Genomic DNA, 72,089 nt, shown 5'->3' on the forward strand with positions numbered 1-72,089 from the left:
TACCGCTGAGCGGCACTATTTTTGGGCTTGGGCCTAATTTTCTGTAATTTTAGAATAGTATATAAGCTTTAGGACTTCCTAGGGTTTGTATCTTTGGCAGAGACGAAGCAAGCACTCTCTTTTCCACCCCTTTGAAGGAGGATTTTGGATGCTCAGGCTACCTCTTCACCTTTCTAGGGTTTTATCTTTCATTCTTTCATTATTATTCATCTAGTTTCACCATGAATATGGTGAACTAAACCTTGTATTGTTGTTGGGGAATGAATGTAATCTTGTGAAACTCTCATATATGGAATTTGATTTAATGTCTTATATTAAGATATATGCTTTCTTTCATCTTTAGCTAGGGTTTTTCCTCTTTGCTTATTGCTTGCTTTGTTTAACTCATTCATTGCCATGATTATTGATTTTGTCGATACGGGAACGTACGGGGAAGTCTAGATCCGGGGAATTTCTCCCAATAGCATATTGGTTGCCTTTAAGCTCCTGCACTTTAAGAACTAATTATTAGGAATGCTAGGAATTGTATGAACTCGTAATTGTATGAACTCGTAATTAGGGATAGGCCTTCTTGCAAGGTAATTTAGAGAGTGGCATTAGCATTGATGATAAGAATGATGAATTCCTGAAAATATATGAGAGTGGATAAGATGAAATTGATAACCCCAACAACATACTCATCCATATAATTCATTGAAGTGTTTGTTTTGTTCTTTTCCATTGATCAACCTCATGCATACATGTTTAGTTATTGTCTTTTGCATTAAAACCTATAATCAATTTGTTCTTAAGTCCTAAATAATCAACAAATCACATAGCTAAACTAGGCCGTGAGTCCTTTGGGAAAACGATACTTGGTCTTATCTAGTTTTATTACCTGATACGATTCGGTCACACTTGCCGATTGTTAAACAAGTTTGTGGTGCCGTTTTTCGGTGTTCATAAATTTGTCATCAGTACTCAGTTTGAAACTTTATCTGATGTGATGGTTTGATATTGACTTATGCATGATGAGTATTGCTTGATGATGCTTGGATATTGATTGATGTTTAGATTGTACACCATATGCTGATATACAGGTTGTTGTTCACAAGTTATGTGAATAGATGCATGATGTTGTGATTGTGATTATGATGTTAAGCAGGATGTGTATCTGGAATATATGGAATCTTGAATGAGCCTATATGTGAGGTTTTGAACTCCAAAGTTTTTGAACTCCAGGATGTTTATATACACATATGTGATTGAGTGAAACACTTTGTCTGGTGAGGAATGATTCCATGAGCACATTATTACATCTATGCTTAGTTAATTGATCATTCATGAGAATAACATCTGTTGGATATTATGTGATTATGTGAACACCATGATGAGTTATTTTGAATCAAGGCATGTGTGCATCTTGACTGAATTTTGTTTGATGAGCTGATTTGAGTAATTACTTGTCCTAAAAGAAAGAGTTTTAGAATATATTGAACCATTGAATTGATTGGTGGAAGACTGAGTTACAACTTGTTTGTTTGAGGACAAGCAAAGTTGTAAGTTTAGGGTTGTGATAATGGTTGGAAAACCGTTATTTTTATACTTAATTTTGACATTAAAAACACCCTTTATAACTTAGAAACTAGCTTGAAATCATGTTTTTGCTTAAGTTGTGGAAATAAGAGAGTTGGATGGGTTTTATGCTTGTTTTTCCTTGTTTTGACATGAATTAAGATGAATTGGATGAAGAAGTTAAAGTAGCAAGGAGTTGGACTCAGCAAAGGAAGGAAAATTGCACAAAAGAAGAATCGCAGCTGATAATAGTTGAAAAACTGTTATTTTCATGCTTGAAATTGATACTAAAAGCAACCTTTAACACTTAGAAACTAGCTTGAAATCATGCTTTTATTCATATTTTCAGAAATAAGAGAGCTGGACAGGTTTATGCTTGATTTCAGTGTTTTTGTGCAGGTTTTAAGGTGAATTTGGTGAAAGAAGTGAAGAAGGAGAGAGATGAAATCAGAAAAGACATCAAAAAAGTGCAAAAGGAGAAGCCGCAACTGCCGCTCAGCGGCAGTTTACCGCTGAGCAGCACTCAGAAGCTCACGGGGGATCCGCTGAGGGGCAAAATGGCCGCTGAGGGGAAGAAACCAACTCACGCACTTACCGCTGAGCGGTACTTTACCGCTGAGCGGCACACTTATGGGCTTGGGCCTAAATTTTCTGTAATTTTAGAATAGTATATAAGCTTTAGGACGTCCTAGGGTTTGTATCTTTGGCATAAACGAAGCAAACACTCTCTCTTCCACCCCTTTGAAGGAGGATCTTGGATGCTCAGGCTACCTCTTCACCTTTCTAGGGTTTTATCTTTCATTCTTTCATTATTATTCATCTAGTTTCACCATGAATATGGTGAACTAAACCTTGTATTGTTGTTGGGGAATCAATGTAGTCTTGTGAAACTCTCATATATGGAATTAGTGTTTAAACATCTTATTTGAGATACATGCTTTCTTTCATCATTAGTTAGGGTTTTTCCTCTTTGCTCAATGCTTGCTTTGTTTAACTCATTCAATGCATGATTATTGATTTTGTCGATACGGGAACGTACGGGGAAGTCTAGATCTGGGGAATTTCTCCCAATAGTATATTGGTTTCCGTTAAGCTCCTGCACTAAAAGAACTAATTATTAGGAATGCTAGGAATCGTATGAACTCGTAATTAGGGATCGGCCTTCTTGCAAGGTAATTTAGAGAGTGGCATTAACAGTGATGAAAAGAATGATGAATTCCTAAAGTATATGAGAGTGGACAAGATGAAATTGATAACCCCAACAACATACTCATCCATATATTCCGTTGAAGTGTTTGTATTTTGTTTTAGCCATTGATCAAATTCATGCATACATGTTTATTTTCTGTTTTGCATATTAAACTCCACTTATTTCGTTCTTAAGTCTTAAATAATCAACGAATCACATAACTAAACTAGGCCGTGATTCCTTTGGGAGAACGATACTTGGTCTTACCCAGTTTATTACTTGAAACGATTCGGTCACACTTGCCGATTGTTCAACAAGTTTGTGGCGCCGTTTTTTGGTGTTCATAAATTTGTCATCAAGTTTTTGGCGCCGTTGCCGGGGACTCGTGGTTTAACTGGTTAATTTGTGTGATTATTGATTATCTATGACTTTAATTTTGAATTTCTGTTTTTATTTTTCTGTTTTTATTTTTTTCTGTTTTTATTTTATTTTATTTTATTTTATTTTTTTTTATTTTATTCTCTGAATCTTATATCTTCTCCTATATCTTTTTGTGCTAACCAAATATTCTAGGGTTTTGTGTTCTTGTGTATGCAGGAGACAATTCGAACTAGGAGCAAGATAACTGCAGAACCTCTTCTTGAAGGTTTAGACGAGAGTAGACGGAGGAGAAGAATCCGAACATCTAGAGAACTTTTCCCTCCTCCGGAAACTCTGTTGCAACCATCACCATAAGGTTCTGACCATAGCACATAAAATATGGAGAACAATAATATCAGAAGAACTCTTGCTGATTACACCAATACAGCTGGACCTCAGCACTTTAACAGTATAGCTAGACCTAGCGTCAATGCAGCTAACATGGAGGTCAAACCAGCATTGATCCAACTGGTGAAGAGCAATCAATTCAATGGGTTATCTCATGAAAGCCCATATGAGCACCTCACTACATTTAATGAGATCTGAAACACAGTGAAAATCAATGGGGTGCCAGATGGAGCGATCAAACTTAGCTTGTTTCCTTTCTCATTAGGAGGCAATGCTAAGCTTTGGTTAAATTCTTTTCCAGAGGGAAGTTTCACAAAGTGGGAAGCAGTGGTAACCAAGTTTCTAAATAAATACTTCCCACAATCAAAGGTGAACAAAGGCAAGAAAGAGATTTGTCTTGGTGGTGGCATGTCTATATATATAGGACTAAAAGTCCCTCCTATCTAGCACATACCTAACACCTTTTACACATGTTTTTAATAAAAGTAAAAGAAATACTATACTAAACTAATTAGCCTTGGTCCCCGCGTATCATCCCCTCCCCCTTGGAAAGGATTTGTCCTCAAATCTGATGGTGCTTTTGAAGACTTATTTTTGTTAGCGTCATAAGGGTTCCTCCTGGGTCAAATATCCATCTGCAATAAGCATCAAACATATCTCTAATTAGTTTTCTTTGACCCAATAAGATATATAAAAGAATATGTGTAGAAGAAGGTTTCCAAATTTTGAAATTTTTAATTTTAATATAACAAAGAAACCTTTCTTCATTTGAAATTTTATTTGTATCTTGAGCTGGTAACCATAAAGATAACCATAACCCAAGTTGGAAATTTGCATGTGTTGAAAGTGATAACATTTTTAAAGATGGAGTGGCCAATTCTTTGAAAGAAAAGTGAACTTTGGAAAATTCAAATATAAATGGAGAAAAGTGAGAGAATAGAAAACCTCCCCTTAAGAGTTTAACTTCTAATGTAGGAGGAGATGTTGCCCTTAGTTGCTTTGGTTTCTTTTCTTCCATTTCTATCCTTTCAACTTCTTCCTTTTTTTCTCTAAGTGTTTCTTTTCTCTCTTTCTCTCTTCTTTTCTCTTCTTCCCTTTCTTCCTCATCTCTTTTCTCTCTTTCTTCCTCTTTTCTTCTCTCGTTTTCTTCCTCTTCTCTTCTCTCTTGCTCTCTTCTTTTCTCTTCTTCTCTTCTCTTTCTCTCTTTTTCTCTTTTCTCTATTTCTCTTTTCTCTATCTCTCTTTTTTCCCTTACTTCTTGCTTTTGTTTTTCTCTTTTTAATCTCTCAATTCTATGTTTGCTTGTCTCTTCCCATAGCCTCCTAAGTTTTTCTAGAAACTCACTTTCCCTACGGGAGAACCCACTTAAATTTTGAATGAATGACTCACCTTTTCTAATAAGCTCTCTCATAAGTTCTAAGTTCCTTTCAATTTCTCGAGGCACAAATTTTCTTCTCATACAAGCTTTCAATTCATTCCAATCATGAATGGGATATTGTCTACCTATCTCAACATGATATTGCCTATCATCCCACCACTCTCTTGCATGCTTTTTAAAACTAGAAGTGTAAAGACTAAGAATATAAGATTCATTCTCTCTAGAATAGAAGGATTCATATTTACTTTTTCTCACCATGAATGAATGCATGTCATTAATTTCCTTTTCCCAAGCTAGGTATGTTAATGCACCAATATCATCACCAAAGAATGGAATGTTTTCACTAGCTTGTTTATATAAATCATCTTCAATCCTATCAAATTCATAAGATGAACAAGACTTCCTTCTAGCTTTATCATGTTCTCTTTTGATGTCTTTGTAACTAAGTTGCTTATCAAAATTAAAATTCCTAGAAGACCTATATGAATAACCAGACATCTTTGTTTCTAAAAGTTTTTCTAGTGTAAAAGATATACAAGATTCACACTTTAGACAAGTCCCAGGTAAGAGAGGTGAGTCATGAAGACTGCTTAAGTACCAAGTCTTGCCTTGCCAGAAATGTCTTAGGTTACTACTAGTTACCCTTTAAACTAAAATCACTTTTAAAATCAAAGGACACAACTCACAACAATCACAACAATTAAACACTAAAAGACGACTCTTCGGACTCTAATGTGACAAGGCTTAGAGTTTAATCCCTTTTAACCTAAATCACTCCTAAACGTAAGACACAAAAATTTAAACACAAACAATAAAAGTTTTGCCAATAGTTGAAAGAGCACCAAGGACTCTTCCAAGACACTTGGACTTTGAATGGCCTTTTACAATGAAATTAAGAAAACTAACAATATAGCCTATTACAACACCAGATGAAGAAACAATTAAAAAAAATAACAGCTATGCTTCAATCCTGGTCCTGATTCAAATCCGCATGAAGAAGCTAGTGTTCCACTTTTTGGTTGCTTCTGGACAACGTTGGAGTCTCCTAGCTCTTGGGTTCAACTCTACAATCACAAATGTACAAAGCTGGATCAGAGACAGTTAACGAACATATTGGAAGAGGGGAGTTACACTTAAATGAGCCTTCCCTTTCTTGGGTTTGTACACTTGATGCAGAGAAAGGTTCCTATTGCCACTTCTTCATCTTGCACGAAATCTTCCAGAGGCCAAATATTCCTTTCAATTCTCGGCCTAAATCAAGAAACTAGCTTGTCCACTCCTTTTCTCTTGGCTGCACAAGCTTCCCAAGCTTTCCACTCAGAATTATACTCCTGCACAAACTGAATTCCAACCAATCAACAATTAAACAATTTTAATCCTAACAATTGCAGGCCATACTACACAATTTAAGCATATCAAAAACAGTTTGAGATAAAAGAAACTCCCTTTAGTTCAGATGGTTGCTACTGGCTTTACTGAAATAGCTCACAATGTACAATATGCTACAGTACCATCAATATTGCTTTTCCCAAACTACACAGAAAATTCACACTAAATCAGCAGTTCATGCAGTCCATAATGAACAATTTTAAACCAAAGCAATGTAAACAATCAGAAGCAATTAAAGTAAATAACTCCCTTCAGTTCAACACTCCCACAAGAAGTGTTTCTGCCTCTGGTTTCTTCAGTAATATTCTGCTCACGTAAGGTTTCATTCACATCAGCTCTGCACACATAAATCCAACAAAATCCAGCAACAGAATCCAATGGACAGTGAACTATATTCAGACTGGAGGTAATTCAATGCAGAAACTAACCACCTAATTATTCATCAAACAGTTTATGAACGAAATTGATTTCAATAACTTCTTAAACAGTCACAACTCTCCACTCTGATCATCTCATTTTCGTTTCCTGCACAATGAACAATCAACAAATGGTTAGTTGAAACTGAACTCTTGTAAATGCCAATAGCCACTAATCTCACAGCACCCAAATTTCTCTTTAAAACATTTTAAGGCACTCAAATGAAATTTTCAGTCTAAGCCAGAGAATCCTGTGGATCACCACCACCTAGAATGCTACCATTCACACTTACCTTCTTTCAAATCCACAAACCAGATTGGAATCAGATTTCTCAATTCAGGAAAATGGTTAGCTAAGGTAAAGTGATGGACAAACAGGACAACCACTCAAACAGCAGAACATACTCTAACTAAGGAAACTCTAGACCAGATGAAATAAGCAATTAAAAGCTTCAATTAAAGATTGGCAGAATAGATTTCACATGCATTGCAGACAAAACTAGATAACCAACAAAGACAAACAAGAAGCAAAGCTATCAAGAAGGGAAGTACTCAAAAATGAACCTAAGAATTGCTCTAGAAGGGATTAAGAAAGCAAGAAAAACACAAGCAAGTTAGAGCAGAAACAATTAAGTGACTCCAGTACTGAATTTTACAAATACGTTTGATACAATGCCCCAACAAATTTAGTTCATAATTGATAATGTTTTCAGTTTCTGATTTTGGAGCTTCACTTATTTGGATTGTACAAGGTCTGAATGCTTTTTAAACTTGTATAGATATTCTTTTTTTCACCTGTTTTGATTTCATTCAACAGACCCTAGCTCTTACTACAATCCAACTGAATCATAAACACACAAATCAAAATTTCAGTACTGCACTATACTTGCTTCATAAAAAAAAATTGACTTAAAATGGTGGTTTCAAAGGTGAAAAACGCACAAAGGCTGATATAACTCGAATTAACTATCTCAACATGTTTAAAACTTCAAAACAAACTTGTTTTGCATTAAAATTGGATGCAGAACATAGTAATTCGAAAATTGAACTTGCAATAGCCAATTATGCAATCAAACAGGTCAACCACACCACCAGTTTTAAGTTTCATTGAGTCAAAGGACAAATTATTGATGAAAATGACTTTAAAACAGCAATTGGAAACTTGAACACGACACGAGGAAGTTAATGTAAGATTTCCAGCAAGATCTATATGCCAGAACAGATTTTAAAACAAAATTTAGACTCAAACAAGACAATGCAGATCGGCCAACTGCAATTTGATACTGCTGGAGTTTTCACAAGGTGCCATCAAGCTATTTGCTTCAGCAATTCATGGCTTAAGTGATGTGCACCTGATACGAACTCATTCAAGCATTTTATCACCAAAATAATATGTATTGACCATGACAATAAACGCAAATCAAAATACACCTCAACAGTACGTTAAATCTGAGATTACGGTCACTTTTGCATGCACCCGAGCTCACAATGAAGGTATCATAGCTCATATGGTGTATAGCCACTGATCATATATTCCAGAATCTCAGAAAAAACTCAACACAGCTTTGAACACAAAATTTATGACATTTTAAGCAATTAAACATGACTGTAAACATGACAGAATATGATTCATCAATGAAAATGACTCAACAAAAATTTGGACCGATTAAGATGATGAAAGACACAACCAAAACAAGGTTAGCATACAAGAAATGACTCAAGCAGAAACCTAATGAACAGATCAAGACCAAAAACACATGAATCAACACAAGACAGAGAAGGAATCATAATGAACAACACGAATAATTTGAAAAAAACCAAACGCACAGATTGAATCTCAAGAACAGAGAACAGATCGAGACAGAAAAAATTTGAGAATCGACGAAGAGTAACTCAGATCAGAGAGAAACGAGATACTTAGCTCAAGCGGACGCGCCTAACCTAGGCTCTGAATACCACATGATAGCTGACGGCTTGAGCTGAATCCGGAGACGTCGTGAAATCTGGACTTGATCGAGCTGAAGAACCGGAAAACAACGGAAGAAGCAGATTTGACCGGGAATCCTCAGATTCTGCCAAGGAGAAACAGATGAGGCAGCGGAAGAACTAGGATTGGAGGTTTGTTCGGTGGAAAACCTAGGGTTTGGTGCGGAAGCGGATTTGGAACGGTGGAGAAGTGATTTTAGTCGGCGAGAAGGTAACTAATCGGTGGAAAATGATTTACGTGAGAGGTGTGATGGTAGATTGTGAGGAAAATGGTTGAGGATGCGCGCTGGAAGCAAAACGAACGCGAGAGTGACAGTTTGCTCTCTCGAATGGTTGAGAGAGAACAAAATGAGGAGTTAGCGTAGGGGCCTTCCAGGGACAGGCTCGCGTATCAGCGATGGGATGACACAAGCCACGCGGAAGTAAATGATTGGAGGAGCGTGATGTAGGGTGGCTGAAAGAAAAATCTGATTTGGAAAATGAGAGAATGGATGGTGTGAAGGGAAGGTGGCTAGAGGAGATCCTTTGGGATTCTCTAGCTTTGACTTTCAAGGTAGAATTGATCTGGAGTGTTCTCAACAGAATAACAATTCATTATGCTCAAAAGTACCTTACAATAGGTGGTGGCATGTCTATATATATAGGACTAAAAGTCCCTCCTATCTAGCACATACCTAACACCTTTTACACATGTTTTTAATAAAAGTAAAAGAAATACTATACTAAACTAATTAGCCTTGGTCCCCGCGTATCATGATGTGAGGTGTACTAACCTCGTGGAGGGTGTACAAACCCTATGGATGAATGATGTGAGGTGTACCAACCTCGTGGAGGGTGTACAAACCCTATGGATGAATGATGTGAGGTGTACTAACCTCGTGGAGGGTGTACAAACCCTATGGATGAATGAAATGAGGATCAATAGGCTCGACGAGGGCCTTGAGGTGTGCTATCGTAGGAGAAACTCTTGGATTCAGATCTTTTTTGAAGAAACATTGGTAAATACTGAGCAAAACATTAGAGAGATTTAGATATAAAGGTCTGCTAACCTTTTTCACCACTTCATTTTCCCCTTACGGATTTTTGAACAGTTTTCTTTGCTTTCTATGAAATGATGTTATGTTATGATGATGCATGAATGCATATGAGCCATTGGTTTCGTTCCCTTCTTTTGCTCTCGCTTTCTCTTTCTTACACCTTTTTTTTCTTTTTTTGAAAATTCTATGCTTGGAATCCGTTGTCAATGTTGACGTCAAACGCGATGTACGTTCGAAATGCATTCAATCAAAATAATGTCAAGAAGCAGTGGGTTCTTTGATGAAAGGAAGAGAACGTAACTAGGGGTTCAAATTCCCTCTAGCACTAGCTTGAACCTGAAAAGGTGCGGGAGATGAGTATGAAAGGTAGATGGTTGAATGATTACCTGTGGGTAACGTTAGCATTTGAATTTTTCTTACTTTGGGAGGTGTTGTTAGTATCTACACATGCATGGCCCGCAAGGGCTGCCCCAACTTTGTTGCGTATAGTAAACTTGATTGGGAGAGGTGGAAAGGTTCGGGTAGGAAGGATTGCCCCAATTTGGCGATTCTTGATTGACGGGGAGACTTCACATTTTTTGTCTTTTCTCTCTTTTCTTTTTCGATGTTTTTATTTTCTTTCCTTCTTTTTTCTTTTCTTTTGAGTGATTGTGTCATTCACCACATCATTTCGTTTCAAGGTTAAATTCGTGAGAAAGATTAGGACAAACAGTCTTCAGTCAGCGTGGACTTTTATTGGCTTGTACCGTGGCCAAAGGTCAAAGGGTTTTGAAAGAAATGGATAATGAAGGCTCAAATAAGTGTTTGGCGGTTAAATTGTTTCAACAAGAATCATTTGCAAGGTGTCGAGTCAACTATCCCTAAAGATTTGAAACTTCGGGCATCCTTTTATTTTCATTGTTGTTTTTTCTTTCTTTTCTTCCCCTTTTGGGTCGCTTGCTTCGTTGTCTCTGTTGTGTACTTCTTTGAGACTTTATATATTTTTTTATTTCTTTTTCCTTCTTCTTTTTTTTTTTCAGAAATCCCCTCCTTGATTTCAGATGCCCTTGATGTACCCTTTAGGTTGACATCGATGTGCTAATGATTCTTGTCGAGGGTGATGAAAACAATTATAATTTATGGCTCAAAAGGGGTGCAAATGGATAAACTTCTTTTAACGTTTGGATAAAGAAATATAATGGCCACACGTCACTCTGAATCTTTGCTTACCTTACTTTCTCGCGACTTTAGCCCTAGAATAAAACTCGGTAGTGATTGACACATCGACTTCATTGTTTTTTTTTTCTTCTTTCTTTCTTTTTTATTTATTTATTTTTTTTATCTCCCAATCAACAGATCGTTGGGGATGTGTACCATGATGAACACTGCCCCGGTATTGTATTCATGACAATCCTTTGTTTTAATGGGAAACGAAAAGGTTGAGGGTTCAAGTAGTATGAATGCAAATGCTCTAGCCGGAAAAGAACGATGGTTACCCCCGAAACCTTGCATCAGGAGAAGACCCAACTTTGGTATTTTCAAAATTTATTTTGCTTTTGCTTTTCGAAAACACTACGCCCTTGACAACCTCATTGACAACGAATTCAACATGTGTTTTTTCTTTTGCTTTTTTTTTTATTTTTATTTTTATTTATTTATTTATTTTATTTTTTTTTACGACACCCACCAGGACCGAGCTAAGCCGACTGAATACCCGTGATGCTTTTATTGACATTCGTTCAATTATTTTCGTTTTCATTCCTCTTTATTTACCCAAATAGCTCAGCGCGACATGCAATAATTTCAGAAAGTATGAACAAAAATTTAATATGCGGTATTTATTGAATGAAATAACACAGATTACAACAATTTAAAAGGCAATGTTAATATTCGCTAACGGCAACCCCTATCACGGAATCATCATACATAGAACTTTTTGACCGCATCAGAATTAACCGGTAACGGTAATTCCTCCCCATCCATCCTTGTGAGAATTAGTGCCCCACCAGAGAATGCTTTCTTCACCACAAACGACCCTTCATAGTTTGGGGTCCACTTGCCTCGATGATCTTTTTGGATGGGCAAAATCCTCTTCAACACCAGTTCGCATTCATGAAACTCTCTTGGGTGCACCCTTTTGTCAAACGCCTTTTTCATTCTCCTTGGATACAGTTGTCCATGACACACTGCTGTTAACCTTTTCTCTTCGATAAGGTTGAGTTGGTCGAATCGGGTTTGAACCCACTCAGCTTCCTCTAACTTAGTTTCCATTAACACGCGTAAGGAGGGAATTTCGACCTCAAATGGAAGTACCTCTTCCATCCCATACACTAGCGAGAACGGCGTGGCCCCAGTTGATGTTCGTACTGATGTGCGGTATCCGTGCAAAGCGAAAGGAAGCATTTCGTGCCAGTCCTTGTAAGTGACCACCATCTTCTGCACAATCTTCTTGATGTTCTTGTTAGCAGCCTCTACTGCCCCATTCATCTTTGGACGATAAGGAGAGGGATTATGGTGGTGAATTTTGAATTCCTCACATAACTCCGCCATCATCTGATTGTTCAGGTTGGTAGCGTTATCAGTGATGATCTTGTTAGGTAGCCCATACCTACAGATCAACTCCTTCCTTATGAATCTAACCACAACCTTTCTAGTCACGTTGGCATACGACGCAGCCTCAACCCACTTGGTGAAATAGTCGATTGCGACTAGTATGAAGCGATGTCCATTTGACACTTTTGGTTCTATAGCTCCGATGACATCTATTCCCCACATCGAAAATGGCCATGGTGCAAACAACACGTTCAGAGCAGTGGGTGGCACATTGATATTATCTGCATATATCTGACATTTCTCACACTTTCTCACGTGTATGCAACAATCATTTTCCATGGTTAACCAGAAGTAACCAGCTCTTAAGATCTTCCTAGCCATCGAATGTCCATTCATGTGTGTACCAAATGTACCTTTGTGCACTTCTTTCAATATCAACTCGGCTTCCTTTGCATCCACACATCTGAGGAGGACCATGTCATGGTTTCTCTTGTATAAAACATCCCCACTTAAGATGAAACTGCCGGCCAACCTTCTTAGTGCTCTTTTATCGTTTTCAGACGCATCCTCAGGGTATTCTCGGGTTTTAAGATAACGCTTGATATCAAAGTACCAAGGTTTACCGTCTAACTCCTCCTCGATGAAGTGGCAATATACTGGCTCTGCATGGCTTTTCATTTTGATTCTTGGTAATTCTGCATCTTGATCAACCTCAAACATTGACGACAAGGTGGCCAGTGAGTCTGCTAATTGATTATCTTCTCGAGGTATATGGTTAAATGTGATGGAATCGAAATACTCCATTAATCCCCTGATGTAAGCTTGGTAGGGAATTAATTTTGTATCCCTAGTTTCCCATTCTCCTTTCAGTTGATGGATGACCAAAGCCGAATCTCCATACACATCCAGAATTTTTGCCTTAGACTCAATTGCTGCTCGAATACCCATGGCACAGGCTTCATATTCAGCGATGTTATTTGTGCAGCTAAAACACAACCTTGTCGTCATTGGTATATACTGACGCTCTGGGGAGATAAGCACTGTCCCTATTCCATGTCCCATCACATTCGAGGCTCCGTCGAATAACACCGTCCATGCTTTTTCGTTTCGGTCTTCTTTGTTCTCTTCGAATGAAGCCATGATATCCTCATCGGGAAATTCAGGTTGCATTGGTTGATAATCACAAAGGGGTTGATGAGCCAGGTATTTTGCTAGTGCGCTACCCTTGACAGATTTTTGAGTGACATATACGATGTCGTACTCTGACAATAGCATCTGCCATCGAGCTATCCTTCCAGTAAGAGCAGGCTTTTCAAAAATATACTTGATAGGATCCATCTTGGATATCAACCATGTGGAATGACTCAACATGTATTGCCTTAAACGATGAGCGGCCCATGCCAATGCGCAGCAAGTCCGCTCTAACGATGAATATCGTTGTTCGCAGTCTGTGAACTTCTTGCTCAAGTAATATATAGCGTGCTCTCTTTTGCCATCCTCATCATGCTGACCCAATACACAACCCATTGACTTGTCCAATACAGTCAAATACAAAATGAGTGGCCTTCCTGGTTCTGGTGGACGTAATACAGGAGGGTCTTGTAAGTATTGTTTGACTCTCTCAAAAGCGGCCTGACAATCCTCATTCCACACCACAGCCTGATTCTTTCGTAACAACTTGAACAGTGGTTCACAAGTAGCAATTAAGTGGGAGATGAATCTAGCAATGTAATTCAATCTTCCCAAAAACCCTCGAACTTCTTTTTCCGTTTTAGGCGCAGGCATTTCCATTATCGCTCGCACTTTGTCTGGATCCACCTCTATCCCCCTCTGGCTGACAATAAAGCCCAACAATTTCCCGGATTTCACTCCAAATGTACATTTGGCGGGATTCAGCCTAAGCTTATACTTCCTCAATCTCTCGAATAACTTTCTCAAGTTGAGGACGTGTTCTTCTTCTGATTCGGACTTCGCGATCATGTCATCCACATAAACTTCAATCTCCTTGTGCATCATATCATGGAAAAGTGCCACCATCGCCCTTTGATATGTTGCCCTAGCATTCTTGAGTCCAAAAGACATCACTTTATAACAAAATGTGCCCCACAATGTAATAAAAGTCGTCTTTTCCATATCTTCTGGCGCCATCTTGACCTGGTTATACCCCGAAAAACCATCCATGAACGAAAACAGTGAATACTTGGCTGTATTATCAACCAGGGTGTCGATGTGTGGTAATGGGAAATTATCCTTTGGGCTTGCGCGATTCAAAACTCGATAATCGACACACATCCGAACTTTACCATCCTTCTTAGGCACCGGTACAATGTTTGCTACCCATTCTGGGTATCTCGCCACAGCTAGAAACCCTGCATCGAATTGCTTCTGTACCTCCTCCTTGATCTTCAAGGACATTTCCGGTTTCATTCTTCTTAGCTTTTGCTTTACCGGTGGGCATTCCGGCTTGAGTGGGAGCTTGTGTTGTACAATATCTGTATCGAGGCCTGGCATGTCATTGTAAGACCAAGCAAACACATCCCTGAACTCCCTCAATAAGACACGCAATTTTTCTTTCACTTCTGCTTTCATGGCTGTACCGATGTTCACCTCCTTTACCTCATCCCCATTCCCTAAATTGAGTACTTCAACATCTTCCTGGTGAGGTTTCATCTCCTTACACTCTTGTTCCACTAGTCTTAACAGTTCAGGAGGGGGGTCCGAGTCATCATCACAATCATCTTCCGTATTATTGACAGGGCGCCCAAAATCACGAATATCAACATAATTACTTTCAAAACATTCATTGTCATATCTGCATTATTTGAGTTTATGAAAAGGACATAAATAAACGAAAAACGACGAGGAATGCAAAATGATGATAAAACACAAACAAACACACTTTGATTATCGCGCTGAGCATAACAAACTAAAAGCGTCAACCCGTAAGTCATGAATCCTAAAGCCCCGGGTGAAGCTATAGGATTAATTAAAGTTATTACATCTTATTCAAATTAAGCATCACGGGCAAATCCAGCATCTCCCAGTTGTCGAGTCGTGCATCCGGGGAGCAGGCCCACACGAAACTGGAGCCTTCCGATCCATCTTCATCTCCCACAGTTGCTATGTGGCCGACGTTAACCCAACCAGCGCTGCCAAAGCTCTCCTTGAGGTCACAGATACGAATTCTTCCCACTTTGGGCTCCCATCTTTCCATCCTAGCCAGACTGTGCTCTCTTCTTTCTTCTATCAGCCTTCTCCTATCCTCCTTGGTGGGCTTGTATCCCAGGCCATACCTATTCTTGTTCTCGACGACCTCCAGAGGGAATGCTCGCCCCTGTCCATACCTACCCAAACCTTTCCCATGCATATAACCTTCTTTTAACATGACTTTGGCCATCATTATAGAAGCACGCGACAGATGTGGGATGACCGCGAATGGCTCCACATAGGTGTTTCCCACGATCTCCAGAGATTGGAAAGTTGCCTCGAGAGCTTCCTCAGCTACTTCAATATAACGGGAGGATGATGGTCCGCTCACCAGGAAATCCTCCTCTCCTGCCACTATCACCAGCTTGTCTCCCATAACATACTTCAACCTTTGGTGTAGTGTAGAAGGCACAACCCCTGCAGAATGGATCCATGGGCGACCCAACAGACAACTATAGGCCGGGAGGATGTCCATGACTTGGAATGTCACTTGAAAGACACACGGACCGACTTGGACTGGTAGTTCTACCTCTCCCATCACTTCCCTCTTACTGCCATCAAAGGCACTCACAATCATAGAACTTGGGTTCATATGCGTTCCGTCACTGGGTAGCTTCTCCAAGGTTGCTTTTGGCATGACGTTCAGGGAGGATCCATTATCCACTAAGACACGTGCTATCACATGATCCAGGCATTTCATAGAGACATGAAGGGCTTTGTTATGACCTCTCCCCTCAACAGGTATCTCTTCATGAGTGAAGGTGAGGTAATTATTAGCAACGATGTTGCCAACAATGCCCTCGAACTTGTTCAGAGAAATACCTTGTTCCACATGAGCCTCATTGAGTATCTTCATCAACAACTTTCGGTGGGAGGCAGAGTGCATGAGTAATTCTAGTAAGGAGATCCGGGCAGGCATGCGGTTCAACTGTTCCACCACTTTGTACTCACTCTGTTGTATGAACTTTAGGAATTCACCAACTTCTTCTTCAGATATTTCCCTCTTCTCCTCTTTGTCGGGGGTCTCCTCGGCCTCCACGTTCTTCCCCCTCAAGAACTCCTTTGCTTTTGCAGCCATTGTTGCTTCCCTATCATTGGTTCTTTCTCTCGCCAATTCTGGTGGTGTAAAGATTCGACCACTTCTGGTCATTCCACCAATGCCTGATATGTTTTCCACAGTCGGATTTGCATATTCTCCCTCATCTAATGCAGTTGCCCCATATCTCCATGGGACGGCTTTCTCGTTCTTATAAGGGAAAGGAGTTGGCACTCGGATTACCACAGACGGATTTCCTTCAGTTACCAGTGCAGGGGTGGTCCTAGTAAAATGGATCACCAAAGGTTCGGGTAGAGTCACATCAGATTCTCCACCAATTTGTGCAAATACTTCTTCCTCTCTGACCTTGCGGCACACTTGCATCAGATTTCTATCAAGTAAGTCTTGTAGAAAAATCTCGAATTCCATACATTCCTCAATAGAGTACCCGGCCTCCGGATGGAGTGCGCACGCTATACCCAGATCATAATCGCCCTTCACTAGGCCCTTCTTCAACAAAGCTTCAAAGATAAACCTCCTAGAACTTCGGATTTCGCCGACATCTCTTATCAGATCATGGTTTCCATCCTCGACGGCGTTCGTCGAGGAACTCCCGTGCCCGGACAATGGATTAGTATCGACGCTGGGCTGGTCCTCTTGAAACTTTAACCAACCCGAATCTATCAGAGCTTGAACTTTGTATTTGAGAGCCATACATCCTTCGGTCGAGTGGCCAACGCCTCCTGCATGATAACTACACCTGGCATTTGCGTCATAACCCCTAGGGTACGGCGGCTGTACAGGCTTCATCGGACAAATGGCGACCAGACCCTTTTTGACTAGGTTAGGTAACAATTCAGTGTAGGTCATAGGGATTGGGGTGAACCTAACAAATTGATTTCCCCTTGGTTTGTTGTTGTGACCCACATTCAGATTTGGGCCCATGTTTGCGGCCGGTCTTGAAGCTTCGGTTGGGATACGCTGCGGTGGATAATACGCTTGTTGTTGTTGAGGCCTAGCTTGGTGAGCAAACATGGTGTTAGCGGCATAAGGAGGTGGGTTTAAGTATGGTCGATAATTAGGATCGGGAGCTCGTCCTCTCCACACAGGCATTACCGACGCAGCATGTACCTCCCCCTCTTTTTTCTTCCCCTGATTGAAGCTGGGCTTTTTGTAGTTTGTAGCTACAGGTGGGCCATATGCTATCTTCCTGTTTTTCAATCCAATTTCTATCCTCTCACCAATGATGATGGTGTCAGCAAAATTGACAGATACATTCCCAACCATATGCTCATAAAATGGCGGCTGGAGTGTGTTTACGAACATCGACACCATCTCCTTATCAAACAACGGCGGCTCAACTTGCGCAGCCAACTCTCTCCATCGTTGGGCGTACTCTTTGAAAGTTTCATTGTCCTTTTTTGTCATATTCTGCAACTGCAGACGGTCCGGAGCAACATGAGTATTGTATACATATTGTTTTACGAAGGCGTCAGCTAGATCCGCCCAACAACGAATTCGGTATGGCTCCAGGTGGGTGTACCAGTTCAATGCCACCCCAGCCAAACTTTCCTGGAAAATGTGGATGAGTAGCTGCTCATCATGAGCATACGCAACCATCTTTCTGCAGTACATGGTCACATGGCTTTTAGGGCAAGTGTTACCCGTATATTTTTCAAACTCCGGCGCCTTGAACTTAGGCGGGATTTTCAAGCCCGGAACCAAACTCAATCTGGCCGCATCTCCAAACCCGTAGCTCTCAACTCCCTCAACAGCTCTCAACCTCGCCTCCAGACTTTCCAACCTACCCGTAGCTCCAACGAGGCTACCGAATCCCCCAACCATCGTGGCGTGCTGTGCAGCTTCGGCTGAAGAATCCTCCCTAGCAACCACACATGGTACTGGGGTCACTCGAATTCCATCAGTTGTGTTGGTCTCATTCATTCCCGTGCCCACCATGGGAGCCGACACTAAGACAGGTCCCTGAGTGCCGATTCGTGGTATATTGACAGTCGCGGGGAACGAGAATGAAGCGTGCTCAGCTTCTGAGTACTCTCCTACAGGAGGAGCGTAACCCGGAGGTAAACCATACAGTGGGAAAGGAACAGATTGGCTCGCAGCGTTGAACATTGGGGGATAAGGGTGAGCATTCCCCCCAACATGCGCAGATGAAGACTCTCCAGTAGTCTTCATGGATTCAAGCGTCGCCAAGATCTGGCCGATCTGGTCCTTCAACTGGCCAACATCCGTTTTGAGAGACTCCTGTGACTCGTCCCAGCTTGCCATGGCTTTTGAATTTGCCCGGGTCCGGTAGGGATGTCGTGGAAATTTGGTCGTACTGTTTTATTATTTTAATTAATTAGATGGGAATGAAACATGCTGAACAAAAGAAAAGATGATGCATGCTAGTAATAGGGGGAAATCACAAGATTGTAATGACATCACTGATGGAAATTAACACAAGCAGATGCTAAACAACATCCCACACCTTTCATTTAAAGGGAAACAAGTTCATTACATTTCTTACAGGAAACAAATCATAAAGATCTCAAAATACATCAATTCCTAGCCCGAGTGATGAGGGATTTCATCTCGTCTATCAACCGTTTACAGTGATTAATAAAAAGCTCTATTTCTACTGGTGGGCTGTAAAAGTGGGTACTCGCTTCAGCTTCCGACACCATTCTGGGGATGTCTTCAATTGCCCCATTTGCCAAAGCAACCAACTGAGAGAAGCTTTCCTTCCAATGCTTTACGGCTGTTTCTTGCTCTGCGATGTGCTCTTTCATTCGCTTTATCAAGGCCTGATGCCTTTCTTCAAATTCCATCGACCTCCATCGCTCCTCCTGCTCCTCGATGTAATCCTCCATCTGCTTTAACATGGCTCGATACTCCTCTTCAGCCTATGCCAACTTCCAGCGCTCCTGATTCAACTCCGCTTCAAATGATGTAGCCATTTCTTTCATTTGATGTCCCGATTCTTGTACTTGGACTTGCGCTTCCCTTAGTCTTTTCAGGGCTTCCCTTTTATCCCTCTGGGCTTCTTCATAGAGTTGTTTCCACTGTCTGCCCTCTTCTAAAGCCACATTCTTCTCATTCACCCTCATGGATAACTCCTTACTTGCGACCGCAAGATCCTGTTTTACTCGGAATGTATAATTGATAACAGTTGAAAAATTGTTATTTTCATGATTAAAATTGACACTAAAAGCAACCTTTACACTTAGAAACTAGCTTGAAATCATGCTTTTCTTTATATTTTTGGAAATAAGAGAGCTGGACAGGTTTATGCTTGATTTCATTGTTTTTGTGCAGGTTTTAAGGTGAATTTGGTGAAAGAAGTGAAGAAGGAGAGAGATGAAATCAGAAAAGACAACAAAAAGTGCAAAAGGAGAAGCCGAAGTCACCGCTCAGCGGCAGTTTACCGCTGAGCGGCACTCAGGAGTTTGCGGGAGGTCCGCTGAGGGGCAAATTGGCCGCTGAGGGGAGAAAACAAGTCACGCACTCACCGCTGAGCGGTATTTTACCGCTGAGCGGTACTCTGGAAGTCACGGGAGATCCGCTGAGGGGCAAAATGGCCGCTGAGGGGAGAAAACAAGTCACGCAATCACCGCTGAGCGGTAGTTTACCGCTGAGTGGCACTTTAATGGGCTTGGACTTGACTTTTTGTAATTTACGAATGATACATAAGCTTTAGGGTTTCCTAGGGTTAGGTATCTTTGGCAGAAACGAAGCAAACACTCTCTCTTCCACCCCTTGGGGTAGATTGGGAGATGGTGACAGCTCTCCTCTTCTCTTTCACGGGTTTTTCTATCTCTTTCATTCTTTCATTATTGTTCATCTAGGTTCACCATGAATATGGTGAACTAACCTCTTTATGTTTGTTGGGGAATCAATGTAGTCTTGTGAAACTCTCATATATGGAATCTGTTTTTACATCTTTTATTTAAGATCTATGCTTTCTTTCATCATTAGTTAGGGTTTTTCCTCTTTGTTTAATGCTTGCATGGTTTAACTCATTCGATGCATGATTATTGGTTTTGTCGATACGGGAACGTACGGGGAAGTCTAGATCCGGGGAATTTCTCCCAATTTTATATTGGTTGTCGTTAAGCTCCTGTACTTATGAACTAATCATTAGGAACGCTAGGAATTGTATGAACTCGTGATTAGGGAGAAGCCTTCTGGAAAGGTACATTAGAGAGTGGCATTAACAATGGTGATTTGATCGTTGAATTCCTAAAATATATGAGAGTGGATAAGATGAAATTGACCCCCAACAACATATCCATACATAAATTTCATTGAAAGTGTTTATCTTTTGCTTTTTGCCATTGATCACAATTCATGCATACATGTTTATTTTCTGTCTTGCATTTTAAACCTCAATTAATTCGTTTGTAAGTCTTAGTTAATTAAGAAATCACATAACTAAACTAGGCCGTGAGTCCTTTGGGAAGAACGATACTTGGTCTTACCAAGTTTTATTACTTGAACGATTCGGTCATACTTGCCGATTGAAAACAAGTTTGTGACATCATAATTTGGTGTTCATAAATTTGTCCATCAATAATCTCTCTCTGCCTTCTGGCTTTTGACAATGTTTTCATAAGCCCGTGACTTTTCTTCGTTATCCTTCCTCATATCCACAAAATCATTGCAAGCTTTCTGTAATTCATTTTCCAACCTAGCATTCCTCACCCTCAATCTCTCCACCTCAGCCTTCAGCTGTTTCACCTCTTCACTTTCTGGGGCTTGGGATGTTCCTTCACTCGCCGATTGATCATTGATGGGCTTGAAAGGCAACTTGACTTCTCTTACCCTCTCCAGAATCCAGGTATGATAACTAACCCTGCTATCAATCACTCCACTCCTCAGGTCCTTCTCTGCTCGCACCACATTTTCCCAGGCACTTCTGACTCTCCTCAACATTTCAGTACAATGTCCGTCCTCATAGTAGATGAAGAAGGCTGTGCGATAATCTGGTGAAGGCGCTCCCTTCATAGGATATACAAACTGTCTTTGGACCAAAACAGGGTTGTAGTTAATACAATACCTAGCGCCTATGAGAGGTATGTTAGGGAAGTTGCCACAATGATGGATAGATGGTTTAGTCTCAAGCCAAGGAAGGCGCCATTTTACGTTTCCTTCTCTCAAACCGGCAAAGAAAAGAGCCCACCCATTACCTCCTTGATGCGACAGATTCTCAGGTGAACTTCTAACATCGATTACCCCCTTAAATACTCATGCCGTCATCCATGCATATAACACCGGCAAACAACAAAGAATCCTCTTCCCTTTTCTCTCATGGCAAAAACTCATAGTCCCATACACATCTGCGAGGACTGCTGTTACGGGGTTTTCTGATCTCGTCTTTTTTGCCACGAAGACATCAATAGCAGTGTAATCTACAAAGTCTTCCAGTTTGGGAAACAGGACAATGCCAAACACAGTGAGGGCTAGTACATCCATGAAGGTCTCCCATTCTTCCCTATTGCCCAGGTCGTGCAAATATTGTTCAAGGTATCCTTGTGTCAGCCCCCGCATTTGATGTCTCGTTATCAACCGGTTCTCCAATTCATTGGGCTGTAATTTCATTATAGCAGCAAGGGTAGAAACAGAGGCATGATGCTCCAAGTGCTGATATGGCTTGGTACCCTCTAATGGCAAGCCCAGAATATGCTCAAATTCTTCTACAGTTGGCGCCAGCTGGAAGTCCTGGAAGGTAAAACATCTTCAGGGGAGGATCATAATACTGAGCTAGAGCTGTAATAGCGGGCAACTGTACTTTCACCTCCATTAAACTCAACAAACTCCCATATTTCCTCCCGAAGGCTTCTCTCTGTATGGTCTTGAGTCTTCGGCCTAAATTTATCAACCCGGTCAAATTTCCAACATGTGTCCTTAGGCTAGACTTTTATCTTAAAATGGCGGAGTTGGTATGCAGTGTAGCATCAGATCTGGCGTCAACATCCATCTCGTGTGAAGTCAAGTGTATACCTGTGATTTCCCCTAAAACCAACATGTTACTAAATGATGCATGAATATGATGCATGATAATAAAACAACATGATGAATCAAATGCATGCATGGCATGAAAATGCAATAACATAATTTTCGAAAGAGAACGAACAGCGTGAGGATTACAAGAATACACGTTTCTCCCTTTGTGCCCCTATAAAGGTTCAATGGCTTGGATTCAAGGTCAAGTATATGCAATTTCACAAGGATGGTCTCCTGAACCTAGAGGTCAATGGTCACTAGAGCTATGGCCCCCTTCATAGCATCTCCACAACAGTCGAGTAATCAACTAGATGAGGAGACACAAGTGAAGAGAACAGACTCTAGCTGAAGTTCTCACGATAGCCAGACAGGAAGTACATCCCAAAATGACACCGCTACACAACTCCTCTAATTCTAAGTTACGCTCAGACCCGGGTATAGGGCCCCACTCATGATATGCACAAAGTGTGTGTGTGAAGGGAGAATACAGTGCATACCCAAACCCTCACCTGCAAAACAACCAGAAAAATTCCCAGGCAGATATAAACATGTTTTCTACCCTAGGGTTCCATATTCAACAATTCACATGCAGTTATTCCAACTACCAAACACAGATAAAGAAAAAAAACAGGGGAAGAAAAACATAAAGAAAAATCATGTCAAATTCGCGCATCTAATTAAATGGTCTGACTCTCTAGCAGTCCCCAGTGAAGTCGCCAGCTGTCGCAACCGGAGTCGCGACGGGATGACGATCCAAAGAATAAAATCGAGTTTTGAAAAAGAGATTTGAAGTCGCCACCATAGTTTATTATGGGAAACTACGGGAAAACCATAAAACGATAAAGCACGGTCCGCGAAAACCAGATTCTGGGTTCGGGAATCGGTTACGCGTGGGGAAGGTGTTAGCACCCCACAACGCCTACCCTAAGGCAGTACCTTTAACTAAATGCACGAATATGATGTGATTTTCAAAATGTTTAACTATCCCCTAAAATAAAATTCTAAAATAAACAAAACATATTTTTTTAGTTTTTTGGGCCCGACAAGGATTGACCTTGCTCCTACGTATTCTCATTCAAAATGAGAAATCAGAGTTACGTAGTTCTTTTTGAAAATGTTTGAGAGATTTGTTTGAGAAATTGATTGAAAGATTTGTTTGAGAAAATGATTACGGATAAATTTGGATTTTTGGGAAAGTGAACCTGACAAGGGCTAGCCTTGCTCCTACGTATCTCCACTTTCGATGGAGAATCAAGGATCACGTAGTTCTGGCTAGCCATTTGTTTGTTGTTTGAAATTGTAGATATTTTTAGTTTTTTTTGTAGATTTCTTGTTTTTTTTTGTATTTTTATAAAATAAAGAGAAAAGGTTTTTTTAGCACAAGGACGATGCGTGCGATCACACATGCGCCTAAACCTTTAAAATATATTTTTGTAATTTTAATTAAGAAAGGGAAAAGGTTTTTAGCACAAGGACGATGCGTGCGATCACACATGTGCCTAAACCTTCAAAATATATTTTTTGTAATTTTATTTAAGAAAGGGAAAAGGTTTTTAGCACAAGGACGATGCGTGTGATCACACATGTGCCTAAAACTTTAAAATATATTTTTGTAATTTTATTTAAGAAAGGGAAAAGGTTTTTAGCACAAGGACGATGCGTGCGATCACACATGTGCCTAAACCTTCAAAATATATTTTTGTAATTTTATTTAAGAAAGGGAAAAGGTTTTTAGCACACGGACGATGCGTGCGATCGCACATGTGCCTAATTCTTCAAAATATACTTTTTGTAATTTTACTTAAGAAAGGGAAAAGGTTTTTAGCACAAGGACGATGCGTGCGATCACACATGTGCCTAAACCTTTAAAATATATTTTGTTATTATTTGAGAAGAAGAAAAGGTTTTAGCACAAGGACGATGCGTGCGATCACACATGTGCTTAACCTTTGATAACATATTTTTGTAAATTTTATTTTTTTATGTGTATATAAGTAAAATTATTATATATATATTTTGAAATAAGTGGATATTTAAAAGAAATAAATAAAATAAAGTAATAAAATAAAATAAAATAAAATGAAATAAGATAAATAAAAAGGCAAATAAATAAATAAATAATAAAAAAAAAACAAAATGGGGGTGCCAAAATAAAAATAAAATAAAAAAAAGGGTGTCGAACGGTCAGACGAAAAGCTTGGTTAACGAGCGGTCCGTGGAAGAGAGCGGAGGCTATCATGCGGACGTTGGGGAGAAGGTTGAGGCTGCCAAACGGTCGGTCGAAAAGTTTGGATAACGAGCGCTCGTTAGGGAGAAGGCTGAGCGAACGGTCGAAAAGGCTTAAGGTTATCGAGCGCTCGTTCGTTTGGATCACGAGCGTTCGTTGGTGAGAAGGTTGAATGGTTAGTCGAGAAAGGCTTAAGGTGAACGAGCGCTCGTTCGTTTGGATAACGCGCGTTCGTTGGTGAGAAGGTTGAATGGTCAGTCGAGGAAGGCTTAAGGTTAACGAGCGCTCGTTCGTTTGCATAACGAGCGCTCGTTGGTGAGAAGATTGAACGGTCAGTCGAGGAAGGCTTAAGGTAAACGAGCGCTCGTTCGTTTGGATAACGAGCGCTCGTTGGTGAGAAGGTTGAACGGTCAGTCGAGGAAGGCTTAAGGTTAACGAGCGCTCGTTCGTTTGGATAACGAGCGCTCGTTGGTGAGAAGATTGAACGGTCAGTCGAGGAAGGCTTAAGGTTAACGAGCGCTCGTTTGTTTGGATAACGAGCGCTCGTTGGTGAGAAGATTGAACGGTTAGTCGAGAAAGGCTTAAGGTTAACGAGCGCTCGTTCGTTTGGATAACAAGCGCTCGTTGGTGAGAAGATTGAACGGTCAGTCGAGAAAGGCTTAAGGTTAACGAGCGCTCGTTCGTTTGGATAACGAGCGCTCGCTCGTTTACCTCTGGGCTTGGCCCACCGGGGTAGTTTCTAACCTAGAATTCCCCTAGGGGTTCTGCCTTCCCATTCTTATTCACTCACTCACGCCGTTCCTTTCAAATGAGACCAATGTCTCCTTCTCTCTGACCAAAAGGAGTTGCTCCTCCACGCACTGCAACGTCGACGCCGCTGCCTCCACCGAAGTTGGCCGCCGCAAGCCACGAGCCAGGGCGTCGCCGTCAAGGTCGTTGTCGGCGACCACCCCGATCTCTCCCATTACCGGCGAGACCATCGTCGGCCGTCGCTCCAGCTCGTCCCTTCTTTCTTTGATTGTGTAATGGGTGCCATGTGTGAATGTTATTTTCTGGTTGTCACGGGTGTGTGTGTATGGTGATGGGAAAACATGATTGAGACTAGGCACCGAGTGGGTTTTGGGTTTGGTTTGTTGGGATTGGCCGTGAGCGTGGGAGTTAGGAAGGAGAGAGTGAGCGTGGTGAAACAGAGAATGAATGGAAGTGGAGATCGGTGTTGAATGGTTGATGGCGATGGTGGATGGTACAGTGGCCAATTCTGGCTTTGATTTAGTGAAGGTAAAGTACGAGCTTGTGTTTGGGTGCTGGAAATTGGTCATTGTTCTTGGTTGGTTATGGCTTTGTGCAATGCAGGTTGAGGATGATGGTGTTGGAGGTGATCATGTTGACCGAATGGGATGGGTGTCAAGAGCAGAGAAACTGAAATCAGTGGTGGCTGGGGAGGATGATAGATGTAGCGCGTGAGTTGGGATGGATTTGGTTTCTTCCGTTCATTGTTTTGTTGTTGTTTTTTAATGCAGGGGAACTGTGAATAGGTGTATCAAGAAGGATGAAAATGGAGATGGTGATGATTTTGGCGGCAGAGATGGAATAGGAATCAAGGAATGAATCAAGCATGTTTCAGGTTAAAGTGGAAGTGTGCTTATGCGTTGGACCAGAGAAAGGAAAACATTCACACCATAATATCATACTCAAACAGAGCGAAATCAAGCATAAAATGCCATACAATGCCGCCAGCTTATATGAACAGGGTGTGAGCAAGGTGTGCTTATTCCAGTATATATGACAGTATGAACCAGTGGAGGAGTTCCTTACCTCTTGGAGCTCCTGTGTTATTGCTCGATGCGTGATGCCGGTGATCCCTCCTCCTTCTTCCTAGCCAACCTCTGTCTTTCTTTTGCGGGTGAAAAATCTGGATCCTCCCACTAGGAATTAATGATCCTTTTTTGAAGGCTCTCTCCAGTTTCTCTTTTTTGTCCCCATGCTCTCCAAATCCCCTTTTTTCTCCTTTTTCTGTTTTTTCGGTCTGCTCCCACCTTGTGCTCAAACCTCTTTGCTGATTCCGTATGCCCAAACCAAATTGTACCAAATCCGTACGACGCCCCAACGCTCTGCCACCACCTTGCTCTCTGCAGAAAATCGTTTTTTCCCTTTTCTGCTCCCCACGTTCCAACCCTCACAGCCAACCTCTCTTTCTTTTTCAAATCTTTTCTTATATTTTTCCTTTCTTTTTTTTTTAGCCGTATTAAACAAAATATTTAAAATAGGTAAAACTTAACACTAAAATGAAAATAGAATAAAAAATAAAAGCAATAACTAAATAAAAAAATAAAAATAACGTAAGAAAAATATATATACATATATATGGAGAAAAATAAGATAACATATAAAAATAGATAAAACAAAAATGATGATAATAATAAATAAAACAAAAAACAAATAATAATAAATAATAATAAAAAACAAATAAACAAGTAACAATAAATAAATACAAGACAAAAACGAGAATAAAAATAAAGATACAAAGAAATAAATAATAGATTACAGTAAAGCCAAAAACGATCCGGACGAAATTTGGTATTGACACAGATTAAAGACCGGAGTGGAGTACAGAATTTGGTTGCAGACCACCTCAGCCGAATTGAGAGAGCTGGGAATGAAGTTCATGTGTTTCCCATCCAGGATGACTTTCCTGATGAGAGTTTGTTGATGATTTCTTATTCTCACGCCACTCCTTGGTTTGGACACATTGTAAATTATTTGGTTGCTTCTGTTTTTCCTCCCTTAGCATCACGTGCTCAGATTGCTAAAATTAAGAGTGATGCTAAGTATTATTTTTGGGATGATCCATATCTGTGGAAGTTGTGCAGTGACCAGGTTACTAGGAGATGCATTCCGGACCATGAGATTGACTCGGTCCTGCAGTTTTGTCATGCCTCCTCACCTGGTGGTCATCTGGGGACAGCTCGCAGGGTGCTTGACTGTGGTTTCTATTGGCCTTCCATCTTTAAAGATGCAGAGAGGATTTGCAGCACCTGTGAGCCTTGTCAGAGAGCAGGAGGATCAATTTCACAGAGACAAGAGATGCCTCAACAACCTATGTTGTTCTGTGAGGTGTTTGATGTTTGGGGTATAGATTTCATGGGTCCTTTTCCTGTTTCTTTTGGTTTCTCTTATATTCTCCTTGCTGTGGATTATGTTTCAAAATGGGTGGAAGCTAGAGCCACCAGGACTAATGATGCTCCGGTTGTTGTAGATTTTGTTAGATCTCACCTCTTTTGCAGGTTTGGAGTGCCTAAAGCAATTGTTAGTGATCAGGGAACCCATTTTTGCAACAGATCCATGCAAGCTTTGCTCAAGAAATATGGGGTGACGCACAGAGTTTCTACACCTTACCACCCCCAAACAAATGGGCAGGCTAAGATCTCCAACAGGGAGATTAAGAGGATTTTGGAGAAGATTGTCCTGCCCAACAGGAAAGATTGGAGTAATAGGTTGGACGATGCTCTTTGGGACCACAGGACTGCCTACAAAGCACCCATTGGGATGTCTCCCTATCGGGTTGTCTTTGGAAAGGCATGTCATTTACCAGTTGAGATTGAGCATCGGGCATATTGGGCTGTGAAGACTTGCAACTTCTCCATGGACCAAGCTGGAGAGAAAAGAAAGTTACAATTGAATGAATTGGATGAGATCCGGTTGGAGGCCTATGAGAACTCGAAGTTCTACAAGGAAAGGACACAGAAGTTCCATGATAGCTCCATTGTTAGGAAGGACTTCGAGGTTGGCCAACAGGTTTTGTTGTATAACTCTAGACTCGGCCTCATGGGAGGTAAGTTGAGATCAAAGTGGACTGGACCTTTTGCTGTGACTAATGTTTATCCTTATGGTGCAGTAGAGATCCAAGGTCCATCTGCAGCTAAAAGCTTCAAGGTGAACGGGCATAGACTGAAGCCTTTCCTCAGCAATCCTTCTTCGTTGGATGTAGTGGTGGAGGAGACGTCTTTGGTCCACCCCACCTACCCTCCCATCTGACTCAGGGAGTTTCTTTTCTCCTTCCATCCTCACTTTTATTGCACTTTGTCGATATCTGATGACTGTTCTGATTGTTTGATCTGCTGATTGTGACACACTAAGGACATTGTGTCGTTTAAGTGTGGTCTATTAGGGGAGGTTGTTTCTTTGTTCATGTTTCGGTTTTTATGTAGTTTGTTGTGTCTTGTGTATAGTTTTGCATACTTTTCGTGAATTCTGGATTGTGATTAGGTTGTCAGTTTTCCTTCACTTCATTGATACTTTGATTTGTTGGATTCCTTGCTTTTCTTTGCTTAGAAGATGATCATGATGTTTGAGAGTTGAATTGATGGTGACCATATTACCTGTGTGAGATTTGAGCCATTTGATGATCTTTCTTGTGTGTGATGTGTCTCTTGATTGCTTGCACATATGTCTTAGCTTGACTCTTTCTGATGATTCTTGGTTGATACGCATGTTTGAAAGTGATAAAGGCATTTTGTTGTTGAGCCTACCCTGTTTTGATCCATTGATAACCCTTTTGAGCCTATGCTTTTCCCCATTTCTTTGTTTTGAAGCTCATACACCAGCCCTAAGTGAAAAACCATTATTACCTTAGCCTTAGGGAATTTTGGAGCTTTGGAATTGTTTTGGGAATAAGTGTGGTCTCCTGGGAGTTTTAGATGAATTGGTTATTGAGTCCTCTTCTTATCATGTTTTTGTAAATATGTGGTGTATCTTGTCTCTTGAAATTGTGTGCTGAATAGAGTAAAGAAAAGAGATAGGATGAAGAAAAAAGAGAGCAGAAAAACAGTGAAAAAAAATTGTGAATAATGGAGTCAAAAAGAGGATGGAATTAGAGGTTGTGGGTGTGTTTGAATGTGTTTACACTTGTTCCCCATTGCTTGTTCCCCATTGCCTCTCTGTTCCTTATGGTTCGTAGCCTCTTATCCAGATATATCCTCCCTTGTCCTTGGCCCCATTACAACCATGAAAGGACCTTTTGATTTGAACATGCGTATGTGCTTGAGTGTTGATATTAGAGGCTTGCCAAGTCTATTTGTGTTTGCTTCCTTGAGTGCATTGAGTGACATTGATTTACCTTAAACACTTGAGAGAAACACTGATTGTGTGCATCTGTGAGGCTCTGTTGCTTTTGATTCATCTCTTGGACTGATTGACTGTTTTCCTTGTACTGAACTGTTTGGATGATTCTTTGAGTATTTGCTTTCATTGACTCTGTGTGGGATTCTGCCTATACCTTTTACTGTCCAGATTTTGTGAGAATTGTGCAACTGTGTTTCTGTTTTGGAGTCATTGTTGTCTGTCTGTCGAGTTTGTGTCACCTCCCTGATGTTTGAGTAGTTCCCTCGTTTTCGTCTTGGTTTTGCCCAGGAGTGCAAAAGACTAAGTGTGGTCTATTTTGATGAGTTGTTATTTCTTGAACTATATTTACTTTATTTCACTTAAATAAACCAGGGAATTGTGTTTAATTGTCTGTTATTTCCCCGTTTTCTGAATTCTGCTTAATTTGGTCAGAAATTCGTAATTGTGCTAATTTGGGTTTTCTGAGCTGATTAAGTGCATTTCTGGTTGCAGGGAAGTTGTGGAAACATCATCTGGAGCATTGGGATATGGAGTTACACACTCAAAGGCTCAACATTTAGTCATTCAGATTCTAATTAAAGTTGTAATTTCGTTTTCTAGAAGCCCTTAATTAGAATTAGGTGTTTTGTACCCTTTTAGGGGCAATTTTGTAAAAATACCCATTTGTAGGACATGTGCCCTTTTGGTTAGGGTTTTTAATTGATTGTGGACCACATTTGGAAGAAAACTCTCGGCATTTTAGAGAGCCTTAACCAACCACACAAAAGAAGACTCTTACACACTTCATTTTTTCATGTTTTGAGCTTTTCTCTCTTAGGGTTTCTTGTATGAACACTCTTATGGAGAACTTGACTTGGGTGTCTCATTTTTGGCCATTTCAATGAGCAAGATGCAGATTTTCTTCTTCTCTTAATTTACTCTTGGTTGTCTTAGCTTATTGGTGGTGAAAAACTATTCATTTCCACTTCCATTTGCTTGTTCTTGATGCTTGGAGTTTGAGTTTTGGAGCTTGTCTTTGCATTTCCATGGTGGATGTTGGGTTTGAGTAACTTTATATTTCGTTTTCCTCTCCCTTTGCTGCTGTTCCTCTTGGTTTTTATCTCATTCTATATGGTCTGATGATAAAAAATGAAGTTCTATGTAGTTTTAGGTTGAAGAGAGCTTAAGATGATGTGTGGGTGTTGTGGGTTTAACTCTTTTCTTGCATTTTTCGGTTTTGATGCTTGAGACTAGGTTGGGATCAGATCTTGGTGATGTTATGGAGGCTGGACAGAACTGGAATTGATGGTCTAAGTATTATTTTCGTTTTTGCAAAGAAACTTGAAGAAATGGTAGTGTTGAAGATGGGTTGATGAGTAGAAGTTTGGGTTTATTGTTCTTGTGTTCATTTGCAACTTTAACTTTGGTTTCTTGAAGTTGTTCTCTGTATTGAAGAGTGGAAGAAAGCTTTTGGATGCATAATTCTTGAAGAAAAACCGTTTGGAGTTTGTAGGAGAGAGGAAATTGCTTCATTTAATTTTTACCACTTTTGGACCAACACAAAAGATGCTTGTTTTGACCCAAGGAATGTTTCCACTTTGAGATTTGGCCTTTGCTTGTTTCAGCCGTGAATTGCAATGAGACATGGAGGTTTTTGGAGTTTATTTTCATTTGATTTAGCTTACTTGGCACATTGGTAGGAGCACCCATGGTATCTTCCATTTGCACATTGGTCTTTGAAGCATTCTTTGGCATTTCCACTTGGTGGTTCACGTAAATTGTGTGCTTTGGTGTATAAAATCATTTCTTTGCTGCATGGAAGGAGAGAGGGGACGGTCATGGAGAGTACGGAAGGCACATGCTTAATTTCTTGAAAATTGGTGCACATGAGAGAAGAAGTCAACACATTTTGTGGCTTATTTAAGGTGAAATTGAAGTTTGACTTGGGTGCATGGTGACTCACGGCCATGTGCTTTTTCTTTGGCCAATTGGACTTTTAAATTCATTTGTTATTTGCCATTATGACAAGTAATTTGCTAGGATTAAATTAGGCTTGTTGGTTTCTTTGGTTTTTAATTAATTTAATTAATAGGTTGAGTTTATGTGTTTGAGTTAGTGTTGCATTTAATTATTTTTAACTGTGTTTGTTAATCATTTTGTAACAGTGTTTGATGTTTGAATGTTGTCTAAGGCTTTTAATAGTGCTAGTTTAATTACCATGCTAGCTTAAATTAGTTTGTTTGCATCTGTGTCTTTATTGAGTTCTTTAATTTTTGCAAAACCTTTTCAAACCCCCCCTTTTTTTTCTTGTGGTAGACTCGATTTTTGAACCGCAAAATTGGTCCTTGAGAGACGACCTAGGAGTCAATTCCTAACTATACTGCATTTCTTTAATGCACATCAAATTTGATGGGCGGCGACAGCCCGCATCACATACATGGAACTACTCCTCACCAAGGAAAAGTGTTTCTCTCAAACACACATGTGTATATAGAGGTGACTCATTGATGAATCATTATTTTCTACTACTAACTTAGCTTTTTGCACCATATTGTGTTAGTGAGTTGTGTTTAATTCTCCATTTTTATCTTATTTTCACTATTTGGGCTTAATTTCAAGAATAATTCTTATTTTAATTAATTTGAATTATTTGGGCTTAATTATTTCAATAATTTTGTGCAGGACAATCACTGTTGAAAGGTTGAGAAAGGATCTGTTGAAGATGGCCAACGATCTGTGAAGTAGTGTACGTAATGGTAGAGAATTCACACAATTGTACTGTCTACTGAAGCCTTGACCGAACGGTCTTCTGAAGGCTTGACCGAATGGGCAATGAATGAGTATCAAACGGTCTGGTGAAGCCTGGGCCGAACGATCTGAGCAGTGTTGCACCGAATGGTCAGAGAAACATGCAGAGCTTGTTGACCTAACGGTCTGATGTAGTGATGAACCAAACAACATACAACTTGTCTGAGCCCTTCATGACCGAACGGTCTGATGAAGCCTGCACCAAATGGCTGAGCACTGCAAACCGAGCGGTCTGACGAAGTTGTGACCGAACAGTCTGCCAAAGTCACTTCCTAGTCTATACTGCATTCTTATTTGCACATCAAATTTGTATGGGCTGCGACACCCATCAAATTTTGGCACCGCTGCTGGGGACCAATGGTTCGATCTTAGGTCTTTTGTTGTGTTAGTGTGTGTTGTTCTGTTTTGTCTTGTGTTGTGTTTTATCTTGTGTTTTGTGTTGTGAGTGTGTTTTGTGTGTGCTGTCATGTGTGTTGCATTTAGATAGCTTTAGTTGCATATTTTTACTGCATTCTTCCTTTTCCCCTTCTTTCACTATGTCTACCTATTTTGGTTATATGAATAGTGCTTCTTTTGCCTGTGCCTATAATTATGATTCTCCTTCTCCATGTTGCTCTGATTATGGTTCTCATGCTGATTTCTATGTTGAGAACAATATGACTCATCCTCCCACTCGTGAGAGTGCTCATTGGGAGTCGGTTACATCAAATGAGGATGAAGTTCATTGCGTTCTCACCACTGGACTGATACATTTGTTGCCTAAGTTTCATGGTTTTGCAAGTGAATGCCCACATAAACATTTGGAGGAGTTCCACATCATTTGCTCTTCAGTGAAACCTCCACATGTCCCGGAAGATCACATGTTCTTAAGGGCATTTTCGCACTCATTACAAGGAGCAGCAAGGGAATGGCTTTATGGTCTTACTCTAGGATCTATCGATTTATGGGAAGATTTTAAGCGACTGTTCTTGGATGAATTCTTCCCTGCTCAGCATTATTTTGATCAGTATGGTTATAGCAATGATCCTGGATGGAATGATCCTAACCCGGGATGGTATGGTACTCCACAGCAGCAATATCAATATCAAGAACCACCGTTCCAAAATTCTTGCACGCCTCCTACACCAGTCCACCAATATCAGAGTCAGTAACATGATGCTCCTACCGAAATAGCTCCTCAACCTTCTACTTCTAAGCCTACATTGGAGGAGTTATTGAGGCAGATTGTCATGCTGAACATCCAGTTCATGCAAGAGACCAGAGCATTAATTCAAAGCTTGACTGATTAGATGGGGCAGATGGCTACTCAACTCACTAAGGAACAGTCAAAGAATTTACATTTTCAGGTTTTTCAGATTCTATATGATGTTGGTGTCATTGACCTAGGAGATGGGAACCAGAGTCTTGGGCTCATTGTGCCACCTACTTTCCCACCTTCAAATGTCCCTACTCTTGCACTTGAGGAGATAGATCTTGATAAACATTTTGAGGACCAGGCAGGTATGAGCAACACCTTTGAGCCAATGTTAACACTCCGACAAGTGTACCAAATCGTATCAAGTAATAATAAATGGTAAGCCAAGTATCGTTTCCCAAGAGACTCAAGGCCTATACGTTCATGTGGTTTCTTGATTAATTAAGACTTGTAAAAAAATCATGGTGTTTATCATGCAGAAAATAAATATGTATGCAAGTATTGATTAATTGACTTGAAGAACGCATAGGTGATTGATGCATAAAATATGGAATGATTATGTTGTTGGGATCCGACTTATCCTATCCACTCTCATGTATTTATGAATTCGTCTTCTTCATTAATGTTAATGCCACTTTCTAATTTACCTTAAACCCAATGTCTCGGTGAAGAAAGCATACTCTTAATTACTAGATCACAATGTCTTGTATCCCCACTACAAAAAAACTGTTATTTAGTGGAGGTTTATTTTCCATTTTGCGGAGGTTTTTACCCTCCGCAAATTAATTTCCAGGGGTTTTTGAAACCCCGCAATTAGAGTCGTCGCTATTAATTTGCGGGAGTTTTCAATGACCCCTGGTATCCAATTTATATTGCAGAGGTCTTTTTGTTGAGGGTTTTAACCTCTTCTATTAGTGACTATTATTTTGTAAAGGTTTGAAACCTCTTTTATTTTCAACTATTTTAGTGTAAAGATTAACCCCGTTTTTCTCAAATTTTTTTGGATTAATACCATATTCAATTTGACAATTATAATTTAAATGTTTTAAGTCGCCTCATTTGTACTATTTAGGTTGTGAGTTTACAACTTTATTTTGCTTATCTTACATATATCACCATTAAGATGCTTATATTTTTGTCAACAATATTTATTTTTATTTGTAACAAAATTCAAATACTATAATGAAGACAAAAAAACATGACAAACTTCTTTTACCAAAGTCTTGAATTATATATCATTAAAACATTCAATTCTCAAAAACACCATACTATATAAAAGTAAGTTAAATTGAATCGTAATTACAACTAAATTCATAATTACTCAAAATCCATAGGCTAAATATAGTTTCATCCTAAAGGACATCATAAACTCTCTAAATGTTGCTAGCACCAGATGATCCTATTGTATCCAAAGGAGACTCGGGCTCATTTGCATCACCACCTTCCTGAAATGATAAAACAAAAATATTAATAGTAAAGAATGTTATAATTAAAGTATATCAGGCACACTGCTTTAACTATATTTAGTAACTTACTTGAGGTTGACGATCAAAGATTGAGATCAATTCATCAGGAATCTTTCCTTCCTTCATTATCATGTATGCTTTAAATGCTGATTCTAAATTGTTGTACTTTTGTTGCCACTGATTAGAAGATGCTGATGATGGGACAGTGGTAGATGAAGCAAGACTTAAATCTGAAAGTCGAAGTCTTGTATTCCTAAATGAATTAGTAGGAGCTGCTCCCAAACCCATACATCGTACTCTCCTAGAATGCTCTGGGCCTAACACTTTACCAACAACATCATTAGAAGAAACCTCTGATTCATTGGTAGTACTTTGAGTCAAACTTCAATTTGTTCCTATAGGCATATAACAATTTATAATTAAAAGTCTAAATATTGAAAAAAAAACATATTTGAAAATATAATATTATAATAGAACTAACCGCTATATCTTTTGCCGCGTCATTTACAAATGATCCATCCTTTCTTTTATGAGTTTCAATGTATAGTTTTCCACGACTAGGCAGTTGTCCAGTTTCCATAAACTAAATAAAAAAGAAGAAGTTAAAATAAATAGTAAACTTTAAAAAATAGTAAAAACTGTCATGTTTACTAATATCCCTACCATCTCATGCCTTTTTCTTGAGAAAGGTTTAGAACCACCTATATGAGGAGTTAGATGCTTGTTGCGATTTTCTCTATTTTTTTTACACATCTCCTATGAGAGAAACAATTGTAAGTTAATATACCAATAAAATAAATTACGTACACAAACAATTCACACCATTCAAAATAATGAAAATTATACCAATGTTTCTGGTTTTAGACGATAAGTGATGACAAATTTATGAACACCGAAAAACGACGCCAAAAGCTTGTTTAACCCTCGACAAGTGTGACTGAATCGTATCAAGTAATAAACTCGGTAAGACCAAGTATCGTTCTCCCAAAGGACTTACGATCTAGTTAGTTATATGATTTCTTGATTATTTAAGACTTGTGAACAAATTCTTGAGGTTTCAAATGCAAAAGACAATAAGTAAACATGTATGCATGAGTTTTGATCAATGGAAAAGAGGAACACAAACACTTGAACAAATTAGATGGATGAGTATGTTGTTGCGGTAATCAATTTCATCTTATCCACTCTCATATACTTTTAGGAATTCATCATTCTTTTCATCAATGTTAATGCCACTCTCTAAATCACCTTGCAAGAAAGCCTATCCTTAATTACGAGTTCATACAATTCCTAGCATTCCTAATAATTAATTCTGAAGCCCAGAAGCTTAAAGGCAACCAACCCTCATATCCCTATGTCTAAGCAATATGCTATTGGGAGAATTTTCCCGGATCTAGATTTCCTCGTATGTTCCCATATCGACAAAATCAATAATAATGACATCGAATGAGTTAAACAATGCATGCTTTGAGCAAAGAAGAAAAACCCTAACTAATGATGAAAGAAAGCATGTATCTGATAACAGTTGAAAAACTGTTATTTTCATGCTTAAAATTGATACTAAAAGCAACCTTTATACTTAGAAACTAGCTTCAAATCATGCTTTTCTTCATATTTTCAGAAATAAGAGAGCTGGACAGGTTTATGCTTGATTTCAGTGTTTTTGTGCAGGTTTTAAGGTGAATTTAGTGAAAGAAGTGAAGAAGGAGAGATATGGAATCAGAAAAGACATCAAAAAGTGCAAAAGGAGAAGTCGAAGTCACCGCTGAGTGGCAGTTTACCGCTGAGCGACACTCAGGAGCTCACGGGAGGACCGCTGAGGGGCAAAATGGCCACTGAGGGGAAGAAACGTGACACGCACTTACCACTGAGTGGTACTTTACCGCTGAGTGGCACTTTAATGGGCTTGGACCTAATTTTCTGTAATTTACGAATAATATATAAGCTTTAGGGTTTCCTAGGGTTGGTATCTTTGGCCAGAACGAAGCAAACACTCTCTCTTCCACCCCTTTGAAGGAGGATCTTGGATGTTGAGGCTTCCTCTTCACCTTTTTAGGGTTTTATCTTTCATTCTTTCATTGTAATTCATCTAGGTTCACCATGAATATGGTGAACTAAACTCTGTATGTTTGTTGGGGAATCAATGTAATCTTTTGAAGCTCTCATATATGGAATCTGTTTTTACATCTTTTAATTAAGACTTATGCTTTCTTTCATCATTAGTTAGGGTTTTTCTTCTTTGTATAATGCTTGCATTGTTTAACTCATTCGATGCATGATTATTGGTTTTGTCGATACGGGCGCGTACGGGGAAGTCTAGATCCGGGGAATTTCTCCCAATATTATATTGGTTGTCGTTAAGCTCCTGTACTTATGAACTGATCATTAGGAATGCTAGGAATTGTATGAACTCGTGATTAGGGAGAAGCCTTCTTGAAAGGTACTTTAGAGAGTGGCATTAACAATGATGATTTGAATGTTGAATTCCTAAAATATATGAGAGTGGATAAGATGAAATTGACCCCCAACAACATATTCATACATTTATTTCATTGAAAGTGTTTATCTTTTGTTTTTGCCATTGATCAAAACTTCATGCATACATATTTAATTTTCGTCTTTTGCATATACAATCCAAATATTTCGTCTTTAAGTCTTAGCTAATCAAGAAACCACACAACTAAACTAGGCCGTGAGTCCTTTGGGAAGAACGATACTTGGTCTTACCAAGTTTATTACTTGAACGGTCACAGTTGCCGATTGAAAAACAAGTTTGTGACATCATATTTTGGTGTTCATAAATTTGTCCATCAGTATCTCAAATAAGATGTTTAAACACAAATTCCATATATGAGAGCTTCAAAACATTACATTGATTCCCCAACAACAATACAAAGTTTAGTTCACCATATTCATGGTGAAACTAGATGAACAATAATGAAAGAATGGAAGAGATAGAAAAACCCTAGAAAGAGAAGAGGAGAGCCGTCACCATCTCCCAATCTACCCCCAAGGGGTGAAAAATGTGTTTCTGCTTCCTCCCAACCAAAGATACAAACCCTAGGACGTCCTAAAGCTTATATACTATTCTAAAAAATACAGAAAATTAGGCCCAAGCCCATAAAATTAACAGAAAACCGGTCCAAGCCCATTTAGAATGGCGCTGAGCGCTATTTTACCGCTAAGCGATACTAGCGCATGATCCATTTTGCCCCCCAGCTACTATTTTGCCCCTCAGCGGTGATTTAGGCACCTGAAAACTGCCGCTCAGCGCCAAATTACCGCTCAGCGCCACTCGGTCACACTTTTTCTGCATTCTGGTTGACTTTTCAGCATTCTGGTTGACTGGTTGACTTTTCTAGTTTCTGGTTGACTTTTCAGCACTCCAATCATTCGGTACTTCAATTCTTCTTTCAAGTCATTCAATTAGCCTACAAAATCAAGGGAATCTTGCACAAAACCATTAAATTCACTTTTAACTCTCTTATTCACAAAACTAAAGCAAAAATATGAGTTCAAGATAGTTTCTAAGTCTTAAAGGTTGCTTTTGGTGTCAATTTTAAGCATAAAAATAACGGTTTTTCAACCGTTATCAATAAGTAACAAAATGAGCCCATTGAGTTCTTTCTATACCAATTGGCACATTACTTATGATTTGATCTTTGGTTTTCGCTGGATCGTAAAACTCATTCCATAAATTCTGCCTATGTGCAGCCCATTTTCTACCAAGAGTTAATTTATAATATCGTTGTGCATTAGCTTCAGCGATCCTAAAACAAAATCGAGGCTTTTGAAAAAAGAAAACATAGTTAGTGTGTTAACATTTATAAAAAAATGAAAAATTTCAAAAGATAAAAGTCATACATGCATAATGATATATATACCTGCAAGATTTCCTTAAAGCATTCCAAAAAATAAGTGTTAGGCATGCTTGTTTTTCCAGACTACCTTTCAAAATTAATTGGAAACAAATTGCCATCAGTTGCCAATATACCACAGTATCCTGCAAGCACGCCTTGTCCTTCACCAATAGGCATGCCTATCTCATCAAACTCCACAATGATGCGTTCCCCAGAAGGTAAATTATGTACTTCTTTGACCTTGACCTTAATTTTCTTGAAAACTCCTTCTAAGTCTTTAACAATAAAACAACTTAGTCAATCATCACTACAATTTAAAAAAATATGCATTCAGAAAAAATAAATATGACATATACCTATTGCATCAACATTCCAATATGATAAAGATTGACGTCCAACTTGTTGTGTGGATGTTTCAGTTTGTTCTGTGTTTTCAGTGGGTAATGAGGATTCACATCCAACATGTGTGGATGTTTCAGTTTGTTGTTATTTTCAGTGGGTAATGAGGATTGAAGTCGGGCATGTTGTGATGATGGTGGTTGGTCTTCAATCATTGGAGAAGACAGTATAGGATTTGTTGGTGAAGAATTACCTGAAGGTTGAGTTGTAGTATTTTCCACACATTGAGGTTGAGGTGTTGATTTTTGTAGATTTCGAAAACGCTTGACCTTTGGCATGACTACATATTTATGAAAAATAATTAACTTAAAAGGTGAAACAATTAGAGAATTCTTTGATGGATAAGTAAAGATCGTTATATCAAATTCAGGTGCAACCAAACATTGACATATTGGTGAAATTAAAAAAGTTGGATGCCTAACGATAATTTTTTTTCATGCCTAGCGATAATTTTTTTTTTAATACCATATAAGAGAACTAATTTTATATGCACTAAAACACCAACTTTTCCTCACTATTCTATTATATTTTTTCAGTAACCAAGTTTCAATACCCCCAGGCAATAACCAATACAATCATCACCACACTTAAAGCACCTAACAGGAATATAAAATTATATGGCTCCAATTAAATGAACAACATACCACATTATATCACAGTACAACAACACAAGAATTCAAGCATTACAATTTATATTAGCGAATCATAACCCAAGTGAAAGCACAAAATTTTCAAATAGCAAATAAATATACAATAAAAACAATGGTTCTCTGGAACAATTATAAAAGAAAGAGAGATTCCAATTTTTAAAGCACAAAATTTTCAAATAGAAAATAAATATACAATAAAAAACAATGGTTCTCTGGAACAATTATAAAAGAAAGAGAGATTCCAATTTTTAAAGCACAAAATTTTCAAATAGCAAATAAATATACAATAAAAAACAATAAAGAAAGAGAGATTCCAATTATTTGAACTGTAGGTAAAGGGAGTTTGATCAAAGCTGTAATTAGATAAGGGAACAGGACAATTGTCCTCACAGGCTGCCATGTTGTCCATGATGGTGAAAGATGTGTTGGACCACAAAAGGAAGAAAACATCTACATTTACAAATGCAATCAACAACTCTGTTCAAAAGTAAAATCACAATTATACCCTTAATGGCTGACAAGATTGAACAACTGAATGCTGATGATGTTTCTACACAGGTACGTTCATACTTATTAATTTGATAGCACTAAACATACTTATTTATTTTCCCATTGCATATAACATGAAAACAAAGTGATACGCTGTCGTTGAAGCTATCAAATTAATACTACTTTTCAAGGCAACTTCAGTATTGCCAAGTAGTATTTAAGAAAGTAGATAGGGTTAACGTAACCCTGAGTCGTCTCCCAATGAACACGAAATTGGTTTCGAATATCTGACTGTTATGAATGTTACGTAATGCTTATGAATAAAAGTAATGGTTGAAGAATGTTTAAAGAATAAATAAGAAACTTAAAAATAGTTATGATGAAATAGGCTAATTTCACTGCTTTTCCAAGATAGATTCATCATCGGTTATTCACAGATAATTGTTCAATTGATTATTATTTAAGTTTCAAATTAATTAAAGTACATTCTTAATTAATTTGAGGGCGATCATGCATTTAACCAAAGTAAATTCTCAATCAAATGCAAAACCTTATTAGATTATTCATAATAAATTCAACCAAAGTACATTCTCAATCAAATTCTATTGTGTTTAATCATGTTTATTCTTAAATCTCCTAACCAAATTAAAAGTTAATCAATCAAAGTAAATTCTCAATTGATTATAGTTGAAATTATTACTAATCAATCAAAGTACCTTCTCAATTGATAGCAAAAACCATTTAATCATATGAAAGTTCCTAAATTAAATCAAAGTAGATTCTCAATTAAACCTAGAAACCCTAGAACTCATATAATCAATATGCATGTAGATTCAAACACATTATGATGAAAAAATCTTTGCTTTTAATTTGATAGAGAGATGAAAGACATAGAGAGATAACAACTTAAATCAATAATCAAAATAAACAATTGCATTAACTCAATGTAACCTCAGAATCCATAATGGAATTACAGTAGAATAGCCCTAGATGCTTAGCACTCCATGAATGGAGTTGAATAAAAGATGAAAGAAAAGTGAGAGGAGTATGAGAGAATGAATGAATTAAGTAAAGTCCTTGGACTATGAGTATTCAGTTGATAGTGTCGCAACCGGAATCGCGACGGGACGACGATCCAAAAAAAGGAAACGGGTTTTGAAAAGAGATTTTGGAGTCGCCACCATAGTTTATTATGGAACACTACGGAAAAACCATAAAATGATAAGACACGGTCCGCGAAAACCAGATTCTGGGTTCGGGAGTCGGTTACGCGTAGGGAAGGTGTTAGCACCCTACAACGCCTGCCCTAAGGCAGTACCTTTAACTAAATGCACGAATATGATGTGGTTTTCAAAATGTTTCACTATCCCCTAAAATAAAATTCTAAATAAACAAAATATATTTTTTAGCTTTTTTGGGCCCGACAAGGATTGACCTTGCTCCTACGTATTCTCATTCAAAATGAGAAATCAGGGTTATGTAGTTCTTTTGGAAACTGTGTTTGAAATTTTGTTTAGAAATTTTTTGAGAAAATTGTCTGGGAAAATTTGTTTGAAAAATAATTATGGATAAATTTGGATTTTTGGGAAAGTGAACCTGACAAGGTCTAGCCTTGCTCCTACGTATCTCCACTTTTGATGGAGAATCAAGGATCACGTAGTTTTGGGTGAAAGACTGTTTGTTGTTTGAAGATGTGGATGTTTTTAGTTTTTTGAAGATTTTATGCTTATTTTTTTAATATTTTCGAGAAAAGAAGGTATAGAGCACTAGGCCGACGCGGACGGTCACACGAGCACTCATACCATTATTTAAATTTATGTAAATAGGAGAGAAAGGTATCGAACACTAGCACGATGCGGATGATCTCACGAGTGTTCGACCTTTAAAACATATTTTTGTAAATTTATTTAAGAAAGAAGAAAAGGTTTTTAGCACAAGGACGATGCGAGCGGTCACACGTGTGCTTAACCCTCAAAACGTATTTTTTTGTGATTTTATTTTAAAAAAGAAGAAAAGGTTTTTAGCAAAAGGACGACGCGAGCGGTCACACGTGTGCTTAACCTTTAAAACATATTTTTTGTAATTTTATTTTAAAAAAGAAGAAAAGGTTTTTAGCACAAGGACGACGCGAGCGGTCACACGTGTGCTTAACCTTTAAAATGTATTTTTTGTAATTTTATTTTAAAAAAGAAGAAAAGGTTTTTAGCACAAGAACGACGCGAGCGGTCTCACGTGTGCTTAACCTTTAAAACGTATTTCTGTAAATTCTTTTATTTAGGCTATAAATATTGTATTGTTAAACATATATTTTAGGATAAGTAGATATCTAGAATAAATAGATAAAATAAAAATAAAATAAAATAAGACAATAAAAATAAAAAATAAAATGAAAATAAAATAAATAAAAAAAATAAAAATAAAATAAATAAATTTAAAAAAAAATAAAATAAAAAAACAAATGAAATAAGATAAACAAAATAAATGAAATAAAAAAAAGAAATAAAAAAAAAACAAATAAGTAAATAAAGCAAATAATGGGGGGCCCAAATGAGAAAGGGAGTGCCGAACGGCCCAACGAACGGACGTTGGTAAAGGATTCAGAATGACGAGCGTTGTTTTGGGAGATGACGAACGGGCGAGGTGAAAGGAGGCCAAATAACGAGCGTTCGTTGGGGAGATGGTCATCAAACGGCCCGTCCAAGAAGTTGCCAAACGGACGTTGGAAAAGGAGGCTGAATGACGAGCGCTCGTTGGGGGAGATGACGAATGGACGTTGGGAATTGAGGCTAAATGACGATCGCTCTTTAGGGAGAAGACGAACGGACGTTGTGAAAGGAGGCTGAATAACGAGCGTTCATTGGGGAGATGGTCACCAAACGGCCCGTCCAAGAAGTGGCCGAACGGACGTTGGAAAAGGAGGCTGAATGACGAGCGCTCGTTGGGGAGATGACGAACGAACGTTGGGAATTGAGGCTAAATGACGAGCGCTCTTTGGGGAGAAGACGAACGGACGTTGCGAAAGGAGGCCGAATAACGAGCGTTCGTTGGGGAGATGACGAAAGGACGTTGGGAAAGGCGGATGAATGACGAGCGTTCGTTGGGGAGATGACGAACGGACGTTGGGAAAGGAGGATGAATGACGAGCGTTCGTTGGGGAGATGACGAACGGACTTTTGGGAAAGGAGGATGAATGACGAGCGTTCGTTGGGGAGATGACGAACGGACATTTGGGAAAGGAGGATGAATGACGAGAATTCGTTGGGGAGATGACGAACGGACGTTTGGGAAAGGAGGATGAATGACGAGCGTTCGTTGGGGAGAAGGTAACCAAACGATCCGTCCAAGAAATGGCCGAACGGACGTTGGAAAAGGATGCTGAATGACGAGCGCTCCTAAAAGGCTGAATAACGAGCGTTCGTTGGGGATATGACGAACGGATGTTGGGAAAGGAGGATGAATGACGAGCGGACGTTGTGAAAGGAGGCCGAATAACGAGCGTTCGAAAAAGGGTGAATAACGAGCGTTCGTTAAAAGGGGAATAACGAGCGTTCGGAAAAGGCTGAAAAACGAGCGTTTATCTCTGGGCTTGGCCTAGGACTGGCCCGGGGTGGCTTTTCTGACCTAGAATCCCCTAGGGGTTCAACATTTCCCTTCCATTCCTCACCCACTCAGATCCCACACTCTCCCGTAAGCTCACTCCCTCAGCTCACACACTCTCCAGACACCCAAGGTCTCTTACTCTCTCCACAGGCTCACCACCTGCTCAGCCGGAATTGGCCACCGCGCCACTGGCGACGCCTCGTCTCGATGCCGTCGGCGAGACCTCGCCCCACCGTGGCCACCGTCTTCTACCTCTGCGCACTACTACCTTAATCTAGTGTTCTACAACGTGATGGTGAGCCTGAAGGTGGGTGAGTGTGCCTCTTCTTAGATTGGACAAGAATGAATGGAAGCGGAGGCTGGTGTTGCGTGGTTGAAGGTGAACGGCACGGTGGCCAATTCCCGCTTTGGTTCAGTGAAGATACAGTATGGGCTTGTGTGTGGGTGCTGGAAATTGATCATTGTTTTTTTTTGCTGTGGCTTTGTGCAATGCAGGTTGAGGATGGTGGTGTTATGCGTGAGTTGGGATGGAGGTTCTAATGGGTGAATGGAGTGGTTCCGATGAAGATGATACTGGCTCTATTGTTTTCTTATTGTGATTGTTCTTTGTGAGTATCCTGTTTATTGTTTCAATTTCAATGTTGATGGTTGGAAATGGGCAGAGGCGTGGAAGCCTATGGAAAATGGGAGAGCTCGTGATGCTCGGTGGTTATGAAACGGATTGACTGCAAAAGGTTATTTTTTTTTATAGCTTCACCATGCAGGGTGTGGTCAGGGGAAAGGAATGAAAGTGTGCAATAAGAATCTAGGAGGGAGAATGTGGAAGACTCACCACAGTACATACTCAAGCAAAACGAAATAAGCATAAAAGGCAGTATAATGCAGTAAGCATATATGACCACACAAGTGAAGTGAGCAAGGTGCTTACCTCTCGGAGCTCTACTGGCTGCTGCTAGCTACGTGTATCCGCTGGCCTTTGTCAAATGGTGGATGCCCTTACGGAGGCTGGATGATGATCGAAGATGAAAACCCCAGAAGCTGTGTGAAATCCTCCTTTTTTTCCTTTTTTTCTTTCTTACCTCCTACTCCCCCTGTGCCTTTTGTGCGATTTGTATACCCCCAAATCCAACCGTACCCAATTCCGTATGCCCTGCCATCACCCCGCGTCCTTACCTGCAGAAACGGTTTTGTGCCCCTCACTCTCCTACGTACTGTTTTTTTTGTCCCCCAATCCGAAAACATTCTCTCCTTTCTCATATTTTTTCTTCTTTTCCTTTTTTATTATATTTTTTTTTATTTAAATTTTTTTTAACCGTATTAATTATATTAAGCAAAATAAACTTTAAATAGGTAAAATTGAAGATGAAAATAAAATAAAAGAAAAATAAAATAATAAAATAATAAAAATGTAAGAAAAATATATTTGCATATATATGAAGAAAAATAAGATAATATATGTAAATAAAACTAGAATAATACAAAAATAATAATAACAATAAATAATAAATAAAAAAAAGTAATGAGAAAAGAAATAAATAAATAAATAACAATAAATAAATAAATAAAAGATAAAAACGAAAATAAAAGATAAAAATAAGAAATAAAAATGAGTAATAATATAATAGACTACAGTGAAGCCAAGAAACGATCCGGACGATATTTGGTATTGACAGCTGCCCCTCTTTACTTAAATTTTACTAGATAATATGACAAAGTGATGTTTTCATATTATATTGTAAAAGATAAGTAAAGATAGAAATACTAATTTCGTCTGGATTTCTAAAAGAGAAAAATGGAAGAATAAATAAACTTATCCAAGCAGATACGATAATTGAATTCAAAGAAAAGTGTCTTGATGCAACACAGAGGGTTCGACCATTGCGTAGCAGAGGGTCGATTTACCAAAGGGAACCTGGATTTGACCATTGCCGAGCAGAGGGTCAACAACATGAAATGAAAACCTGGATTCGACCATTGCCTAGCAGAGGGCCGAAATCGCAAAACAACAAAATGGAATTGACCGTTGCCGAGCAGAGGGTCAACAACACGAAATGAAAACTTGGATTCGACCATTGCTGAGCAGAGGGCCGAAATCACAGAATAAGAAATTGGAATTGATCGTTGCTGAGCAGAGGGTCAACAACACGAAATGAAAACCTGGATTCGACCATTGCCGAGCAGAGGGCCGAAATCGCAGAACAACAAATTGGAATTGACCGTTGCCGAGCAGAGGGTCAACAACACGAAATGAAAACCTGGATTCGACCATTGCCGAGCAGAGGGCCGAAATCGCAAAACAACAAATTGGAATTGACCGTTGCCGAGCAGAGGGCCAATACCGCAGAAGAAAACTTAAATTCGACCATTGCGAAGCAGAAGGCCGTTTAGAAAACTAAAATCTGGACTTGACCATTGCCTTGCAGAGGGCCAACAACAACGAAAACCTGGATTTGAAACTGTCTGAAACGTTGGTAAACACTGAGCAAAACATCGAATAAACTTAACAGCAAATGTTGTATTAACCTTTTCACAACTTCTCTTGTGCCTCAAGGATTTTTCAAACAAAATACTTTGCTTATTATGAAATGTGTAATGTAATGTCATGAGGGTGCATGAATGCATAAACACATGAAACCTTTGCCTTTTTTTTTTCAACCACTCTCTCTTAATTAGACTGCCCATGTTTGAAACTCATTGTCAACATCGTCATCAAACCTGATGTACGTTCAAAACGTAATCATAAAAATGCCAGGAGACAATGAGCCCTCTAATGAGAAAGAGAAGGGTGTAACCATGAGTTCAAATTCTCTTTATCGCTTCCTGCAATCCAATTTGGCTTGAACCCGAGAAGGTGAGGAAAAACAAGGACGAGAAGTAGATAGCTGAATGATTGTGTGTGGAGCTAACATTTGTGTTCTCCTCATCTGGGGAGGTATGGTTAACATAGAAACATGTAGGGCCCACAAGACTGCCCCAATTTTGCTGTGCACAGTAAGTACGATTTGGGGAGGTGAAAAGGTTTGGGTAGGAAGGATTGCCCCAGTTGAGGGTTCCTTCTTGACATGACGATTGACGGGGAGACTTTACATTATATTTTCACTTTTCATTTTCAATGTCCTTTCTTTTCTTCTAGTGATGATGTCAGTCACCACATCATTCCTTCCCAGAGTTAAGTTCGTAAGAAAGATCAGGACGAACAATCTTCAGTCGGCGTGGACTTTAATCGGCTTGTAAAGTGGCTAAAAGGCAAACGGGTTATGAAAGAAATGGATAATGAAAGCTCAAATAAGTGTTTAACGGTTAAACCATTTTACCAAGAATCATCCGCAAAGTGCTGAGTCAACCAGTTTCTAAGAGTTTAAAACTCTGGACATCCTTTTATTATTTTTCCATTCATTCCTTTACTTTCTTTCTTTCCGTTTTGGTCACTTGTTTTGTTGCCTCTGTTGTAGCCCTTTTTTTTTGAGCTTTTTTATTATCCTTTTTACAACAATTTTCTCATTGATTTTGGATGTCCTTGATGTACCTTTTAGGTTGACGTTGATATGCGAATGATTCTTGTCTAGGGTGATGAAAAATGATTACGACTTCTGGCTCAAAGTGGGTGCAATTGATTAAACTTCTTTTATCATTTGGATCAAGAAAACGGCCACACGTCATCCTGAAGCTTGCTTTACTTGCCTTCCACAACCTTAACCATGAGACGAAATTCTGTAGCGGTTGACACATCGACTTCATTTTTCATCATTTTTTTTTTGTTTTTTTTTTGTTTTTTTTGCTCCCCGATCACGGATCATTGGGCACGGGTACCATGATGACAACTGCCCCAGTATTATATCCACGACAATCCTTTGTTTTGAAGGGAAATGAAAAGGTTAGGGTTTCACGCGATAAGAAAGCGGAAGCTTTAACGAGAAATGAACACAGGTTACCCCCGAAACCCTGAATCAGGAGAAGACTCCACATCTTTGCCACTTCCAGTTATTGTTTTCTTTCAAAACTTTATTTATTTGCTTGTTTTTTTTTTTTTTTTGAACGTACTATGCCCTAGACAACTTAATTGACAATGAATTCAACATGTGCATTTTTATTCTCTCCTTTTTTAGTCTTTCACGACATCCCTCAGGAACGAGCTTGTGCCAACCGAATATACCCGCGATGCTTTTACTCATGTGTGCTTAATTATCATTACCTTTATTTTCCTTTATTTACCTAAAAGCTCAGCGCGACATGCAATATTTCAAGAAGCGTGCGAACAAAAATTATGAATGAAACCATGCAGTATTTATTGAATGAAATAACACAAAGTACAACAAACTGTAAAGATCATGTCAATATCCCTTAACAACAATCCCCCATCACGGAATCATCATGCGTAAAACTTTTTGACCGCATCCGAATTAACCAGTAATGGTAACTCCTCTCCATCCATCCTTGTGAGAATTAGTGCCCCACCAGAGAATGTTTTCTTCACTACGAAGGGCCCTTCATAATTCGGGGTCCACTTGCCTCTATGATCCTTTTGTACAGGCAAGATCTTCTTCAACACCAGCTCGCCTTCGTGGAACTCTCTTGGATGCACCCTTTTGTCAAATGCATTTTTCATTCTTCTTTGGTACAATTGCCCATGACATACTGCTGTTAACCTTTTTTCTTCAATGAGGTTGAGCTGATCAAACCGAGCTTGAACCCACTCAGCTTCCTCTAGTTGGGTTTCCATTAACACTCGTAAGGATGGAATTTCCACCTCAAATGGGAGTACTGCTTCCATCCCATACACAAGCGAGAAAGGTGTTGGCCCAGTCGATGTTCGTACCGATGTGCGATATCCATGTAGAGCAAAAGGAAGCATTTCGTGCCAATCTTTATAGGTGACCACCATCTTTTGCACAATTTTCTTGATGTTCTTTTTGGCAGCCTCTACCGCCCCATTCATCTTTGGACGGTAAGGAGAAGAATTATGATGATGAATCTTGAATTCCTCACATAACTCCGCCATCATCTGGTTGTTTAGGTTAGTGGCATTATCAGTCATGATTCTGTTAGGGAGCCCATATCTACAGATCAACTCCCTTTTTATGAATCTGGTCACCACCTTTCTAGTCACATTGGCGTAAGAAGCAGCCTCCACCCATTTGGTGAAGTAATCGATTACGACTAGTATGAAACGATGTCCATTTGACGCCTTCGGCTCTATAGCTCCAATGTCATCTATCCCCCACATCGAAAATGGCCAAGGTGCATACAACACGCTTAGAGTCGTAGGTGGCACATTGATATTATCTGCATACTTTTGACATTTCTCACACTTTCTCACATGTGTGCAACAATCACTTTCCATGGTCAGCCAAAAGTGACCAGCTCTCAATATCTTCCTGGCCATCGAGTGCCCATTCATGTGCGTGCCAAAGGTACCCTCGTGCACTTCTTTCAATATCATCTCGGCCTCCTTTGCATCCACACATCTGAGGAGGACCATGTCGTGATTTCTCTTGTATAAAATATCTCCACTCAAGATAAAATTTCCAGCTAATCTCCTTAGCTACCTTTTATCGTTTTCAGATGCTTTCTCAGGGTATTCTCGGGTCTTAAGATAATGCTTGATATCAAAATACCAAGGTTTACCGTCTGATTCCTCCTCGATGAAATGGCAATATGCTGGCTCTACATGGCTCTTCATTTTAATCATTGGTAATTTTGCATCTTGGTCAACCTCGAACATTGATGACAAGGTAGCCAATGCGTCTGCCAATTGATTATCTTCTAGCGGTATGTGGTTAAAAGTGATGGAATCGAAATACTCCATCAAACCCCTGATGTAAGCCTGGTAGGGAATTAATTTTGTATCCCTAGTCTCCCATTCTCCCTTCAACTGGTGGATGACCAAAGCTGAATCTCCGTATACATCTAGAACTCTTGCCTTGGATTCGATCGCCGCTCGGATTCCCATAGCACAAGCCTCATATTCTGCGATGTTATTCGCACAATTAAAACACAACCTTGCTGTCATTGGTATGTACTGCTTTCCTGGAGAAACAAGCACTGCCCCTATTCCATGTCCCATCACATTCGAGGCTCCGTCAAATAATACCGTCCATGCTTTTTCGTCTCGGTCTTCTCCGTTCTCTTCGAGTAGAGCCATGATATCTTCATCGGGAAATTCAGGTTGCATTGGTTGATAATCGCTAATGGGTTGATGAGCCAGGTATTCCGCTAGAGCACTACCCTTGACGGATTTCTGAGTAACATAGACGATGTCATATTCTGACAATAGCATCTACCACCGAGCTATCCTTCCAGTGAGAGCAGGCTTTTCAAAAATAAACTTGATAGGATCCATCTTGGATATCAACCAGGTAGAGTGACTCAACATGTATTGCCTTAAGCGATGAGCAGCCCATGCCAATGCACAACAAGTTCGCTCTAACGACGAATATCGTTGTTCGCAGTCTGTGAATTTCTTGCTCAAGTAGTATATTGCATGCTCTGTTTTTCCAGCTTCATCATGTTGACCCAATACACAGCCCATTGACTTTTCCAATACAGTTAAATACAAAATGAGTGGTCTTCCAGGCTCGGGTGGACGCAACACAGGTGGGTCTTGCAAGTATTGTTTGATCTTTTCAAAAGCGGCCTGACAATCCTCGTTCCAAACCACAGCCTGATTCTTTCGTAGCAACTTGAACATTGGTTCACAGGTAGCGGTTAATTGGGAGATGAATCTAGCAATGTAGTTCAATCTACCCAAAAAACCGCGAACATCCTTTTCCGTTCTGGGCATAGGCATTTCTGATATTGCTCGCACTTTGTCAGGATCCACTTCTATCCCTTTTTGGCTAACCACAAAGCCTAATAATTTCCCAGACTTCACTCCAAACGTGCATTTGGCGGGGTTTAACCTGAGTTTATATTTTCTCAATCTCTCAAATAATTTCTTCAAGTTGAGAATGTGCTCTTCTTCCGATTCAGACTTTGCGATCATGTCATCCACATAGACTTCGATCTCCTTGTGCATCATATCATGAAAAAGTGTCACCATCGCCCTTTGATAGGTTGCCCCAGCATTCTTGAGCCCAAAAGACATCACCTTATAACAAAAGGTTTCCCACAACGTGATAAAGGTCGTCTTTTCCATGTCCTCAGGCGCCATCTTGATCTGATTATACCCCGAGAAACCATCCATGAACGAAAATAGCGAGTACTTGGCCGTATTATCAACCAAAGTGTCGATGTGTGGTAACGGGAAGTTATCCTTCGGACTTGCACGATTCAAATCACGATAGTCAACGCACATTCGAACTTTACCATCTTTCTTAGGTACTGGTACAATATTTGCTACCCATTGTGGGTATCTCGCCACAGCCAGAAATCCTGCGTCGAATTGTTCCTGTACCTCTTCCTTAATTTTCAATGACATTTCTGGTTTCATTCTTCTTAGTTTTTGCTTGACTGGAAGGTATTCCGGTTTAAGTGGGAGCTTGTGTTGCACAATATCGGTATCCAAACCTGGCATGTCATTGTAAGACCAAGCGAACACATCCTTAAACTCCTTCAATAGGGCTTGCAACCCTTCCCTCATGATGGAAGACCATCTAAGACGCACATTGGACCTCTTACTAGAGCCATGGCAAAGAGGATTCAAGAGGAAGAAGGACCATATACTATTTTGCTTCTAGGGAAGGTAATTTACATTAATCCTTCTTCCCATAATTAAAAGCACATTTTTTCTTTGTTTTGTAGGATTAATAAAATTGGAGGAAGCAGCTGCCAGCATAGCATTTGAGCACATGAAAAGGGAGACTTGGAGGGAGAAGCTTGCTGGCAAAGCTATCAAAAAAACTCAGCTAGGCCAGCTTTCACGTGTACTGCTGAGTTGGAAAAAGAATTCAGAATTGGTGCTGTTCACGTGTGCTGCTGAGGCATGTTTGGAGCTGAAGCAAATTGGCGCCTTTTTCATTTGCATTTGGATTGAATTTCATTTCAGATTTGAGGCTCTTATTTTCCTATAAATAGGAGACCTCTTCCTTTTGTAGTTACTTTAGAGCTATGCCCAAATGCTGAGAAATATATTCCAGTCTTGCATTCTGCTCTTGAGTCAAAATTGCTTGCAATTTCTTCATTTTCTCTCAAGCTTCCTTCCATTATATGAAGGCTTTCTGAGCTGAGAGGCTTCACTCATTCTACCTTGCTTCATTCAAACACCTCCATCAACATTTACTCCATCAAATCCGCTGCACACCAACACACTTACCACACCTCTGATCTGGGAGCTTCAGGCCACTGGATTCCTCTGGAATTTGGCTCCATCAAGTGGTATCCAGAGCTTAGGTTCTCCACGCACCAAGGAGCTAAGCATTTCTTCTCATTCTGCAATTTAATTCTGCTGAATTCCATCTCTGTTTCTGTTTTCTGTTTCTGTTTTCTGTTTCTGTTTCTGTTTTCTATTTCTGTTTCAGTTTTAATTCTGCTTCTGTAATTCTGTTCCAGCCTTTAATTCTGTGTTCTTACAGTGTATTATGTCCATTTTTCATTTTAAACGGTGAATCATTTCTTGTTTGAGTCAATTCCAGCTTTGAACTTTAAATTCTGTTTTGTCTAAAGTCTTGTGCAAACTACTGTTGCTGTTTTAACATTGTCACTGTTTTGAAATTGTTTCTATTGAGTTCTGTGCTTACCAGTGCTATACAAGCTGTTTGTTACCATTAGAGGCAGTGATGAGTTGATCTAGCCTTGGTAATATAGGCTGAAGCATCCAATAAGCCAAACTGGTTGTAAAATTCTGTTAAAATCTGATGCAGAATTTTGTTTGCTGTTCTAAATCATCAAATCTGTTTTCAGCTGGTTTTGATTGATTCTAAAGCTTGATACAACATTGTTTAGTGTTGTTGAATGATGCTAAGAGTGTAGCCAACCATAACAAGCAATGAAATGCAATTTGCATAGCTTGGTTGTGCATAGACACTAGTCATTTGTTATTTCAGATTTAAATTTGGTTTATCACCGTGCCAATTTTCATTGCATAGTTTAATCTGAGTTTGGTCATGCTAAGCATCTTTAATTCCAGCTTAGATCTGTGTATTCACATTGCCTAGAGTCTTTTCCTTGCTGATCCAAACTTTGATTCCATAAAACTGAATTTGGTTGGTTATTTTGGTGCCATTTACTGCATAAGTGGTACAGCAGTAGGGATTTTCGAAAATCTGCTGTTTCTTTGCTGTTTTATAGCTTGAACAAGTCTTAATTGATGGTTCAAAGTTGCTAGTACTGTTCATTTGGTCAAAACATGACTTATATGCAAATTTGCATTTGAAACCATCAATTTTTGAGTGAAAATGGAAGTGAAACAATGATTTCGAATTATAGGCAGTTTCTAAGTTGTTTTAAGGTCTGAACATGTTCAAATTCATCATTAAAAATTGTTGAAACTGTCCAAACAAAGATTGAAACACTTCCATATAGTTTTGGATCTCAAACCACCAAAATTCAGTTAATTTTTTTGGTGCAGTTCTGTTTTTCCAGCTGCTGTTTGGTAATTTTGATGCAAAAAAATTCATTACTGGATTGTGAAAAAGCTGGTTCCATGATTAAAAATGAAATAGATGACTCAAAGAAGTAATATCAAGTGAAAAAAAAAGCTGTTGGAACTGTGCAATCCAGATTACAGGCCCTGAAAAATCAAAATTCAAAAATCTGAAAGTCATTGGGGCATTTTATCAAACAGTTTTGAAAATTATCAAACAGTTTGCATTTGGAATCATTTCTGAACTGTGTTTGCGTTTTTTTTTTGCTTTCTTAATCTGTTCTAGCACCTTTGGTAGGTTCCTTTTGTGTACTTGCTGTTTTCCCATACCTAGTTCATTTGTTTACCACATTTTTGGCTTCCAAAATTGTCAATTATTGCTGGAAATTGGTGTGGAAAACTGGTGCAGAATGGTAAATCTAGCATGGTTTGTTTGAGTGGATTTAAGGTACTGTGACAGCTGTTGTGAAGCATCCAGTTGCAGAAACCTTTACTTATAATGGTAGCATACTAGGAAGTGAGGGGAAAGCTGAAATGAAAAGCAATTAGGAGCTCTTGAGTAGATGCAACTCTGCTGTCCAGCAGCTGCAGAATACATTCCAGCAGCATAATTTGCCACCAGAATTGGAACAACTTGCATACTGTTTTTGAGATACACTTGGCAGCAGCTGAAGATTGAAGTCCACACTATTTTTACACATTTAATTGAGCTTGTTTGAGTACTCATATCACGGAATCTTGTAGTTTTTTTTTATATTTCTGTTGTTGTGCCAAGTGACTTGGGAAAATGCTTTTGAAGCAATTCCAAGCTCACAATTGAACATTGTAATAGTCCAATTTCGTTTTCTTTAGTGTGAAAGTGTGTCAAGGGCTCCAAGTGTCACTTGTACTTTCACTTAGGGCCGTCTAGCATTTACATTCTTGCATCTTTATTGCTTTCCTTAAATGTCTTGAGTAATCCTTTTGTTTTTAGGTCTCCGTGGTATTTAGGATAGCATAGCATATAGTAAACCTTTCTTTGGTTTGTAGGTTCATAACATTTAAAAAGAATTTGAAGAATTTCTACTTAGAAACTAAAGTAAAGGAACATTCTAAGGAAACTCTGGCTAAGGAAGAACTTGGTTTCTAAGCTTGTCCATTCGTGACTCACCTCTTCTTCCTGGGAGCTACTTAGAAACATCTTTTACTTCTAGAATCTCTTTAGAAATTTTTCACCAAAAAACAAAGAAAGCTTGTGAAAATCTTTTCACTCATTACTTGTCAAATATTTTGAAAACTTTGTGAAAACCTTTTCCTTTGACAAGAATGAGTCAATCAAGTGTGCAAGGAAGTTTGAAACCCAATAGTGAAATGTATTTAAGGGAAGAATTTGAGCAAAGATTTGAACAAAGGGATAAAGAGATTAGTGAGCTCAAAGATATGATTAGTCAACTTTTGATTAATCAAGATAAAAAGAAAGAGAGGTCTTCCCATAGGAGAAGAGAAGAATCATCATCTTCTCCAAGTGAAATTGAGCAAAATAGTAGTCATCACAATGATGACCACTACCAAATGCCTCCTAGAAGACAACATAGAGTTAGAGAGCATTATCCAAGAGAGCCTAAGATTGATCTTCCTTCCTTCCATGGAAAAGATGATGTAGAAGAATACCTAGAGTGGGAAATGAAAGTTGAGCAATTGTTTGAGTGCCACCAAATAGATGATGAAAGGAGAGTCACCATGGCTTCTCTAAGCTTTCAAGGTTATGCCTTAATTTGGTGGACAGCCTTAGTCAAGGACCATAGGCTAAGACACTTGCCTCCCATTAGGTATTGGAATGAAATGAGAGCTGCCTTGAGGAGGAGGCATGTACCAGCCTATTATGATAGGGAGATAATGGATAAACTCCATAAACTCCAACAAAGGAACATGAGTGTTGAGGAATATAGACAAAAAATGGAGTTACTCATGTTGAGAGCTGGGATAAGAAAAAACCTAGGATAACAATAGCTAGGTTTCAAAGTGGACTTAACTATGACATAAGAGATAGGGTTGAACTTATACCCTACAATGATCTCAATGAGTTAGTCCAACTTTGTGTGAGGGTAGAGCAACAACTAAAGAGGAAAAGCTCCACCAAGAAAGATTACCCTCATAGTTCTCACCATAAGAAAGAGTATAAGAGGGAGGGTAGTCAAACCAAGCCAAGATATGAAGAAAGAGAGAGAGAGAGAGGAAAAGAAAAAGTCAAAGAACCTTCAAGAGATCATAAGAGTAAGGAGACTAAGTGCTTTAGATGTGGGGAAAAAGGTCACTATGCATCTGAGTGCCGCAATAGAAGGTCAACTTACATCCTTGAGCATGAGAGTGAAAGTGAGGGTTCTTCATATAGTGAGTCTGAGACATCCACTTCTAAAGAAGAAGAAGCTTTACCTTGTGATGGTGACTTACTTATGGTAAGGAGACTCTTGGAAAGTAAACATGTAGAATTAGAACAGTCACAAAGAGAGAACCTATTCCACACAAGATGCAAAGTTTTAGAAAAGACATGTTCAATGATAGTAGATAGTGGCTCTTGTTGCAACTGTTGTAGTTCTAGAATGGTAGAGAAGCTTGGTGCTGTGAGGGTCGCACCTCCCAACAAAAGTTGTTTGCAAAATTAATGCAGTATAGTACTAGGAAGTGACTCCTAGGTTGTCTCTCAAGGACCAATTGTGGTTCAGTCTCAGGTCAACACATAGTGGGGGGGTTTTGTGAAGGTTTTATGAATGCAAGTTAACTAAATCAAAACAGGAACATAAACACGGATGTAAACACAAGATTCACAACCAAGAAAAATAGAGAACATTAAAATGAAAAATGCTTAAACCAAATTAAAAGTGCACATTATAATCATCCACCACCAACGCATATCAACAAACTAAAAATGTGCTACACTAAAATCAAATGATCCAGAATTGCTAAATGTAAATTAATATATAAAATATAAAAATGTAACTTGGTTAAAACGTGAAGACTAAAAGAAATTTCCAATGCTTCTTCCCAAAAGAAAATCAACACCGTTCTCCTAAAAGAATGTTGGACGTGACCTAGCCACTCACTCCAAAAGAAATCACGCATATACCCTACTGCTGCAATAAATCAGCGCACAACACTTCAAGACGTCACCTAGCTTTTCTAATGAATTAAGCACCACTTCGTCACAGCTGTGTGCTTCCAATCTCATCACCTTTTCTCCCTCATAAAAAAAAACATCTTAATCCTAATATCTAAAAACAATGAAAATAGAGAGCTGCTTGAACTGAGAAAGAACCGTGCACAGCAAAATGCTCTTTCATTGATAGACCCAAAACTTCAATAACAACAAAGTGCTTAATACAAAACTGAAAAGGGAAATAATCAGCAAATTAAAAACAAAATAAAGGTTTCTATTCCACCATAAAAGTGTTGCTACTCTTCTATGAAAAAAAACGTTAATGGAGGCGGCTCCCAGTTCCACGTCTGGCCCCCTTCTTCATATTCCTTCCAGCTCAACCATTCTCCCAAGCATCCTATCCGTAACCCTCCATCTCTCCCTTTTTCTAAGGGAAAGATCCTCCAATGTAACAGCGCTCTCCCCCCTTCTCCCTTCAAGCCAAAATGTGAACTTAAATGTGCCTCCTCCTAGGTTGCGGCTGGGTCCAGGTGCTGAACGTGTGTCACTTCCTCCTTGGCTTCTTTGTGCACCTCCATCTTTGCTGGATACAACCCGTGCATTCTGCGTGCTGCTGCTGCTGTTGTGCCAAGTGAATCAGCTGGGTTGTCCGTGAGCTGTGTGCTTGAACCGTGGTGCCTCTTCAATGCTGCTGGACCTCACGTGGATAGCCCACTTTTCTCCTCTCATCCAGCGCGCTTCAATTTTAATTTGCTGGGCCCCCATCTGCTGGACTGTGGCTTTGCTTCATCTCCAACTCATTCCCGTGCTTTTTCTTATCACACCTCAAGTTTGCTGAATGCGTGAAGTGCTGGCTGGAGTGTGCATTTTGGGACGCGTGCCTCCTCAAGGTAAAGAAACATCTCCCATAATCAAGTCCGCACACTCCATCTCCGCGTGAATTGGACTAAGGGCGTGATGTGCTTCCAGCTTAATTACCGAGTGCACCCCCAGAAAAATAAATTCACACCTCTTCTCTCCACGTGGCCCCCCTCCATTGGTGTCCTTTACTTTAAAAGAGAAAGAAGATTCCTTGACAGCTGGTTGCCTAGGCCGTGTGGTGTGATGATTCCAAGCCAATTTTGCTTCTTAAAATTCATGAAGTGAATGACATGTTCTCCCTCTTTCACGTGCAGCCCCATCCATTCTTTATTCATCAATTTCATGGACCCACGTTTTTGGACATGAGCACAAGAGCCGTGTGCTTCTAACATGCTGCCACACTCCATTTCCCAATTAAAAGTCCAAAAGCTTCTATGTGTGTAGTGAAAGAGCACGGAGCTTCATAGTCTGCACATCTTTTTCTATTCAACACAAAATGAATCAATGCAGTGTAGCTTCTTTCTTTTTTTCTTCCTGCACCCCCTCCTTTCTTTACTTCACTAAAACAGATCCACCTTCTCCACTGGACGGTGCTTGCTGGAATCAAGCTCCAAAGGTGCATAAACCAAGTTCTGGAAAAATGAAAGCCACTTCCTCTGCTGGACCGTGAATGTGGCTGCTTTCTTTTTTTTTTCTTTGCTATCCAATAAAGCCAAGCTATTGTATGCCTTGTTTAAGAGTGTTGGAAGGTCTTAGCATCGTCCAATGATCAATTCCAGCCACCACAATTACTAAACAGCAAGCAAACAATGCAAACAGATTAGAAATCACTCAAACAGTAATCACTGGACTGACATATGAGAGTAAAATAAATACTGGGAACAGCACAGAACGAATTTGAACAAATTAAAAACTATACGTTAAAATAGACATCTAGACGAAACTATGAAAAAAAATTGCATGGAAAACGGATAAGAATTGAACTCAAACGAAGACACACAAGTTGACACAACATTCACGCGGCAGCCAGCGAAAATAAAAAATGGCTAAGATGCATTGGCTCAATTGCCATTTCTCATTTAGCTTTCAAATTTCCCAAAAAGTTATCCAAAATTTTCCCGTAATTAATAATGCAAAATAATAAGCTCAGATAATTCAAATTAGTTAAAATAAGAATTTCCGATCAAATTAAGCACAATTAGGAAAAATAGGAAAATACCGGACGTTTAAGCATAATTCCCCGACTAATTCTAGCACATTAAACTAAGTGAAGTGAGGAAAATATTGGTTCATCACTTGGCTTAACCACTACTCCTCATCCTAAACCTTACAAACTTCAATGGATCAAAGAGGATGATGGAATAGTAGTTAAAGAACAAGTAAGTGTACCTATTTCCATTGGCAAATATGAAGATCAAATTGTTTGTGATATAGTACCAATGGAAGCAGGGCACATATTACTTGGAAGACCTTGGCAATATGATAAACAAGCTTTACATGATGGAGTCACCAACAAAATCACCATTCAACACAAGGGAAAGAAAATTATTTTGTGTCCTCTTACACCTTCACAAGTAAGAGAGGACCAAATAATTCTTAAGAAGAAGTTGGATGGAGAAAAGAAAAAAGAAAATAGGAAAGAAAGAAAGAATTTGGTAACCCATGCCTCAGCCCATGAAGTTGTCCAACCTCAAACCTTGAATATTTCCAAAAATCTTTTTCTTGGACAACCTCATTTCCTTCTTTATTGCAAAGAGGCATTTGTTTCAATCACTCATGAACTTGGTTCTCTACCAAAGGGGTTGCAAAAACTTTTAAAGGAATTTGATGATATATTTCCCAAAGAGGTACCAAGTGGATTACCACCTTTGAGGGGAATAGAACATCAAATAGATTTGGTGCCTGGGGCAAGCCTACCTAATAGGCCAGCCTATAGAACCAACCCTATGGAAACAAAAGAAATAGAGAAACAAGTTAATGACTTGTTGAACAAAGGGTGGATCCAAAAGAGTTTAAGTCCCTGTGCTGTGCCTGTGTTGTTGGTCCCTAAAAAGGATGGGTCTTGGAGAATGTGTACAGATTGTAGGGCCATCAACAACATAACTGTCAAGTATAGACATCCCATTCCTAGGTTAGATGACATGTTGGATGAATTACATGGAGCAAATCTCTTCACCAAAATTGATCTTAAAAGTGGATACCATCAAATAAGAATTCATGAAGGAGATGAATGGAAAACTGCTTTCAAGACCAAGTTTGGTTTGTATGAATGGTTAGTCATGCCCTTTGGCTTGACCAATGCTCCAAGTACATTCATGAGATTAATGAATCATGTGCTTAGGGAATGCATAGGCAGATTTGTAGTGGTCTATTTTGATGATATCTTAATCTATAGTCAAGGCCTTCAAGAACATCTTAACCATGTCAGAAAAGTCTTGCTTCTTCTTAGAGAACATCATCTCTTTGCCAACTTTGACAAATGTACTTTTTGTCAAGAAAGTGTGATTTTCCTTGGATTCAAAGTGGGAAAAGAAGGTGTACATGTTGATCCAGAGAAGATCAAGGCTATACAAGAATGGCCAACCCCTAAAAATGTAGGAGAGGTGAGAAGTTTTCATGGGTTAGCAAGTTTTTATAGAAGATTTGTGAAAGACTTCTCCACCATAGCTGCTCCTTTAAATGAGCTAGTCAAGAAAGATATGCCTTTTATTTGGGGTGATAAGCAATAGTTGTCTTTTGAGACTTTGAAACATAAGTTAACACATGCACCTATTCTAGTTTTGCCTGATTTTTCCAAAGCCTTTGAACTAGAATGTGATGCATCTGGGGTAGGAATAGGAGCTGTTTTAATACAAGGAGGACATCCCGTAGCTTACTTTAGTGAAAAACTTAGGGGGCCTACCTTAAACTATCCTACCTATGACAAAGAGTTGTATGCCCTCATTAGAGCTTTGAAAACTTGGGAGCATTACTTGGTAACTAGAGAATTCATCATACACACTGACCATGAATCTCTCAAGTACATTAAAGGGCAAGCAAAGCTAAACAAAAGAAATGCAAAGTGGGTGGAATATCTTGAGCAATTTCCCTATGTCATCAAACACAAAAAGGGGAGTACTAATGTTGTTGCGGATGCTTTATCTAGAAGACATGCATTATTAGTAACCCTAGGATCTCAAATATTAGGATTTGATGACATAAAAGAGTTATATGAAAATGATGAAACATTTGCATCCACTTATTCATCATGTCTTAAGAAGCCTTTTGATGGATTCTATCTTTCTGAGGGGTATCTTTTTAATAAAGGAAAACTTTGTATACCCCAAGGATCCATTAGAAAACTTCTTATCAAAGAGAGTCATGGCGGAGGACTCATGGGCCATCATGGAGTTGATAAAACTCTAAACATTTTGAAAAGTAAATTTTATTGGCCACTGATAACAGTTGAAAAACTGTTATTTTCATGCTTAAAGTTGATACTAAAAGCAACCTTTAGACTTAGAAACTAGCTTGAAATCATGCCTTTTGTTTATATTTTCAGAAATAAGAGAGCTGGACAGGTTTATGCTTGATTTAAGTGTTCTTGTGCAGGTTTTGAGGTGAATTTGGTGAAAGAAGTGAAGAATAAGAGAGAGGACATTAGAAAAGACAAGAAAGAGTGCAAAAAGGAGAAGTCGAAGGCACCGCTCAGCGGCAAACTACCGCTGAGCGGCACTCAAGAGGTGACGTTGGAACCGCTGAGGGGCAAAATGGCCGCTGAGGGGAAGAAAGAAGACGCGTAACCACCGCTGAGCGGTAAATGGCGCTGAGCGGCACTTTTTGGGCTTGGGCTTTTGTAATCTTTTGTAACTCTAGATTAGTATATAAGGGCTTGCACGTCCTTTAGTTAGGGATCTTTGGCAGAAACGAGGCAAACACTCTCTCTTTCACCCCTTTGAAGGAGGATCTTGGATGCTCAGGCTACCTCTTCACCTTTATTGGGTTTATTCTTTCATACTTTCATTGTTATTCATATAGGTTCACCATGAATATGGTGAACTAAACCTTGTATGTTTGTTGGGGAATCAATGTAATCTCTTGAAGCTCTCATATATGGATTTGTTGAATACATCTTTGAATTAAGACTTATGCTTTCTTTTCATCATTAGTTAGGGTTTTTCCTCTTTGCTCAATGCTTGCATTGTTTAACTCATTCTAATGCATGATTATTGGTTTTGTTGATACGGACACGTACGGGGAAATCTAGATCCGGGGAATTTCTCCCAATATTTTACTGACAATATTATATTGGTTGCCTTAAGCTCCTGAGGTAATGAACTAATCATTAGGAATGCTAGGAATTGTATGAACTATTTGATTAGGGAGAAGCCATCTAGAATGGTACATTAGTGAGTGGCATTAACAATGATGATTTGAATGTTGAATTCCTAAAATGTATGAGAGTGGATGAGATGAAATTGACCCCCAACAACATATTCATTCATATATTCCATTGAAAGTGTTTATCTTATGTCTTTGCCATTGATCAATTCATGCATACATGTTTATTTTCGTCTTGCATATTAAAATTTCAATCATTGTTTTCTTAAGTCTTAGCTAATCAAGAAATCACATAACTAAACTAGGCCGTGAGTCCTTTGGGAAGAACGATACTTGGTCTTACCAAGTTTTATTACTTGAACGATTCGGTCATACTTGCCGATTGTGAAACAAGTTTGTGACATCATATTTTGGTGCTTACAAATTTGTCCATCAAGTTTTTGGCGCCGCTGCCGGGGATTCGTGGTTTAACTGGTTAATTTGTGTGATTATTGATTATCTTTGACTTTAATTTTGAATTTCTGTTTTTATTTTTTCTGTTTTTATTTTTTTATCTTTTTAGATTTGATTTTTATCTTTTAGGTTAGATTTTATTTTTATCTTTTTAGATTAGATTTTATTTTAATTTCGAATTTTTATTTTATTTTTCTGTTTTCTGTTTTTCTGTTTTCTGTTTTTTATTTTTCGGTTTTTATTTGATTTTATTTTATCTTTTTAGATTAGATTTTATTTTATTTTATTAGATTTTATCTTTTTATCTTTTTAGGTTAGATTAGATTTTATTTTATTTTTATCTTTTAGGTTAGGTTAGATTTTATTTTATCTTTTTAGATTAGGTTAGATTTTATTTTATTTTATTTTATTTTATTCTATCTTATTCTATCTTATCTTCTGAATCTTTTATCTTTTGAATCTATATCTTCTTCTCTATCTTTTTGTGCTAACAAATATTTTCTAGAGTTTTGTGCCTAATGTCTGCAGAATGCAATTTGGTCAAGAGTTTAACTATAGGGGCACTCAATTCTACCAAAGTAATCTGAACCAATGGTGGGAAACTCACTCAAGCATGGATCAAAGCAAATTTTGGCAAGCTGCTGGACAATTTGAGAACCAACCACAACAACAATGGCAGCAACAACCCTTTCTATCAGGAAGTTTGGATAGGTTGGAGGACACCCTTCAACGATTTTTGAAAAATTCCGACTCTACTCAGAAAAGCATTGAAGAATCATGTAAAAGAATGGAGATGCAACTTCGTCACATTAGTCAGATATTAAATGATGATGTTAATACTGATGTTAACCTTAAGGAGGAAGGGCAAGTCATTATCACTGAAAGTGACAAGATTTTTGATGAGGAAAAATTAGAGGGAGATGAGGAAAGGGTAGAGAGAAAAGAGAAAGAAGAGTTGAGTGAGAAAGATAAAGATGAAGAAAAAGAAAAAGAATTGGTTGAGAGAGAAGAGAGAAAGAAAATTTGTGTGAAGATAAAGAAGTTGAGGAGAAAAAGAGAAAGGAAGAAAAAAATAAAAGAAGAGAAAAAGAGAAAATTTAGGGAGAGAAAAAGGAAGAAAAAGAAGATGAGAGGAAAGAAGAAGAAATCACATGAAAAATCACATCCTCATCTAAAGAAGAATCATAGGAAGGAAAAGAAATTTAAGTGCTTCATGGAAATCTTCAAGAAATTGGAGATTAAAGTTCCTATGATTGAGACACTGCAACAGGTTCCTGGTTTGATCAAATTTCTGAAGAAGTTCAGTAGGAAGAAGAAGAAAAAGAAGAAGGAACTTGAGCTTTACTGGGTCAAGCTAGTGACGTTAAAGAAGCGCTTGCTGGGAGGCAACCCAGTGGATTTACAAACTTTTGATTTGATTTTGTAATTTATAATTTGTGAACATTATTCTGGACATTATTTTGTTGGATCTAGCATCTACTGAAGGATGCTAGGTGATTAAGTATCTACTGAAGGATACTAAGTTTGTAACACCTACTGATGGGTGTTGGTGAGAAGATTTTGCACCTACTGATGGGTGCTGGTAAGTTTGAAACACCTACTGATGGGTGTTGGTGGATTTTGGGTCAGGCTCGTGACGTTAAACAAGCGCTACCTGGGAGGCAACCCAGTTGATTGATTGTTTTCTGTTTGTCTATTTTAGTTAGGGTTTGCATAAGCATTTTTAACATTGAATTGCAGGGAACCTATGAGGGGTATGCTAGGAAGGCACGTAGGTCAAGAAAAGAAGGAGAAGGGCACATCACGAAAGTGCCGCTGAGCGGCATTTACCGCTGAGCGGTACTAACGCAGATGGGCTTAAGTTCCCCTTAGCGGAACCCGAGCCCATTGGGGTATTTTTAAACCCTAAGCTGCGCGTTTTTACACTCTTTCAAGTTCTTCTCTGCATAAACACTTCCACACCTCTTCTCCTAGGTTTTCCACATCTTTCTACTCTTCCCTCTTTAGAAGATTTCTCTTCCACTCACTTTTATACTAGTGTGCCATCAAAGTTTGGGGTTGGAAGAGAGCATTCTAGTTTGGAAGCATTCTCATATCATCTAGCATCTCCACCCAAGTAAGTAAAATGCATTTTGTTCATTCTAGGGTTCTTGAAATTGACTGTGATTGTCAAAGCATGAATATTTAGGGGTTTTGATTTCTATGCATGATTTGATGATATATTTGATTTTTGAACCGATTAAACTGCATGATTATGAACTGGAAAACTGAAAATTGCATTTGGGTGGAGTTAGGGAAGCTTTGAAACTGATTTTTCAAAAATCTGCAAAGTTACCGCTGAGGGGTAAATTACCGCTGAGCGGCACTCTGCCAGATTTGGTTTTTTCTGTTTGTTGCGTGTTTGAATGTGGCACTGGTGGCGCTGAGGGGAAATTCTGGCCCTCAGCGGTGGTTTAGCTTCAAAAGGAGTTGTATTCTGAGTTTACTAATGATGAACATCATGTTCTGTGGTTTTGGATTTGTGTTTGAATGCAGGAATGGCATCCTCTTCAGGAAAGAGATTGAAAACCATGGCAACCAAGAGGAAGGAAAAGGAACCAGAGCAGCCCCATAATGGCAGGTTCCTCTCTAGGAAACATGAGAAGCACTTTAGGGTGGTTCAGGACAGGAGACTTCTAATGGAGAGAAAGGTTGGAATGATACCTAACTTTGCTCCTCAATTTGGAGAGCAAGTGTTAGGGAATGATTGGGGAAAGCTAGCCACCTATCCAGCACCTGCCAACATAGCTGTGGTCAAGGAATTCTACACCAATGCAAAGAAGATTGGTGATCATCCAGCTGAGAATTATTTGGGCTATGTTAGAGGCCATGCTATCAGGTATGATCCTGACTCCATCAATAACTTCCTGGATACTGTGTGGGCTGGTGAGCAATGCCAGTTTGCTCTTAGCATGGAGGAAGGTGCTGACTTTGAGGATGTTGAGAGAGTATTGTGCATACCTGGAGGACACTTTCAAAGGAATAGATCTGGAGCAGTGGTTAACATTAGGAGGACAGACTTGACTCCTCTTGCAAAGTATTGGATGGCATTTTCTCATGCCAACATTCAGCCATGCTCACATGTGTCAGATATCACTCTCAGCAGGGCACTATTCATCTATTGTGCTATCAGAAACTTGAATGTTAATATTGGGCAAGTGATAGCTGATGAGATTAGTGTGTGTGCTAACACCTCAAACAACAAAGCACCACTGGGACATCCTTCTTTGATCACTCACCTTTGCAAGCTAGCTGGGGTGGATACTTCTGTTCCACCATTTGAGAGGCCAAGAAAAGCTATAGATGAGGCCTATTACAGACAGTACTGTGGAGGTGAGGAGGCAGCCCAGCCAGTGCCACCACGCCAGGCTCGTAGAGAGAGAAGGCCAGCACAGAGCAGGACTTCTGCTGATACTCATGAGGCAGAACCATTCCAGATGAGGGACATGTATATGTCTCTTATAGGTGCTCAATTGCAGTCCATCCACAGAGGGCAGGTGGCCACGGCTGAGATGATAGTGGGGATGTATGATACCCCTCCAGCACACAGGTGGACTATGGATGAATTCCATAATGTGGTAGCTTGGCCAGAAGAACCATGGCATGGAGGAGCTGAAGCAGCTGAAGCTTCAGCCCGAGACATGGATGAAGATGAAGCTGAGGAGGAGGATGCATTTGATGAAGATGATGATGAAGAGGAAGAGGAAGACACAGAGAGCTCGGACTGATGAGGAGCTGAGATAGCATTTACTGATGAATGCTATCATATGATTATGCTTTTGTGGTTTAAGTTTTCTGAATTTTTTTGTTTTTGTTTTTAGATTAGGGTTTGATGTACTCTATTGAACACCTGGTTTGTTATGATGGTTTGCTATTAACTGTGATTGTGTGATAAGTAATGCTTGATGATGCTTATTGATTGATTGATGTTGAGATGATGTGCACATTAAAATGCTTATCCAGGTGATTCACAAGCTTTGTGAACAAATGCAGGGTATCATGATTGTGATTGTGAAATTAAGCAGGATGTGTATGTCAAATGTGAATGAGCTTATATGTGAGGTTTTGAGCTCCAGAGTTGTTATTGTTGAATGCTATTACTTTGAAAGCATGAATGACTTTGCCCAGGTTTTCTATGATTGAATCAATTGCTTGTTTTGCATCATATGATCAAAGGCCGTGTTTTTGAAACCCTTTTTATTGGCCAAATTCATAAAGTTAGCCTTCTAAAAGAGAACACGTTGTGTTCTATCCTTTGAACCCTTAGCCTTAAATATACACTGAACACCCTTGATTGAAAATCTTTACCTTGAGTTAAGTAGAAGATCTTGTGTGGTATTGTTAAATGTTCAAGTTTGGGGTTATTGGGGAAACATGAAAAAGGAAAAAGCATTGAGCTAAGAGCTAAAAAGTAAGAATATGCAAAGAAAAGAAAAAGAAGCAAAGCTCAATGCAAATGCAAAAGCAAAGGCAAAAGAAAGTTGGGAATGAATAAGAAGATTGTGTTGTTATGATTCTCTTAACTCAAGGATTTTGTGATCCAGAAAAACCAATTTTCTTGTTAGCCCAGCCACATTATAAGCCATTGAAAAGTCCTTGTGATGATGCATGCTTGTGAATGTATTTGATTGTGGTTAAATGAAAGGCAAAGTTGATTCATGTGACATTGTGATAGTGGAGTGAATGAGTGAAACACTTTACCTCTTATACACTTGTGTGTTGAGTGAAACACTTTACCTAGTGAGGAAATATTCCATAAGCACATGAACATCCATGCTTAATTGATTGATCATTCATGAAAAATAGCATTTGTTGGAATTTAAATGACTTTGTGAACACTAAAGCATGTGCACATCTTGATTGAACTCTTGGTCTTAAGTTTGAGTGAAGTTATTACTTATCTTGAAAAGAGGATTTTGAATGAGTAAACCCTCATATGAATTGGTTGGAGATGGAGTTACATTTTATTTGCTTGAGGACAAGCAAAGTTCTAAGTTTGGGGTTGTGATAACAGTTGAAAAACTGTTATTTTCATGCTTAAAGTTGATACTAAAAGCAACCTTTAGACTTAGAAACTAGCTTGAAATCATGCCTTTTGTTTATATTTTCAGAAATAAGAGAGCTGGACAGGTTTATGCTTGATTTAAGTGTTCTTGTGCAGGTTTTGAGGTGAATTTGGTGAAAGAAGTGAAGAATAAGAGAGAGGACATTAGAAAAGACAAGAAAGAGTGCAAAAAGGAGAAGTCGAAGGCACCGCTCAGCGGCAAACTACCGCTGAGCGGCACTCAAGAGGTGACGTTGGAACCGCTGAGGGGCAAAATGGCCGCTGAGGGGAAGAAAGAAGACGCGTAACCACCGCTGAGCGGTAAATGGCGCTGAGCGGCACTTTTTGGGCTTGGGCTTTTGTAATCTTTTGTAACTCTAGATTAGTATATAAGGGCTTGCACGTCCTTTAGTTAGGGATCTTTGGCAGAAACGAGGCAAACACTCTATCTTTCACCCCTTTGAAGGAGGATCTTGGATGCTCAGGCTACCTCTTCACCTTTATTGGGTTTATTCTTTCATACTTTCATTGTTATTCATATAGGTTCACCATGAATATGGTGAACTAAACCTTGTATGTTTGTTGGGGAATCAATGTAATCTCTTGAAGCTCTCATATATGGATTTGTTGAATACATCTTTGAATTAAGACATATGCTTTCTTTTCATCATTAGTTAGGGTTTTTCCTCTTTGCTCAATGCTTGCATTGTTTAACTCATTCTAATGCATGATTATTGGTTTTGTTGATACGGACACGTACGGGGAAATCTAGATCCGGGGAATTTCTCCCAATATTTTACTGACAATATTATATTGGTTGCCTTAAGCTCCTGAGGTAATGAACTAATCATTAGGAATGCTAGGAATTGTATGAACTATTTGATTAGGGAGAAGCCATCTAGAATGGTACATTAGTGAGTGGCATTAACAATGATGATTTGAATGTTGAATTCCTAAAATGTATGAGAGTGGATGAGATGAAATTGACCCCCAACAACATATTCATTCATATATTCCATTGAAAGTGTTTATCTTATGTCTTTGCCATTGATCAATTCATGCATACATGTTTATTTTCGTCTTGCATATTAAAATTTCAATCATTGTTTTCTTAAGTCTTAGCTAATCAAGAAATCACATAACTAAACTAGGCCGTGAGTCCTTTGGGAAGAACGATACTTGGTCTTACCAAGTTTTATTACTTGAACGATTCGGTCATACTTGCCGATTGTGAAACAAGTTTGTGACATCATATTTTGGTGCTTACAAATTTGTCCATCAGCCACACATGAGAATAGATGTTCAAAGGCATTATTCTAAATGTATAGCTTGTTTACAAGCCAAGTCCAAAATTATGCCTCATGGACTCTATACACCTCTTCCTATAGCTAATACCCCTTGGGAGGACATAAGCATGGACTTTGTCTTAGGATTGCCAAGAACTCAAAGGGGGTATGATTCTATATTTGTGGTAGTAGATCGTTTTAGTAAAATGGCTCATTTTATACCCTGCCACAAAGTAGATGATGCTAGCTATATCTCTAGACTCTTCTTTAAGGAAATAGTGAGATTGCATGGCTTACCCAAAACTATAGTGTCTGATAGAGATGTGAAGTTTCTAAACCATTTTTGGAAAACTTTATGGGAAAAGCTTGGAACTAAACTTCTATTCTCTACTACATGTCACCCACAAACTGATGGGCAAACTGAAGTAGTAAATAGATCTTTATCTACACTATTAAGGGTAATATTGAGGGGTAATAACAAATCTTGGGATGAACATCTACCTCACATTGAATTTGCTTATAATAGAGTAGTCCACAAGACTACTAATCTTTCTCCTTTTGAGGTTGTTTATGGTTTTAACCCTATCACACCTCTTGATTTACTACCTCTTCCAGAATCATCTTCTCTTCTTCATCAAGAAGGTGCTTCTAAAGCGGAGTTTATCAAGAGGTTACATGAGAAAGTCAAAATCCAAATTGAAAAACAAACTCAAAAATATGCAGAATACAACAACAAAGGGAGAAAGAAAATAGTTTTTGAAAAAGGAGACCTAGTTTGGCTTCATTTGAGAAAGGAAAGATTTCCCTCTCAAAGGAAATCCAAACTTAGTCCAAGAGGAGATGGTCCATTCAAGGTGGTCAAAAGGATAAATGATAATGCATACATATTAGACCTTCCTGAAAGTTATGGTGTCAGTCCTACTTTTAACATCTGCGATTTAATTCCTTTCACAGGAGATGATCAACAGGATGAAGCAGATCTGAGGACAGATCTTTTTCAAGAGGGAGGGTCTGATGGAAGACCATCTAAGACGCACATTGGACCTCTTACTAGAGCCATGGCAAAGAGGATTCAAGAGGAAGAAGGACCATATACTATTTTGCTTCTATGGAAGGTAATTTACATTAATCCTTCTTCCCATAATTAAAAGCACATTTTTTCTTTGTTTTGTAGGATTAATAAAATTGGAGGAAGCAGCTGCCAGCATAGCATTTGAGCACATGAAAAGGGAGACTTGGAGGGAGAAGCTTGCTGGCAAAGCTATCAAAAAAACTCAGCTAGGCCAGCTTTCACGTGTACTGCTGAGTTGGAAAAAGAATTCAGAATTGGTGCTGTTCATGTGTGCTGCTGAGGCATGTTTGGAGCTGAAGCAAATTGGCACCTTTTTCATTTGCATTTGGATTGAATTTCATTTCAGATTTGAGGCTCTTATTTTCCTATAAATAGGAGACCTCTTCCTTTTGTAGTTACTTTAGAGCTATGCCCAAATGCTGAGAAATATATTCCAGTCTTGCATTCTGCTCTTGAGTCAAAATTGCTTGCAATTTCTTCATTTTCTCTCAAGCTTCCTTCCATTATATGAAGGCTTTCTGAGCTGAGAGGCTTCACTCATTCTACCTTGCTTCATTCAAACACCTCCATCAACATTTACTCCATCAAGTCCGCTGCACACCAACACACTTACCACACCTCTGATCTGGGAGCTTCAGGCCACTGGATTCCTCTGGAATTTGGCTTCATCATCTCTTCTCCTCTATGTAAACTACTTCCCACCCAACACTCTCCTTCACTAAAAACACAACATCTTCATACTAACTTTTCTTCCAACAAAACCTCCCAAAGAAGAACCAAAACTATTACTCTACAACATAAATCAACACGCTCATCCAACATCATTTTCTCACCACCAGACTCTCTCTCTCCCTCTCAAGCTAGATTCAAGCACATGACTCTCCTTCATCTTCTAAATGCATAACGCTACTTCTTCTTTCTTTCGGTCTCACCAAGGACACCCCCTACACATTGTTGCATTCACCACTCATCACAGAATTTATTAAGGTAAAGAACCCACCACATCGATATGCATGAACAAAAACAATCACCATAAGAACAAAATCAGGAAAAAGAAACCATCAAAACTCAATACATATGATATATTCTAGTCACTCCCCTTACCTAGATTCCTCCTACACGCCTAGCTCTTCACGTCTTACTCCTTCGAGACAGCGGCTGCAACTCCACTATGCTACCTTGGTTATGCAAGAATCCAAGCCTTATATCTCTCACACTCACTCATCTCCAAGATGGGAACTAGGTTTAGAAAGGACTCTCTCTCTGTTTCTCACTACCGTTCCCCTCCAGCTCTGCATAAAATGGGTATGCAGCATACTCCAGATGGTTGAATATTAAAAAATGAGGCTACTGAAGAAGATGAAGAAGCAGAAGGATCATCTTCAATTCCCTATAGGGCTAAGTCGGAGTTTGAAAGGACCTTACTGAGAGAAATAAAGTCTCTCAAGATTATGTGTCAGAGAACCGGAGATGATATTTTTCAAATTAAAGAACATCTAAATTTTGAAAATCAGAATGAAGAGGTTGCAGCTGAAGAAGAATCAAGTGGGGACGGTAGTACATCTGAAGTAAGCACTACAGAAGAATTGTGGGAAGAGGAAAGTATGGAAGAAGATGTCACTGATGAATGTAATAGTGACATGCTTCTTGGAACTTATTTGAAGAAGAAAATTAAGAAAAGGACTTAAGAATTTAATCAATCTTAGCTGATTGTACTTCAAGTTCGATTTTAATGAAATCAGAAGTTATTAAACTCGAATATGTTGTGCTTGTTCGCGAATGAACTATTGACTGCTATTACTTTCATACATTTGCATACTCACACATTAATTCCTGTATAACTTTGATTCTAAAATGCTTGATCTGGTGATAACAGTTGAAAAACTGTTATTTTCATGCTTAAAATTGATACTAAAAGCAACCTTTAACACTTAGAAACTAGCTTGAAATCATGCTTTTGGTCATATTTTTGGAAATAAGAGAGCTGGACAGGTTTATGCTTGATTTCAGTGTTTTTGTGTAGGTTTTAAGGTGAATTTGGTGAAAGAAGTGAAGAAGGACAGAGATGGAAT

At 39.0% G+C, this 72,089-nt stretch overlaps 2 protein-coding genes and 1 pseudogene across 2 annotated transcripts; all 3 read right to left on the minus strand.

Moving 5' to 3' along the window:
• Nucleotides 1–35,198: 35,198 nt before the first annotated feature.
• On the minus strand, nucleotides 35,199–39,828 carry LOC148193812 (uncharacterized; annotated as a pseudogene).
• Nucleotides 39,829–48,075: 8,247 nt separating this feature from the next.
• Nucleotides 48,076–49,225, minus strand: LOC148193813 (uncharacterized). Its single transcript, XM_088099508.1, has 2 exons — nucleotides 48,745–49,225; nucleotides 48,076–48,194 (listed from the first exon to the last, which is right to left on the minus strand). The coding sequence occupies exons 1-2, from the start codon at nucleotides 49,223–49,225 to the stop codon at nucleotides 48,076–48,078; spliced, it is 600 nt and encodes a 199-aa protein (XP_087955634.1).
• Nucleotides 49,226–49,831: 606 nt separating this feature from the next.
• LOC148193814 (uncharacterized) lies at nucleotides 49,832–50,431 on the minus strand. The gene is made up of 2 exons (XM_088099509.1): nucleotides 50,195–50,431; nucleotides 49,832–50,113 (listed from the first exon to the last, which is right to left on the minus strand). The coding sequence occupies exons 1-2, from the start codon at nucleotides 50,429–50,431 to the stop codon at nucleotides 49,832–49,834; spliced, it is 519 nt and encodes a 172-aa protein (XP_087955635.1).
• Between the last annotated feature and the right edge of the window lie 21,658 nt (nucleotides 50,432–72,089).

Source organism: Vigna umbellata, chromosome 9, assembly GCF_029865625.1.
Source record: "Vigna umbellata cultivar VRB3 chromosome 9, Vumbellata_1.0, whole genome shotgun sequence".
NCBI classification, from domain to species: Eukaryota; Viridiplantae; Streptophyta; class Magnoliopsida; order Fabales; family Fabaceae; genus Vigna; species Vigna umbellata.

Excerpts from the sequence above, each read along its gene's own strand:
- LOC148193813 (XM_088099508.1), bottom strand. The coding sequence starts at position 49,225 with ATGAATGGGGCGGTAGAGGCTGCCAAAAAGAACATCAAGAAAATTGTG. Across the intron at positions 48,195-48,744 it reads AGTGAAGAAAACATTCTCTG|CTTCCGCTTTCTTATCGCGT; the intron begins GTGGGGCACTAA and ends TTCTCGTTAAAG.
- LOC148193814 (XM_088099509.1), bottom strand. The coding sequence starts at position 50,431 with ATGGCTCTACTCGAAGAGAACGGAGAAGACCGAGACGAAAAAGCATGG. Across the intron at positions 50,114-50,194 it reads CCAAGGCAAGAGTTCTAGAT|GCTTACATCAGGGGTTTGAT; the intron begins GTATACGGAGAT and ends ATTCCCTACCAG.